This window comes from Pseudonaja textilis, chromosome 1, assembly GCF_049901715.1.
Source record: "Pseudonaja textilis isolate UNSWEBS1 chromosome 1, rPseTex1.2, whole genome shotgun sequence".
In the NCBI taxonomy this organism is placed as follows: Eukaryota; Metazoa; Chordata; class Lepidosauria; order Squamata; family Elapidae; genus Pseudonaja; species Pseudonaja textilis.
The window spans coordinates 210,382,523-210,454,611 of NC_141990.1; the positions used below are offsets into that span (position 1 = coordinate 210,382,523).

General features: G+C 39.3%; 1 protein-coding gene across 1 annotated transcript; it reads left to right on the top strand.

Annotated features, from left to right (window-relative positions):
- Positions 1–10,151: 10,151 nt before the first annotated feature.
- On the top strand, positions 10,152–31,813 carry INSIG2 (insulin induced gene 2). Its single transcript, XM_026714597.2, has 6 exons — positions 10,152–10,289; positions 23,230–23,580; positions 24,889–25,013; positions 26,085–26,251; positions 27,323–27,422; positions 28,952–31,813. The coding sequence occupies exons 2-6, from the start codon at positions 23,337–23,339 to the stop codon at positions 28,991–28,993; spliced, it is 678 nt and encodes a 225-aa protein (XP_026570382.1). The 5' UTR covers positions 10,152–10,289; positions 23,230–23,336; the 3' UTR covers positions 28,994–31,813.
- The last annotated feature ends 40,276 nt before the right edge of the window (positions 31,814–72,089 follow it).

Here is a 72,089-nt window from a genome sequence, read left to right on the forward strand (position 1 = left end):
TGCCTGCCTGCCTGCCAAGCAAAAGAGTCCGGCTGACCCGAGCTTGGCTTCCTTCCCAAGTCCCTCCAGCCCAAACCCAAAGGGGCCACCGGGAGAGGCCGCCCAAAGCAGTGATAGCACCCACCCATTCGTGGACAGGGAGGCAAGGTGACAGCCTGCACCATGTCCTCGTCCAAGTTGAGCCCCGCTGAGTCGGCACCTCTGCCCAATGCCCATGCTGCAGCATTTGAAGCTGCTGGTGCATTTGGAGATGCGTGGGGAAGGGGATGGGCTGGGCAAGGTGTGGAAAGGACGGGAGGCTTTGGGCTCTCTCCCCCACATTTCACATGTTTAATATAGGCTTAATTTGGGAGGGAGGGGCTTAATTTGATTTTATGCCTATAAAGCATGCTGGGACTTCCTATTGGGGGAGGCCATATTGTTGGAGAAACACGCTTGCTCCAGGAATTCCTAGTCAGAAGAGCCAATGATCATGATAGTTTGAAATTTTTGGGCTTGTAGACCAATTTAGGTTGGTCTAGGACCATGATAAAGATTTGATTGGATGTTTCATTTGCAGGAAAAGACATTTCTCCATTTTAACTGTGACTACTGAATCCAATCCCTCACATTTTTATTTTTTTGCTTTGTTAAACACAAACAGAGTATTCATGTATCTGCCTTGAGTTGACAAGCTAGAAATCCAATTCTCTATATAAATGAAAGAAATAATATTTCTGTAACATAAAGCATTTTGCAGCACTGATGATTCTTCGTAGTAAGTCTATTCCTAGAAAGATGATAGGTCTTATTCACAAATGACACACCAGCACTTTGATAAATACATAACAACTTGAAAAGGAGTTTCTTGGGACACCATTGTGTTATTCATCTGGTCTTAGGTTTCCATTTTCTCTAGTCCCATGGCTGGTCTCTTAATATTTCAATAGTATTTATAGGATATTCTAAGCTGATTACTGATTTTTCCTCTTCTCTGACATCTCAAAGGATAAACAAAGCCCATGTACTACCATGCAATAAAAAATAAGTTTATATATTTTTACTATATTATCTCAGTGCCACTATCTGACAATTGAGGGTGAGGGAATACTGTAAAGTTATATTCCATGGCAGGCATAATGCTTATCAGTTTATTTTCCTTTGACCTTCTGCTGTAGAAAATTAATTCACTCAAGCTCTCCTCACACTTCAAACATTAGGAGTAGGGGAAAAATAATGTTAGTGCTAGTGAATATAATCTCTGCAGGAAAGCTGTGCAATTATTCATAGGTCTAATCTTATCTCTTGTTTCCTTTCTTTCTTTCTTTTTTTATGGCAAGTCTCCATTCAGCACATTAGATATATTGGGCTATTGCCCTGCATCTTCCAACCACAGTAAATAAATGCAGCTAAGTGCCACAAAGAGTGAAAGAGCTTATAATGGGAAGTGTGAAGAGACACCCATGCCATTCATCATTCTGCTCTGTCCAATATTGGGGCTCTTTTTATCAGTGGTATCCGTAGTCATGTCATCACCTCCGGTATAAATCTTCTGTCACCGGCTGTCGTTTCTATACCCTATTAAACCCATGCTCGCCTATAATCACCAAGTGACCTTTGGATGTCTTTCATTAACCCCTGACCTTAACCTTGCCAGCGTCTTGTTGGTGGGTAAATCTATGACATGACATTTGCCTATAACCTTACATTTATCTCCATTTATTAATTTGTGCCTTTTCAGTGATTGCTCCCAAGTTGAAACCTGGTAGGAATTTTAGATAAGAGTGTCTTTAATGTCCTTGAACGTAATAAGCTTTGGGCATACAATATATGCACTTCATTCTTACAGAATATCCTAGGTGATACTAGTAATATTTCTTACCAACACACACATATAACCCTCTGACCCTGGAAGGCTACTTCATGATGACAAGTGATGTCAATTATTTCTGACCATAAAACTAGAACTCTGCTTTAGAAAACAAAAAGGCACCATCCATTAGGAAGCTGTGGTACAATGATCACTCAGTGAAAAGGACTTGTGCAAGAAGTTCTCTGTTGTATTTCATTTTAGCTACTTCTCCTTTCTGTGGATTGATTAATTGATGCTTTTGGTGTAAAAGTTTAATTGTATGCCTGTGACATATTTGAATTTTGGAAGTGGAAATCTGAAACTGTACACAGTGTGAAACTGCATCCTTCAATGGACCTTTTTAAAAATGATATTTGCAGATGAATAAATGCTGCTTCATCGCAAAGGAAATAATTAGATAGGAGCCTCAGAGTTCAGCTCAGCTCCTGGTGACTGCGTAAAGAAATGTCCACTATCATCATCTTTCTTTAATAAAAAGCTGTAGTTGTTTCAAGGATGTTCCTATAATCTCAATTACATCTTTGCACCTATGTGATCTTCTTCTTCTCTTCCTCTTCTACATTTGATAATTTGTTGCAATTTATGGTGTTTATCCTTTAGGAACAGGGCCTGTTTATTTGTGGGACTTTGTCAATCCAATTTTGACTGTCCAGTCATCTGACCTAGGAAGCATGCCTTCTCTGTGGTAAAAGCCCTGTGAAACAATGCCCCCTAGAGATCAAGATGGCTCCCACCTGGATGACATGCAGGAAGTTATAAATACCTGGCTATTTCCCAGGCAGGGTGATGCACAAATCCCTTTGGTAAGGGCCTTTTGTGTTTTAAAATTTGTTCTTGATTTTTCATGATTTTTTGGGCTGCTTTTTATATTTTTTCCTACTTTTTTATCTATAAATCACCATTGCTGTAAACTATGAGTTGCTGGGAATCAATCAGCCTCCAAATACAAATAAATAAATACCTTAGATCTACATAGGTAATGAAGATATAACAGGTGTGCACTGTGCATTTAAAAAAAAAATTCTGTAGTTGATATAGCAAAATATTTAGTTCTTGTAAAATTATTCGTTATTCTGCCTACTACACTAATAACTATAGTTGGTCAGAGCAATTTTGCTGTATCTACTAATTATGCAATTCATCTTTTCTCCCCTTTACACAGTCTGTATTTACTGTTGTTTCATAACACATATTCAATCTTGATTTCATCACATTTGTTTCTGCTGCAGGAAATTAATCTTTCTGCTTCCTTCTTGATAATGCCAGCTGGCAATGATTCCAAATTCCTAGTGTTGTCCTCCTTATGTTCAGTTTCTTTTTTGCATTCCCATGCAGTGGTTTACTTTTCCGATTCTCTAGTTTTCCAATAGTTGACTTTTCTCATCTTTTAAAATTCTGCTGCTACTTTCAGGAAGATTTTTTTTCCCAAACTTCTCTTCCCTTGCCTCTATGTAATAATTTAATCTTCACTTTTTATTCTTCAATTATTTGCTTCACCTTCAATAAATCATTCCTTCCAATATAGATTAAATATATAGTCAATAAATTTCATGGATGTATTGTTATCTTGTTCCAGAGCCTCTAAATTTTTAATTTAAGCTATGTCCACTTTAGCATACCAGTGGCAAGTTGCCTGTGTATTTATGGCTGTCATTGTATCCTTACCATTTATCTTTGAATTTAGAACTTTTTGAACTTGTGTGAAATATTCTGAACTTTTCCTAACTTCTTTAGTATAATTGAACTTAACAGTAAATAAGCTACTACCAGCATAACTCCTAGTATCATTATAGCAACAAGTTCCCTCACAACAACAAGCTAATGATCCATGAGGAGGGGAACTGTTCTGGTCATCATAACAATTACTGCTATTTATGTGCCTTTTCTCCTTGAAATACAACATCTTCTACTGTCTTCCAGCTGTACTGGACTTCCAGAATTTACTGCAAGTGTAAATTCTACTATTCTTTGGGCCAGGCTCATTAAGATTTCTGGAAGTTGGAGCTTAAAAAATCTGAAGGAAACCAGAATGGATAATATTATTCTAATATTTACTAAATGGAATATTGTCCAATATCACATTTAATCATTCTACTTTTCTTTACTGGTTTTTGTGGGTACAGAAAAATGTGTGGTATAATATAACCTATTTTCCTAAACCACGGAGGAATCATTCAAAGATATGTTTTTATTTTTCAGATTGGATTACTGCTGCAATTTGCAAGGACTCCTGGTGGTTAGCCAGAATAACAAGGATACATGATTCAAACATCTGCAGAACACAAATCAAAACATTCGTGGTATGTAATGATGATTAAAGTTAATATTAAAATCAGTTAAATAAAGTAGTATCGACTGCTATTCTTCAAATAGCAATCATAACATGAATAGTGTCAATTCAACGAACCATCTACAGTTCCCCAGAGCAGCTCCATCATCACCAGTTCCTGAAAAGCCATCAACATGGGGTTAACTTTACTTCTCAACAACAGCTGTTCCATAACATCAGAGTCATGGAGAAGCAATGTCTCCTGGCCTTAGCCCCCTTCACTTCACAAAAGTGGGGAACAAGCAATACTTTTTTCTGGATATGAGCACTGACTATTAGACAAACCTGCTGGATAAAATGGTTTAGGCATTTATAGGTTAAAATTAGCACTTTGAATTGTACCTGGAAATGTTCTGGCAACCAATGTAGGTGAAGTACATTCCAATGGCAATAATCAGGCCACCACATTATGTAGAATTGCTTTTTCCAAGTGGTCCTCAAAGGCAGCCCCAGATTGAGCACATTACAGTACTCCAGCTAAGTAGTGAAAAGCATGTAAGTTACTGTTGCAAAGTAATTTAGTCGGTTCAAATTCCTGACACTGCCTTTAAATAGTCTAGAATCAAGTTTGCTTCAAGGAAACCTTTGAATTATATTATCCCTGTTACATCCAATGAACTGCAGAGGTTTTGTTCCTCTGTTGGCAGCAAAGCAACAAAATAATTAAATGAAATAATTTTATCATTTAAGTAATACAGAACTGCTGCTAATTTTCATTTTTGCCTGCATAAAATTTGTTAACAAGAAGAAAGCTTAATAGTCAGGTCACAATGACAACAGAAAAGGAGAATCTGAACACATGAGAATTAGTTTATAGTGAGCCTTAGGCACTACAGCTGGGTTCACAACTAATCACTGCTGCTTTTTCATAAGCAAAATTTTGTTTTAAATTAATATGTTAATTAGAAGGTAAACAGTAGGTTTACCTTCCATATTTGTCATTGATCAGAATGTACTCAAAAAAACTAGAAAAGTTATTTTATGAGTTGTATACGCTTGGATCATGTTAATTAACAAGTTCATTCTGATATCTTCTCTCCTAGTGAGACTGATTTCTTCACATTCTTCAACTGCAGTTTTGTTGTGTTTTAATTATTTCTTGCTTTGTTTAATTGAGCTTTTTAAATTTTCTCTGGGTTTAACTGCAAAATCAATATAATTTTGTAAAGTGTTTTGGAGTCTCCTTTTCTGGCTGAAGAGTTTGTACAATTCTTTAGATATATAACTAAACAAGGGCTAGGCCCGTGATGGCGAACCAATGCCACGCATGTCAAAAGTGGCACACAGAGCCATTTCCCCTGGCAAATGAGAGCTTGCCCAGAAGACCCCCCTGCACATGTGTGCGCGCCGCCGCCACCTGACAGCTGATTGTCGGGTATCTGGTGCACATGCATGGGAGGGGTTGTGGATGCAGAGATGTGCAGCCACACTGGAGATTGTGGGTGCATGCATAGAGACGCGCGGTGTGCAGGAGTGACCGCATGCGCATGCATGCGGCATGCACGCGGCAAGGGGAATTGTGTGTGCAAGGGCAGATGTGCAGCACACTGAGAGGCGATCGTGCGCACAGGCGCAGGGGGTGTGGGGTAGGCAGCACGCATTGCCTTCTGGGTGCTGGCACATGAGCACGAGCACATGCGCAATTATCAGCACAGGAGCTGAAAAAGGTTTGCCACCACTGGGCTAGGCTCTTGGTTAGAAATGTTTTTCTGCTTTGCATTTTGTAATTATGAAATAAATCACTTGTCCTCACGTTTAGGATAAACACTGAGCAATACTAATGGAGAAATTTCAGTATCAGTATCAACAAATGCCAAGTAATTATTCAAAATATTTAGCTACTGAAAACAATTAATTAGATGAAGCAATTTGGTTTCTATAACTTTGAAGATCTGAAATTGCTTAATGGGGGGTGGGGGTGGACTTGTATTGCCTTATGCATCTTACTCATCAGTAGTAGCAATTGTAATAGCTATTTTTGTTTTAGGATCTGCAACATGTGGCACACCAGAAAAGCCTCTGCTTGTGTCAAGCAGATTGTTATGAGAAAAGGCATTCTTTTAGTAACTTGATCCCAAGTTTGCTAAAAGCAGTAAGTTGGCCAGAGAATATCTCTCCTATATCTCTAAGATCTTTCTGTCCTATGCTTATGCTGGCTTAAATCGTCTGCCTTCTTGGCTGCCATACATTGACTTTATTACCCGAATCAAGTATTTCTGAAAGGTCATTGAATTCAGGTACTTCCATAATTTTTTTATGTACAACACAATCAAAGGGTTTATTCAGTAGTTAAATTTATGTTTATGCGCATATATAAATATACATTAAATTAAACTGAAGCAGCAAAATGTGCATAGATAGAAGTGCAACAGGCAGGCTTTACAATAAAAATGTCTTCCATAAAAATGTCTTCCCTGCTGCCCCGTTGCTCTCTAATTTTGTGTGCCTTTACCTTTTTTGGAAATGTTAAGTGAACTTATGATAATTAGTGGTTCAACTACAGAGGCAGTCTCTCTCTTTAGCAAAGGGGCCAAATGTAAACAGTCAGGTTTCTCTGTAAAAAGTAATGTGCATCAGTCGAAACACATTGCCGGGCTCCAGGTGTCTTAAGGATGAATACAGGTAGTCCTCGACTTGCAACAGTTCATTTAGTGACCGTTTGAAGTTACAATGAAAAAAGCAACGTGTAATTGTTTTTCACAGGACCGTTGCAAGCAACCCCATGGTCACATAAGGCTTGGTAAATGACTCATATTTATAATGGTTGCAATGCCCTGGGATCATCTTTTGCTCTTCCGACAGGTGAAATCAATGGGGAAGCCAGATTCACTTAACAATTGTGCTACTACCTTAACAACTGCACCTTAACAACGGTGGCAAGAAAGGTCGCAAAATGGGGCAAAATTCACTTAACAACTGTCTCACTTAGCAACAGAAATTTTGGGCTCAGTTATGGTCATAAGTCGAGGACCTTTACGGTACTTTAAAACTGCAGCAGAAAAACACGCCTGGAGGTCACATTAGTAATAGAAGTGGGATCAGAGCAACAATTGTGCATTCCTTCTGTAGAAACAATGTTGCACATCTGTTACGGTGACAGAAAAACTGCCCTGTGTGAATAAGCCTTTTTTTCCCCTTAAAATGTTAATAAATAAAACTTATCATCTGATGAAGAGTTTTTAGAAAGTGAAGTGTTTCTAATTGCTATACGTGTCAATTAGCTGAATACAGTTTTGCTTGCTTGGATTTTCTCTCATTGTGGAACCACTCAGATGCATTAGGATTCCCAAACAGCTCAAGCTACAAGTTACCAAATCATAACATATTCCGGGGAGAAGCAAATCTGGCATGACTTTGGATTGTCTTTCCTGGAGCCAAGGCATATTTTACATTTTTTTTTTTTGACAGGTAGGGTTTTAGGTGCTCAATTATGACTTAGAAAGGGACATTTAGACCAACCTGTCCAAGCCCTTTACTCTGTTTCTGACCGGGGAGGCAAGGAATATGAGGTCCCATCCCCTAAGGAGGTACATCTGGCAGGACCCATCTGGCAGGGCTGCATGTTGGCTCCATTCTTTTGGAATATTATCACTTGAGAAATTACTCTGACCCCTACTATTACACTTTTCATAAGGCTCTAAAAACTTGGTTTTGTAAGCAGGCCTGGGGAATCCAGAAGGGGAATGGAATCTATCAAAAGGCTTATTTGACTATCTGTTGTATTTTCTATACTGGGTTTTTATTGTTTGTAAGCTGCCTAGAGTTGCTGAGATGGAGTAGGAGGCTCTATAAATTTTATAAATAAATATTCATGATGGCAAGCATATCCAACACTCTTTCTCAATGGGGCGATATGAGAAAACTTTCTATGTTGAACCTATCTGTTGTAAATCCTGGGTGCTACAGGATCATTAAACTGAAATGTGCCACTGGTAAACTTGCCCGCTTCCCTGACTACATTTTGGTACAAGAACAAGACCCGAGTAAATATTTCAGAATGATTTCCCCAGTTCATTTGGACTTATTTTCCACTCTATTCAAACATTAATTCTAAAACTATTATACAGTCTTTTAAAAAGTGTAGAATTATGATTTTTAACTTACAAAATATGCCCCAACAATGTGTTGCTTTGGAAACGAGCATGGACATGTTCCCTGCCCTATGAATTGTCACAAAGAGCATTTTATAAGGACATTTTTTGAAAACCACAAATCTCATTTGGAAATAGGAGTTATTCAAAAACAAATGAAGTCAAAATGTTGTCCTTTTTATACTCCCCATCCTCCAAGAGTTGAAAGTAGAGTCCATAGGAAGACTGTCCCTTCATTTTATTATCAAACCCTTAAAACGTTGGGAGGGAAATAGAAGACTAAGTCAAATGACTGAAACAATTCTATTTTATTACAGTAATGTTTCTTATGGTGTGTCTTAATGTGACAGCTGCAAATACATCAATTATTTTTTTAAAAATAATGATAAACATCACTAAAGTGCCAGCTGATGTGAAGGCACTGGAAATCACTGTAATGTGTTGTAGTCCCATCTCAGGCATAAAGCCAGCTAAATAAACTTGAGGCAGACATCTTATTTTAGTCCGGGAAGAAGGCAAGTTTAAATGTTTCCCAGCAACACTCCTTGAGAAGACTCCTCCGTGCCTTATATCATGACCACATCACTAATTAAGAAGTACTACAAAGATCATTTTTAGAACACCTATCAAGAACTCTGAATGAAGACCAAATGCACCTTGTTTGTCATATTTTTTGCATATGCCTAATAGACTGCCATGGTAAAAATTGAAGTACATTGGATACCTACTAGAAGAAAGGGAAACCAAGGCCAGCCTTGGTAAGCTTGGCACCAAATACTTAAGAAAAATCTTAAGTTTATTGATAGCAATAGCAGCAGCACTTAGACTTACATACCGCTTCACAGTGCTTTACAGCCCTCTGTAAGCATTTTAGGGCAGTGATAGCTAACCTTTTTGGCACCGAGTGCCCAAACTGCACACGCACATCCCCAAAATACAATGTGTATGCATCCCGCATGCATGAGCCCCGCCCCACCCAAGCACGCATGTCCCTCATGCACATGCCCTGCCCCCGAGTATGCGTATGCATCCCCCACATGCACACCCCCGCATGCCCCTGCCCCCCGAGCATGCGTGGCACAGACCGGTGGGAGGCACACGTGCATATGCGTGGCGGAGCTGAGCTGAGCTGAGGTGACAGCTTACGTGTCCACAGAGAGGGTTCTGCATGCCACCTCTGGCACGCTTGCCATAGGTTCACCATTACGGGTTTAGGGTCAACATATTGTCCCCAACAATCTGGCTCCTCATTTTACTGACCTCGGAAACCGCCTGAAAACTTGCTAAGCAATGTACTCTGCACAGGGAAAGGAGGAGGAGGCAGGAGGCAAGGGCAACTGTAAAACAGCAGGGACTTGTGCCACCAATCGACAGTGATTCAAGCCCCCCAATTAAATAAATAAATATAACCTATACAAACAAAAGCTCCATAATGTTTAAGTTTAAGAAACAGTGTTTTACATGAATATTGTGTATTTAAAATACCGTAACACTAGTAGATTATACTTGTTATATGAGAACCCAGATTGTTGGGGGCAATATGCTGGCTCTGTAAACCACTTAGAGAGCCCTGAAAACTAGTATATAAGTCAAAGTGTTATTGCTATACAATCCACATTTTCTTGCTTCCACTTCTTGTCTTCCAACTCGCTCATGCCTCTTTTTTTTTTTTTTTTTTTAAAGAGAGTTCATTTCTATGGCCGAGAAGAGAGAGAGAGAGAGAGAGAGAGGGAGAAAAAAAGCTGCTTTCCTGCTAAATGAAACCGTAGGAAAGCCCACGTAGCCATCCGCCCATACAAAACGCCCGGCTCCGACCCGCCTCTTGTTAGCCACCTCGCCCCGGCCACTCTCCGCCCCGGCCTCCTTTTCCTTCCCTGCAGCCTCCGCGGCTCGGCGAGAGTGGCTTCCTTCCGAGTCAAGGCGTCAAAAGCGAGCCGCTGCCGGGTTAGGTAGAGGAGGCGTGTGGAAGGCGGAGACTGGCCGGCCGGCCGGAAAGGGGGAAGATGGCGGAGAAAGAGTGAGTGGAGCTCGGCGGCCTCGGGGATGGGATGGTTGGCGCGGAATGGGATGCGGCGGGAAAAAGAAAGGAGGAGAGGGCCCAAGGACACGGCAGGAGGGGCGAGGAAGCCCCCGGCAGGCTCGGTATCCTTCGGGGAGGAGTGTGTGTGTGTGTGTGTGTGTGTGTGTGTGTGTGTGTGTGTGTGTGTCGCATCTGACCTATGCCTACGAGACATACAATATGACCATCCCTTAGCAGTTGGGATGGGGAGAAGGGTCGGGGGGGGGGAAGGGTCGGCTCTCCCTGGTTCTCGGCAACGGACGCCGGAGAGTGTCGTGCCAAAGGCGGTGGCGGTGGCCCGGGAGAGCCAAACCCGCTCGGGCAGACAAGCCGGCGTCATCCCGGAGAGTGAATTACGTTGTCTCGCTGGATAATCTCCGAGGTTGTCTGGGAGCGCCGTTCGGAGCTTGTTTTCCAAGGAGATTGAGGCGAGGTTTTTTGGCTTCTCGCTGCCTGGTCGGCCCTGGTCGTAAAGTGATTTTTATCCTTATGCGTCTTTGCAGAGGGAAGCCCCTTTTGAAAAGAGGGCAAGGGCCAGTGGTCTTTAACTGCCTTTTCCCATCTGGACCTCACCGAGGTGCATACCTGCCCCGCTTTTCTTTGGGTCAGGTTTCCCCTCCCTCAAATGTCACCTTCATTTCAGGAATGCAGTACAGGTGGTCCTTGAGTTACGGCCCAAACTTAGGTGGCTAAGTGAAACCTTTCTTTTGCCCCATTTTTACGACTTTTCTCTCCCCCCCCCACCGTTGCTAAGCGGACTGTTGCATTTGTTGAGTTAGTTAGAGTGGTTGCTAAGGGAATCTGGCTTCCCCGTTGATTTTGGTTGTCCGAAGGGCGAAAAAGCTTATCATATGACCCCAGGACAATACAACCGGCATAAATATGAATCACTTGCCAAGCATCTGAATTTTAATCATGTGACTGACCATGGGGATGCTGCAACAATCGTAAGTGTTAAAAACAGTCATAAGTTACTTTTTCCAATGCTGTTGTAACTTTGACCTGTTGCTAAATGAACAGTTGTAAGTCGAGGACTACCTGTAGTCTAATTTGCTCTTCACTGTGCTGGTCTTAGTCTTTTTCTCCTTACTCCAAAATCATCAATGGACACCTTTGGGGTGTATAAAATCTATCAGGCTTTGTCACCTATTCCTTTGGAGACAGATCAGTTGACTGCCCTGATTTGAAATGATGCGTGGAGGAAGGAAAGAGTTCAGGAGTAGGAATAGCTATTTCTACCCCTGTATAATTTTCTGCCTGCTGATGGAGAGAAAAACTGGTAAATGCAAGGACCTGTCTCTGTTAAACCTCAGGGCTGACTTACGTTCTCTGTTACAAGACTGAATGATTTATTCTCTTTGTATTTCACTTTTACTCTGAAGAGTTCAGTTTGCTTTACAAAACTTATTCCTTTGCTTCGGTGTCCTGGAGTGGATTAGGAGAGGAGGGGGTAGGACTGCAAAGGAACGGAAAGGGGCAGCTATCAGGATTTCATTTATGTGATACTGGATTCCTTCCATGTTGACCCACGTGCTAGCCAGACCATCTACTGAAAGCTTTTCTTTGCATTATACTTTTTGCACATGAGTTCCTAAAAAGATTTGGAATTGGTGGGTATAGTGGTCATTGCTTTCTATAATTGTACAGAAGTTTTGATTGTTTCTAAAATTATATTTATGGCAAAAAAACTTTCCAAAATACCCCCCCCCCCTTACATATTTATTTTAAAGGGTTTTTTTAAAAATACATATTAGGCCTGTGCCAAAAATCTCAGATGGACTGTGTTTCTTTGCCCAGGCACTTCACTTTAGTGGAAATGTCTTCTGCGCATGTGCAAACAGGAATAAAAAGACTGCCAAAGCCTTAAAAATAACTTTACTGCAGGACTTAAGCGCGGGGGTGCTTCATTTTATAGAAATGTTTGATGCCTTGTCAAAGACATAAAAAACCTGACCCTTTTAGCTTTGTTTATTGTGCTTCAGATATTGTCTTTCAGCTGTAACTATCTAATGTTTTATCACCAATTATTTGGTCTTTTTACTTAAGGGATAAAATGATTGAGAAGCAAAATAACTTTTTGACTAGTAGAACTTAAAACTCTCCATTGGAAATCGTCTGGCCCCCTGCATTTAAAAGCATGCACTATTAAATACCTGTTGAGATAGAACTTACAACCAGATAAGTAACTGAAACTGCCTTAGGATAAATTATCTGTATTTCCCAGAACTGAGTGGATATTGCCACTAGCGTTCTATTTTGTCATATTATGAACATGGTAATTTAATGAGTCAGCTGTGGGTGATTATATAATAGGTCTACTCTGCCTTCTTCTTTTACAGAATAATCCTTCCGTACAAATAGTCCTCATTTATTGACCACTCATTCAGTAACCAAGGTTACAACAGTGCAAAAAATATATATTTTAGGGCCATTTTATGAGTATTTATGATGTCCCAAGCATTCTCTCAGTCACGTGATTGCCATTGTCACTATGCATGCTCTTGTTCCTGACCTGTGATTACCCACCCACCCACTCCTTGTAGAAAAGAGAGGAAGGGATTACAAGAAAGGGAGCTGTTTGCTCTTCTACACATTGAAAGCAGCATCCTGTGTTTTATAATATAATACAGTAACTTCATGCAGGATGTCTAATAATAGTGAAATAAAACATTATGTCTGAGTGTCATGTATGAATTTAGCCAAGGATATCTGTCATATGTATTGGTAGATAAATGTCTCTTCCATCCACCTGGGGTTTTAGTTTGTGTACTAAGAAATTAGGTTTTTTTACTATTTGTGATATGATTGCAGTTCATGAGTGCTTTGAACACGTAGCATTCAGGATTGCAAAGTAAACCTTTATTCTAAGCCATTTAAACTTTTTTAGTCCACTAGTTACATAAATATTTTCACAAGAGAGCTTAAAAGTGTTACATCAGCACAGTAGAATTCTTCCTTATCTTTGTGCAGTCAACCAAATTTTGTGCAATATTAATGCATTGCATAAGAATAACAAATTAATGCTGATATGTGTTAGCTAATAAACCTTTGGCACAGTGTCAGGAATGTCAAAATGGTATTGGATTATAAGTATTTCAGTACTTACATTTATCAAATCTAATATATTTGAATAACTCAGTTGTGTCCTACTAATTAGGGTAATTCTTTATATGGAAGTGAGTCACAATTGAATTTATCACACAATGAATGCCTGGAATTTGAAGCCTTGGAACTTTGTTTTGTTTTTGCATGAATAATTTTATAAGCCCATAACTATTGCAAGCTGATTACAAAAGGAGAACCTATTATAATGCAAGCAAAAAATAATTCTACATCCAAATTTGAAGGTTGCCTGTTTCCACAGTGGATTTTAAATGAAGAACTTACCTTTTCAAGTTCAGTCAATTTTACAAGCCATGTTTTTTTTTAACTAAAGATGTAATCAAATGTACAAATTCAACAATTCTGAACAAGGACATTAACATAATAATTACAACATAGAAAGCATATAAAAACAGTTTATGTAAAGAGTACCTGCTTTGGAATGTGAAAATTAAAAGTGACAAATACCTGTTTTTAGCAAGCAGATCATTTCCAAAGATGCAACTAAAATAAGCTAATGGAAAGTAACTAGGGGAATTTTGCAGATTAAGATCCTTTTTGTTTGAAATGCTAAAAGTGTTAGGAATAAGGTCAGTCAGCACAAGTGACTGGGAAGATCTCTTCATGACAATTCATTTAAGTTTGTGAAGTTCAGATTCCAACCTTAGAAACATACATAAATCATTGTTTATTCAACAGCCTATTTTTAGTTGCCTCAGTAATTCCATAGGAGTATTAACTTCCATGTCAATTGTTTGATGGTCAGTAGAGATCATATTCCACATTTTTCTTTTCTTTTGTATTCCACTGTCTGGAAGGAGCACATTAGTAATTTAAATGTTAACTGAGAAAGAAGATGCTTAAACAGATTACTGTTTAAAGCCTGGTAAATTATGGTTATTTGAAGGTTAGAAGCTGAGAGGCAGAGATACAATCTGAAGTCATATCCAGAGGCCTGTTCCTGTCTGGGACACTGGTGTCAAGTGTGCTCAGAGAAAGTATAAGACTTGTAATTTAAAGCATACATAGTTGAGTATGGATACACTTTCAAAAATGTTTCAAAAAACTTTTTTTTTAAAAAAAAAAGCCTAGAAAATGTAGAAGCAGGTACTTAGGTAATGCCTGCCCCTCCCACCCCCAAAAAGGACGTGGAGTCTATATAATCAGGAATCCAGCTTGCTTCACATGATACTTTTATTTGCTTAGATATTCCTATAGACAGGCAGTAATCTCAGAATTTGTTTTCATAATGAAGAAAAGATTGAATAAATTGTGTAACAGCATGAAACTGTTGATTACTAAAAGTAAAAGTTTGAAGTACCATTGTTGATTTCTAAGCTGCTTTTATTCATTTTATTTATTAATCACGTTCATATACCCACAATCTCCTTCAAATGGCACTCTTTTATAAAGTAGCAAGCAAAATATAAAATTTGGTTACAGTAATCTTATATTTCTATTAGTAAATTTAATCCTAAGAGTCAGTTTGCTATAGCGATTAAGGCACCAGGCTTGTATCTGGATGTGAAGAGTATACAGGATGATCTTGACAGAATGAAAAATCAAGGCAACAGATAAATGGGGCTTAAACCCATAAGAGTGAAATATATGCAAACATCTCAGATAGGCACCTGCCCTCCTCATGCAATTTCTCAGGAAGATAAAAGAGGGAATAGGGGAAGCATATTTAGATCTTGTTAATATATTCGTTCTAATAAAATATTTTGGGGGGTTGGTATGGAGCCTGTTTCTTGGTCTGGTCTACCCTGTAGAACTGATACTGGGAGATTGAGTTCTTGTTCTGCCAATCATTCTCTTGACAGCCTTAGGAAGAAGGTAAGGGCAAACCACTTTTAAAAATCTCCCTAAGGAAGGAGTCTACATTAAATCAAAGACACACATACAAACCTGCAGAATAAACTACTCTTCACAGTCTGATGTTTTCTTTGCGTTGGATTTTATTTTACAAAAACCCAAGTCCCAGCTAGGAATTTGGAGACTAATAAATGATTTTCAAATTTAAAACTAATACATTTTAAGTCTAATAAATCTGGAGGATACCAAATGTATCGTATTGGGTCAAAAACACAGTGAAAATCCATTTAAAATAACCATTTGCTATTATAAAAGTATCAGAACCTCCCCACGCTTTTTTTTGAGCCCAAAGCAGCTTTAACAATAGGCTCTAAAATTCCAGGATGCTTTGAAGTTAATAGCAAATGTCTTTCATTTCGTGGATTTGTGCTATACAGGAAGGTGTTGATTAAAAGCCCCTTTACTCCTTCAGTACACTCTTTAATTCTTGCACTCTAGAGTGTAACCTTGACAAATTAAAGCAAAACTAAAGTTTCATTGTCTTTCCTTCATTGGACTCCTTCAGTTTATGAGAACAGAAATGCTTTGTTTAATTCTGGGGAATATCTAGAAATATGTTTTTGATTAAAATGGCATTTTTTTTTCAGGGTTCATTATGAATTAAAAACATGGTAACATAAACATTTCTGTGTCTTGTATCTTGTGATACATTATATAAATCTAGTATAATTCGGGTTTCATGGTGTTTTTTTTTTTCTCATTGTAAAATACTGTTAGGCTAAAATTGCACTTGTGTCTCTTCCAGAGCTTTCCTTTTTTCTTTCTAACTGAAGATTGGAAACTGAAGTAATATACAGCAGATCCTTATCTCAATACCTCAAAGCTCACCTATAAAGACAATGTTCTCAAAAGAAAGCTACAGTAGTCTATTCCCATTCAGGATCTCAAGTTCCTTCTCTTCAATTCTATCTCTGCCTTACAGACGCGCACATTTATTTCATGATATGTCCTTCAAATAAATATTATTCCCTCCAAACAGACTGAAAAACTAATTAAAGTTTTGCAGGCTATGTTCGTATGTTTCTTCCACTGACGCCCCATCCCAAGCCTTCTTAAATCAGACCAGTAGATTAGATCTTAAACAGCCAAAACTTTCTTGAAATATTTTTTAAAAGATTCTAAACTTCAATTGTATATCTGTTTCATTTCTGCTTTGTAATATTCAGCCTTGAACAAATAATATCTACTTTTATTTTGAATTCCCATGACTTTTTTAATCTTTATTTTGCACTTTTAAAAACATTTCTCCACATTTCTGCAGCCATAGGTTCGCCAACACGGCTCTATAGTAAATGCTCTCAGTGTACTATATGATAACAATATATCTAAAATTAATACATCATGTAAACTAAAAATATCAGCTAAAAGTGGTAGGCTGCATTCACACATCTCATTAGAAAGTGCTTTCTTAGTGAAAGTAAAGAGGTAGATAAATATAAGTGTAGTAATTGATAAAAATGTAATTAATGTAAGAGGAAACCCAGATCAATTCTTTTGGTTATACTATTAGTACTGTTATTATACCATTACTATTGCTATTAGTTTGCATGTTGAGATTTATTGCCAACATATGTTGGTCGTATTTTATTTACAAATAATGCTCTGCCAATGCTTTCAAAAATGTTTCTGAATGTTTGTGAATGTTATTCAAAAATGTTTATGAATGAAAATGTATTTTTTTAAAAAAGAAAGTGCTTTCTTAAACTATTGTTTGCTGGTTGGACTCATGCAATCATAAATCTATTAACAATTACTGAGTTCAGAGAAATCATAGTTTGGCTTAACAACATACGTGGTCTGGACTAAAATCCAGGAGTTCCTTTCCCCCCCAACTCCCCGCAAAACAAAAAAACAACCAGCTAGATGATCCCAAGTGGAAAATGAAGAAGACCCAAGAGAATAAACAGGCTCTTTACCATTGTTGACCAGGTGGCACATGTGACAGAACATATTTGTGAAGGGAATTCCATTCAGGTGAGCTTCTGCCGAGAAGTCTTGCTCCCAAATCATTAGGTTTTGAGTGCCAGTCATTAGATTTTGATTGTATTTGGAGGAAGCCTATAATGATGCCCTCAAAACCTTATTCTGTGCCAGAATTACCATATTTCTGGATTGGAATGGAGTCTGTCAGAGAAAGAATTAAATCATCCAAATTGTTTATATTATATATGGTAATCTTTTCATATCTTACCACTTCTCCATAATCAAACTGCAAAAGCCTAGCATTCAGTCCTAATCAGCAAAAGTCTATTAATTGCTACCAGAAATATTAGCATATATCTTTTAATCTTAATTAAAAATATCAATTCTATATCACTTTCTGTAAAACGTAAAGCAAAAGAAATCTCTCTCCACTTATAAATAAATCCTTAAAGCTTCATCATTCAGTCCTGGTCAAAAAGAAATCCCATTAATAGCTACCAGAAACCACAGCATATAATATTTTAATTCTGATCAGACACATTCATTTTGTAAACCTTTTTGTTTTTTAAGAAGCTTGATCTTTAGTCCCATCAAATAGTGTTCCCCAAGTTGATTCCTTATCGTTTTCTCTTTGTCTCTTTTCCAGAACAGCTTTAGAAGTTTCTTTGTGTCTCCTCCTGGAAATAGTTTCCTCGGTTTCACACATTCCTTTTGTAAATCCAATGTAAGAAGGCTTGCCAAGTCCCTCTTCTGAATTCATTATTTATATGTCTTCTTTAATTTCCAAGATATAAACTGGTTTCATTTGTAAATCCATTTTGGCATTGTTTTACATAGCGCTCTTACACTCTGGCATTTTAAAATCCATTTTCAGTTCCGCAGCATTCTTTGCCATATCACTTTTGTAATCGGCATTTATTAGAGCTCCGTATCCACATTCAAAGCTGTCTCTGTTTTATCCAATGAAACCTGTTGTTGTTCTATATCCTCTGCTATAATATCAAACAATTTTGTAAATAACTTCTGAGCATGTTGTTCCCAAAAGAGCCTTAATTTCTTCTATAGTCAAAGAGTATTGCAGGATCCTGTCTGGGTCGGTCCCCAGGATTAGAGGTTTAGTTTTCTGAGCTTTTGGACTCATGCTGGAGCCCATCTTCAGAGAAACTCTCTCTAGCAGACTGTGTGCTGTTCTGTGTGCAAAAACAGCACAGAGAACAGCACACACTCTGCTTGTTCTGACCAAATCTGGTTCCAAGAGAGCAAACACAAGACAAATGCAGCAGTATAATCTTTTTATGTTTAAGCTAAGAATCCTGTTTCTTCACAGATAAAAGGCTGCTTCCAGCTAATTAGCTCTGACAAGAAAGAGCCTTGCCAAGTTTTTTCAAGTCTGCCAAAAAAAAAAACAGATAAAAAATAGTTTACAAGAGTCTTCAAATACCAACTGTAATGTCCACGAGGCTGAGTTCAAAACATCTTTGCCTTCTGCAAAGAAGGTTAGTTTCACAGCTGGCTTTTATCTTCTTGAAGGAGGGGCCGTTACCTTGCAGCCTTACTCCCGAGTCACCTCTGCTGTTGTAACTGTTATTTCCTCCGAGCAATCCTGCGCTCATGCGCACTTGGCACAGGCTCCTTGGGAACCTCCTCATCGCTGCTGCCAGCCCTCACAATCTTTGAAGGCAGCAGTCCACTCCCTAATGGTCCTGGCCCCTCTATCTGAGTCCTCGCTCTTCTCAGCCATCTGCACCTGCTGCTGGCTAACCACAACACTGCTAGAGAGAATCTGTTCCCTGAAGATTGGCTCCAGCATGAGTCTGAAAGCTCAGAAGACAAAATTTCTGGTCCCTGTGATTAACCTAGGTGGGATCCTGCAACATTATCCTGGGACACGTATATTTGCTTTCATTCATCAAACACGTATATTTGCTTTCATTCATCAAACAGCTCCAGTGTTTTGTTGTTTTCTGGAAAAGTAAAGCTTGTCTTTTTAATCCTTAGACTTATTTATATTGGAGCTTCTTTCATCCAGGGTTTTCTCAGTGACATAATACAGCTTGCCCTTAGGAAGATAATAAGCAGTTTCCTAAAGTAGTTAAGAGAGGAAGTAGGTGAACCCAGTCATCTCTTTGCAAGGTACATAACCGCATTAGTCAAGGTGAATAGTCCTTTGGCTCCCAGGTCTCTCAGACCTGCTGGAGAACACTGTTTTGCAATCTCTTTGCAGGGAGATTTCTCTATGGAGCCAAACATGAGCAATCTTTGACTCTTCCTTAATCCAAAAAAGAATTTTGAGGAGCCAATTCATTGAACCAGCTCCTATTTTGACCATATTCATTGGCTTTGCAAAAAGACCCATGTTCAAGTCCTCCCTGGAAATCCATGGAAGTTCCATATCTGGCTTCATTTCCATTCTATTCCCAACTCACTGGTGACATTTGGTGACCAATAGTGACAAATCTCTCAATCAGCAAATCTCTGGGGCCAGTTAATCAGTAAATAAATCTCATCATAATCCTTTTCTGCCAGCAGATCTTTTAAATTTGGATCTATTTTACTTATCTATTAAACAGATAATTTATATAGCCACCCAACTCTCACATAATGACAGGACTGAATTATTAATAATCTTAAGGAATATCATTAGATTGGATATTGAGTTATATTTTACAATACTACAAAAATACTGATTTTGAAAATCGTATTATTTCAGATAGCATGGATGAGTAATCTTGCTGTTCAGCTTGAGTAAATAAAGTTTAATTTAAACATTTGTAAACGTTGGATTTTTTATGTTAGAAAAATCAGAGGAAAAGTAGAATCTCAATATATTTTTATTTTCCATTTTAATGTTTGGCCTACATGGCATTATTATTATTATGGTTCATCGCACAGTCATCCAGATTAATATATTTTTATTCTGCTTCCCATATAATCACATATCATTGTGGCATATAATAAAATGTAATTGAAACAATATTAAAATAACTACATTCATTAAAAAGATGAAGGGGAGGAAAATAACCATTCATTTATGGAAGGCCTGGATGAACAGAAAAGTTTGTCTAATAGAAGGCCTAAGGAATTAGACATAGAAAGCCATATGAACCTTTTCAATATCATGAGAATATTCCATAGTGCTGGCTGCACCAAAATGGCATTTATATTAGTTTGTTGGCTAATTATCTGGGTCATTGGCTTTATTAGAATATCAAGAATTATCTTTACTCCATTTCCAGATATGTAAGAACTCCTTTTGTTAAGATTGGAAACCAAGCACTCTATTTTATCTCTAAATCATTTTAAAGGAATTGCAAATGTTGCAAACTGTCAATACAGTTGTAAACTCTTGTATTGTTCATTCTGTTATTTTAATTCAGTTCCTAATCATACAGTCTTTAATAAATTATTGCCAAGTCAGATTGTGCAAGCTTGGAAGGCTATTTTCAAATCTAGTCTAAAAGGGGATGAATTTAAATTTCACCTGTTCTGTTTTTTTTTTTGTTTTTGTTTTGTTCTTAATATTTAGAAATTTACCTTTATGGGATTAGATGCATCTTTCACCAAAGGAGAGTTACACAGGGCAAATCTGACCAAATGTGAATTAAAGCTGCTGTTGGGACCTATCTTATGATAATAAAGATGGCAAATCATCGATATTTCCCCACCCTTGTAGCATTCATAGATAGCTGCCCGGCAGCCTTATTTCAGACCGCCTGAGCCCACTTGGGAAGGGGGTTTAATTTCAAAGTCATGCCGAGGAAGATCTCGTCTTGGTCTCTAGAGACTGTGGGAGTCTAGATGGGGATTAAGAGGGTTTGATTCAAGACAAGTAAGATCTAGCAGTTTGGGATTAAAGCCTCCATCTCTCCCCTCCGGTTCCGGGGACCATCCATTTCTGCATTGCCTCAAACAACTATCTGGAGGGTTCTTCTGGACTTGTAGTCAGGGGCAGCTATGGCCAGGCACAAGTTTCGTGTTGTAAGCCAGTTGCGCTTGTTCCTGGACTGGGAGACTCTGCTCAAAAATCACCTCCTAAAATTTAGTCACATCCAGATTAGATTATTACACCATGCTTTACGTGAGGCTGTCCTTGAAGAGTATTCGAAAGTTTTAGCTGGTGCAAAATGCAGCGGCACAAGCATTCAGGACAAGTGACACCATCTCTGTTCCATGAACTGCATGGGTTTACCAGTGTCATCATGGGTGGAATTCAATGTGCTGGTGGTTATCTTGGTTATCTGGTTACCTAAAGACCAGGTCACTGATTACTCTCTCCCCAGCATTGTCTACCTGTTCTTTTAGAACTGGGCAGATAAGTATCCAGATCCCACCTGTGAAGCTGTCACCTGCTGAGACCCAGGAAAAAGTCTTTACTATCATGGTGTCCACCTTGAAAGTATTCTTCATCCCCCCTCCCCCCCCCAATGTATAATTGCTGTAATCATCCTGGATTTTTGCAAGGCACTAAAAACTTGGCTGTGCCACCAAACCTGGGGTCTTGATTGTTGCTGTTATTATTATATACAGGTAGCCCTCGATTTGCTACCACAATTGACCCCAACATTTCTGTGGCTAAGCAAGACATTTGTTAAGTAAATTTTGCCTCATTTTACGATCTTTCTTGCCACAGTTGTTAAGTGAATCACAGCAGTTATTCAATTAGTAACACGGTTGTTAAGCGAACCTGGCTTCCTCATTGACTTTGCTTGTCAGAAGGTTGCAAAAGGTGATCACATGACCCCAGGACACTGCAGCTGTCATAAATACGAGTCAGTTGCCAAACATCTGAATTTTGGTCATGTGACCGTAAGGGAAGCTGCATCGGTTAATAAATGTGAAAAACAGTCATAAGTCACTTTTGTAACTTGAATAGTCATTCAGTGAACTGTTGTAAGTTGAGGACTACTTGCACATAAAAATATGAAATCACAGCTGCCAGGTTTTTAGCTGGTGTTGGCCTTCATAGACATCAGGTTCTTCCCAAGATGCTATGACATCATAATGTATCGGTGTTATATGTGTACGTAAATGTGCAAATTCAAGCAATGTGGCCCTTCGTAATTGACAGATGGAAGTTTCATCAATGTGCAGATTTTCTAAATACCGATTCGGGGTTTTTTGATATGGCACCCAGTGTGTCAATTACCAACGCGACTACCTTAGCCAGTTTATGCCATAACCTTCCAATTATTATTATTACCGGTATTATTATTTTGAGTTAGTCTTGATTTTTGGTGATTGCCTGGAGAAGTTTTTTCAGTTTTCTTGGCAAGGGTTTTTGGAAGTGATTTGCCACTGCTTCTTTCCTGGTCCTGAGTGGTCACCCAGTTGGCTTCCTGCCTAATATGGGCAGCCTATATATTATATATATTATTATATATATATTTATTAAATAAACAAAAAAAGGCAGAGGTTTTGATATTTCTTATGTCAGTTATTCAGACCTTTTGATGTAATAGTAATGAATTTAGAAATCAAGAAGTCATGATTCTTAATTTTAATTGCATCGTGGTTTCTGAAGTTTTACGTCCACATTGCCATTAAGATCTTATGCTTTTTTAAAATATTAATGGTTGCAGCATTTTTTTATTTCATAAAGAGTGGGATATCATATGTAACAAATATATACGTACTAAAATCATCCTATATTTTAAATTTATTCATCAAATTTATAGAGTTGCCTATCTAATGAGAAATTACCCAGGGTGGCATACAGTCATGACTCTAGGATCGAATGAAGTCTGATCAAAGTACAAATAGAGCAATGGTTATGAAGTTAGTTAGAATATTGATCTGTCTGAGTAGGTTTATCGTGTAAAATAAGCTGTGTTTAAAGTAATATAAATATAAGAACCAAATGAATTACAACCTCTGAGAAGAACTTCCAAAGTTATTTTTTTATATATGTAGTCAATGATGTCAATGATGTTTATTTATGTAAAGATGTGGATAAAAATTTTGTCCCGTAATTGTTCTGTCTTTTTTTTTTTTTGAACAGGCTTTCGGATATATCCTGAATGAAAAGAAATAAGATTATTTCAGCTTTATTTGCCCTTCTCTAGCTTCAAGTCTCTGTTCTAAATATTGTTAGAAGCACATGAGGCCATGGCAGATGTTGACGTTCAACCATCCATACCAAAAAGGTGTGGCCCGTACATTTCTTCCATCACTAGCCACAGCCTGAACCTGGTCCTTCGTGGAATAGTCCTGTTCTTAATTGGAGTCTTTCTTGCATTAATATTAAACTTGCTTCAGATACAAAGAAATGTCACCTTGTTTCCACCGGATGTGATTACAAGCATCTTTTCTTCAGCTTGGTGGGTACCCCTCGGATGCGGCACAGCATCAGGTATGTCAAAATAACGATGCTAAAAGACATTAAGAGAAAATGCTAGCTTAATCCAGGCCATGAAGAACTTCAGGCCTGTGGTTGGAATACATATTCTCTGCCAGGGGGCCCCTCCTTTCAACATTAAATTTAGATACGCTTTGTGCCAGGTTAAGGGAGATGAGAGGTTTCTGTACTTCTAGTATTATGGGATAGTGCATTTGGATCCCATCAGTTCCATCTTTTTTTTTCTTAGCAGTCAAAATTAGCTAAAGACAAAAAGATGGAATTGTACAATGCCATTTATTGGTAGCATATTGGTCCCATCATCCAGGAAAAAGCCTGGATAAAGTAAAGCATTTTCACCTTATCCTTCTCAAAAAAAGAAAAGAGGGCCATATTTGATACTTTGATGAATTTGTTATGTAAAATTGCTTTAATTAGCAGAAGTGATTAATAGAAGATTCTACTGATTGCAAACCACTCAGAGTATTTCCCTGAGGTTAGTTTACCAATTATTTATTTATCAAACTTTTTTTTCTTTACTAAATGTCTTTTTCAAAAGAAAGTATTTAGTGTCAAATGCTTTCCTTTTTGCTTCCTTTTCATTAAGTTAACGCACTATAGATAGAGTTCAAAGACTAACTTGAAAGAAATCGTCTGTGAAATCTGGCTTTATCATTTTTACATGTGTAGCTATGGAATTTATGTATGTATGGGATTTGAATCTCTAAAATACCTATATGTCTCAGTTCCTTTTTTCCCCCCAGTTCCTTTTTCCTGCAGTGAATCCAAGATTTTTGAATATGCTATATTGACTAGGATTAATTTTTAATATTTCCCCTAACTTTTGTCATTCTAAAGCAAAGGGTCCCAATTGTGTGTACATTATCACTGTTATCATTGTTATCAGTAGTACTTCATTAGGTTTTTTAAAATACATTTTTCCAGAAAAACCCTAGAAGTTTTTCCTCTATTGCCATTCCAAGCATAGCATTCTAGGAATTAATGGTGGAAGTAGTTTGTGGTATTCTAAATAGTTCTCATTTAGAAAATTCTGGAAAACCATCAGATCATTTAGAAATGGCATAATCTAAGTAGTTTGGAGGAGAAATGGAATGTTACATTTTCCATATTCCTATGCTTCATCCTTGAAAAAGCTTTAAAAGATTTCTGAATCAGGTTGTCAGGCCCAATGACTTGCCTGTGTCATTTATTCTCACTGAACTCAGTCAAATTTACTCCACAGGTTCACTTTAAAAGGACTTAAACTCATCAGAAAAGCAATTATACTGTAGATACCTTGTTAGTTGTGTTTGTATTTTACAGCTGTAATTGGATTATTGTACCCTTGCATGGATAGACATCTGGGAGAACCTCATAAATTTAAGAGAGAATGGTCCAGTGTGATGAGATGTGTAGCAGTCTTTGTTGGCATAAATCATGCCAGTGCTGTATCCTTTTGCACAGTAATGAAGTTTGTCAATAACACATAAACTTCAGGCAGATCAAAAAATAAAACAGAGCAGCCCTCTTAATTTCATTAAGGTTGAATGCAAGGTCATTTCCCCATATGGCAATAAATTTATTACTATATTTACATTAGAGACCATTTACTCCCAGCCTGTGAATTAGGAAGGCACTGTTGGCAACAAAGGAGTGAGATGGAGGCAAAGAGGATTGCAGATATGGTTGCTGAAAACTATGGTTGCCTTTCAAGATTCATTTTAGCTAATATGTATGCACAGTAAATGAAGATGGATGGATGGATGGATAGATGTACTGGGTGCACACATTTGTAGGAAAGGAATCTCAAGGATTGCTTTTAACTAGAATTGGCAAACCTATATTTTAAAAATGAGGAAAGTTTGGTTTTAAAATCAGAATTATGTTCATTTTGGGTAATTATAGCCATTACATTTCAGTTATTAATTCACTATTAAATAGTGTATCACTATTTCAAATTGCTACTGTCTCTGATAATAAAATTAATGGAAGATCCATCTTGCCTAATGGCCATTAATACACTTTTCCATTTAAGACCTTCCCAAGCTGGTTAACTATCATATATTATGTTAGGAAATTCCTTTTTTTACATATGCCACTTTCAGAGAATTTTTTTTAAAAAATTTTTGAATCAGCATAGTAAAAATACAGTACAGGCTAAGATACATTGATCATAAAATAGCCAGAAACATTCAAATGTAAGATTTAGAATTGTGAAGAAGCATGAATTTATACCCAGAAAAGGTATAAGGTTGGTATCCAGAGGAACTCAGTTTTACAAAACAAACACTAAACTTGGACAATTGCATGCTCACTTAAAAGAAAAAAAAAAGGATCTTAGGCATCATTGGACCCCACTTGAAAAAGCTGTGAAGGTTGGTCTGGATGGGGATAATATTTAGCCTTGATCTGGGTCTCTTTTAAGCCTAAAGAGCTGGCTGTCTCTTTAAAGTTAAAACAAACAACAGAACTGGTTTGCTGCCAGTCTTCTCAAAATATTCCTTAAACAGTCCAAACAGAAAGTGGATTTTGCCAACAACTTCCAGTTGTCTCTCACACTTGCTGCGCTTTCAGTGGGGCTGTGGTGGACTTTTGATAGATCTCGAAATGGTTTTGGACTTGGAATTGGAATTGCATTTTTAGCCACTTTGGTGACTCAGCTTCTGGTCTACAATGGAGTTTATCAGTAAGTATTTTACGCATATTAAACTCTTATTAATTTCATTTGGATTTTAAAGGCAGTGTCTGACAATGTTATAAATGTAAAAATGCCTTGACTTATTACAGGGATAACATAACAAAATTTATTGGAACAAATGTGACCTAAGTGGCGTGTTATATTTATGGCAGGGAGAAGTTGACTGTATTGTTTATTTGTTGCCTTTGCATCTGCACGGCTTGATGCTTGGGTATGAAATTAACTTGTGCAATTAAATGCTAATAATTCTGCTTCCCAGAATCAAGGTTGAAAGTAAAGCTCAGGTTTGCCTTGGAAGCTATAGGCAGGCCCATTCACATTGCCTCTGCTTCTCCTTCCTAATCAGCAAGGTGAAGATTACTTGCAATATAACTCTATTTCTTTCAGTTTCACGATGCTGAGAATAAGGAACAAAAATAATTGTGGATCACTCCCCACCTCCCCTTGGCAAGGCTGCTATTGGTACTGCACTAAAAAAAAAAATGCAAGAGGTTAATTAAATGAATTGTTTACAACCATTCACCCTCATCCATATTCCTACTTCATGTTTATCTAGTGATACATTAAATAAATAAAATCCAAGCCATTCGGAGGGGGGCACTGAAAAGTAATCAAGCTGCCTCTTTCTATTAAAAAAGTTTGATGCTGAAGAGCTCAGATCAAGCCCATGGGGAAGAGAATTGTCCAGATGCTATATAGAGCCACACTTTTAAAGTAATTTTACTGTAGCTTCAAATGCATCACAGTTGAAATAGAACTAAACCCATTTAACACTCTGCTTTTATATGGACTGTCCCCCTTTTTCCATAGATATTCTGAATTGGCTATTTAAATTCCCATTTTAGAATTTCTGACCAAGGTATAGTTATGCATGAAAGAGTTCTGCTTTTTAAAATTCTTTTTAATTTAATTAGTTACAAAGACCGTACAGGTAGCTAGCATCGATAACCCTCTTGGCCCCAGCAGTCTTTAGGTTTTTTACTGTCTCTTTCAAAATGAAAATCATACTTCAGACAAGGTGCCATTGTGATACTAATTAAAAAAAATCTTTTTCTCCAGATACACATCTCCTGACTTCCTTTATGTCCGTTCCTGGTTGCCCTGTATATTCTTTGCTGGTGGAATAACTATGGGAAATATTGGCAGGCAGCTAGCCATGGTAAGCTTCAATATTCAATATTCTGTGTTTTTGCGGTATTCTTGTAAATAATTTGGTCTTTTTTTTTGTCCTTGATTCCCCCCCCCCCCTTGGAATATCCAAATAATTTTGACAACATTAAGGATATCACTAGCCAGTTCTCTTGATTTTGCCTGGGAATGGCATTAAACACACCAAAGAATTATTTGGAATATGACATTCTTCATTAATTCTTCAGTTTTAGAAGTCAGGATTCCCACAAATGAAAATAAAACAAATAGAGCTTGAATAACTTCTTATCTGTTTCCATCCAAGCATTATTTCAAGACACAGTCTTGATTCTCAGAAACATCCCCCAAACATAAAAATGTGAACACTTGACAAATAAACTTGGAAGCATTCAGAGCCTTTAAAAAAATTATCCAATCTTTTATTGCTTTTAAAAAGTGACAAAAAAGGAAAAACCCACAAAAGTAAAAACATATAGGCAAAGACAAGGAAAAAAGACCACATACAATCTACGGTAAGCCTTCAATATTTGGATATGTCAACACAGTTTTTAAAAAAATGTGGGGGGAAAAAACTGGAAAAAGTGTAATATATCATTTTCACAGTACATAATTACAATTCTATATAGTTATGCAATTATAGGGAAGCATTCAGAGCCTTTAACAGATAATCACGGTCTATTTTAAAGAGAAAGATGAAACTTAACTAACGAGGCTAATTTTTGTGGCTCATCACCTGGACACCCTATCTGATGATAAAGATGCTCACTAATCCCACGGATGTATGTTTCAAAGCACAGGTGTCAAACTCACGTCGTCACGTTTTCCCTTTGCAGAGCTGGGGTGGGCGAAGTCTGTGCGGGATGCATCCGGCCCTGGTCGCCAGTTGAACACCCCTGTTAAAGCCTGATTTCTGAGTAGGAAGGGAAGTATGTGGGAAGATTGGGCTGGCTTGCACCTCAAGAGAGAAGGTTGATTTCTCTACAGTTGCCATGACTTTGTCCTAATCATTTCAGTCCCTTGTCTTTGTAATTAATATTACCAGTAAGTTAGAGTTTCCTATTTACGCTGCACTGGTTGATTTGAAGGAAGGAAAGAACCTAAATCTTCAGAGATAGTGGGTGGGAGTGGGGTAATGTAATCTGTCTTTGTTCTGGATTCTGGAGTTGCATGTTCATTAGACGTCAAACTACAAAAAGAGACTGGCCACTTTTTTCGTGCTTTCTTCCTAGTTGCATTTTGGATGAGATATGAAAGCTGCAATGACATCGAAATATTGAAGGCTTATAATAGATTTCATTAGGCTCTAATGGTTGATCCCTGCCTACCTCTGCCCATTCATGTAATCCAAATTCACATGGTTTGCATACTATATTTCCAGATTGCAGTTCTGAGGATTAGTAGGGTAAAATAGCTTTCTGGGGAGAAGAAAGCTCCTTTGTTGAATCTACCCATTTGCTTTTCTCTGGTCTTTCTCAGCTGTACATTTTTATTTATTTGAGCAGATCGGCTACTTACACCTAACTTCGGTTTGTCTTCCAGTATGAATGTAAAGTTATTACGGAAAAGTCTCATCAAGACTGACTAGAAGAAAAATACTTTTCTCATGGGAGGAGGAAGAGCAGACTGAGAAGAACACAAAGTAGAGAGAACTCGATTATACAATTGCCAAAAAAAAGAAAAGAAAAAGCAATCTCCCTCTCTCGTTTCTTCTTCTCTTGTCCCTGGTTGTGTCTCTGGCCTGGTCTACTCGCAAAGGCACTATTTACTGCAATCTGTGATTGCTGAATTTCTAAGTCACTTAAAAAATCCTGGCATCTCGGGAACATGATCTGTGCGAAACGGTGCTTCAGCGCAACCCGCTGGAGAAAGTATTGGCTTCTGAGTAGGATCCTTTGTTTATCTGAACAAGGCTAGGCTTGTCCCTTTTCTTGCCCAATAAGGTTCTTGTGCCAAACCAAGCTTACAACAAAGCATCACCCTCTCCTGGCTGCATTACTTTTTACTTTCTTTGGCCAATTTTGAGAGCGGTAGTATTCTTAGAGTGTTGCTGTTTTATTATACCTCATGTCAGAGGGTTAAAGGGCCCCCAAAGAGACTAAATGGAAATAGCATCAAAAGTATAATCAGTGCTGTGACATCTCTTGGTGAAAAAGGTAAATAAATCTACAGAATAGCTGCGCATGAAGCAAACATGAATTTTCTGTTTTGTATCAAGAGTTGATGGCATAGTTGAATGCAAATGCACTATTTGCAATACAAATGGGTAGTACTGCTACTGCACTCTCTGTGTCTATACCTGTAGTGTGCTGAGTGTGGGACCACTCTGTAAATAGATACATCCTGTTGTAGGACTCTTCATCGCATAGCAGCAGCAATAGAGCTGTTTGTTGAGATGTGATTCATGCTAAATAGTAATATTGAGGCTATCCATAAACAAGACATTTACAGTTGGTAGTTTAGTTCTGGAAATAGGAAAATCCAACCTTTTAAAAAAGTTTGGTTAGATGAACTTCAATGTAGTAATTGCAAGTACTGTACCTCTCTCACTTTGTATAGTAAAACATGGGTATCTGTCTGCATTCTGATCGTAGGAGCTGTAAATGTTCCTTTACAGAGATTCCAACGAAATAAATTCATGTTATTGCTCTTATAGAAATGTCATATGACAAGGTGAATTCTAACAAAAGAGAGGCACAGCTGAAGACATTATTATGGTACTGCATCAGTAGAGCTGATCCTTGAGTCTGGTAAATGGGAGAAAGGAAAAAGAAACTTTCATATAATACCATTTTAAATCATTTGATTTAATTGCTTCTATAATCTGTGAATAAAGTGAAAAGCTGCTGGTTTTTTTTTTTTAAATTATATTCAGTGCAAGTTTTAAAACATACAGCCACTCAAAAGAGGCTGGTGTTGGTCCAAAGAAAAATGTGTGTGTATATAAAAATATATATAATTTTATTTTTCTTTAATATATTCATAAAAATGTAGAATTGGAAAACTAAGATTTTTAAAGATTTGCACGCTAATACAGAAGAATATGCAATGAGAGCCTGGGGAAAAATAAACCAAGCTTTTGAAAGGAAAATGTGCAATCAATAAGACTTAGAAAAATAGCAAAAAATATGCAAAAGAGCAGTAGCTTTAATTTATGACTAGGTGTTGCAAATTCACACTATTGCACTACAGGGTCTTTAACATGGTTGTAATGTTATCAGACTGAATATTAGAAAACACTGAGTGTTAGTGCACCTCCTTATATACCTTTCCCCACATGAAATCTACAGCGAAACAAATAATTCATAAGTTTTAATTTTAAGACATCTCTTAACAGTATAAATGTCTCTGAGGTGGTTTAAGATTAAGAGATCTGGTCCTTATTCAGTTTATCTGTGATTCTGCTGAATCCAGTTATTCAAATTTGTCACCAGAGCTTATTAAAATGGTGATAGGAATCCTTTGAAGGTTTAAATATGACAGCCTGGCTCTCGCCATATAGTCTAATTGTTGAATTGGAGTGTTGCTATAAGAAAATGCAATGTGTGTGGCTTTGAATAGAGCTGCATCATAATTTTTAGTTGTATGGCCTCCTAACACATAGGTAGTACACATGTTTTTGAAATAAGATCTTTACTTTGCTTTTGTAGTTTTGTGGGAAGATTTTGAAGGATAAGGCTGCCTTAAAGACAGTATAATGGCTTTCCACAAGGTTTACTAAATCTAATTGCAGGTAATAGGGACATTTGGCTCAATCTATGGGTGTAATGACTGATTGCCAATGAGGACTATTCTGTAAAAAGGTACTGGTCTAAGTTGTAATACCTCTTTATTATCTTGCTAAGAAGTCCAGAATACTGTAGTTCACAGGCTTTGGTAAACTTTAAAAACATAAAGTAATGTCTCATTGCATATTGTCCTAAAGACAGATATCACCATTTGCATATTAGCTTATTTAGTAAGCATCATAATTGCTGAATATATACAGAATTTGAAATTGCCACTTGAATTTTTTTTTTGACTAGCACTTCTGATACGGAGCAAATTACTCAACTTCCCAAGGTCATTTTGATAGGCCACTATTATCTCTTAAATGTTTCTATTGAACAAAATTCGTATTGTTTTTCTGTATTACCAGCCGGTACTGAATTATGAGAGGAGAGGTTTGTGATGAGAATGCCTTAATTACAATTGGGGTGGGGGGGAGCAACTGCTGTATGATGTGTAACTATAATAATACATTGTCTTCAATATGCTCTACAGAGGATGAATAAGGTATATTTTAGATACAACTTTGTAAGCACTATAAACTCTTCACTAGTTGTGAACAAGTTGTTAATGTTTACTTCTTCAGGTTGCTGTTAAAAGCAAAATGTGTATTAAATAAAATTATAGTCTTGAAAACTTAGTTTCTTTTTCATTTTCTAAGAAGCAATAATTCAATAATATATAATTGTATGGTGATGATTCTCTTTCAGATATTAAATTAGAATGTTGGCTCTTGAGCTAGGATAATAATTACAGAACATCTAGAAAATTAACATAAACTTCCCCAGTCATTAGGAAACACAAATCAACAATTGCATGATGTCAGTACAATTGCAGATTGATGTGGGGTTTTAGACCCAAACCTTCTAGTTCTGGTTAGAACCACTCAAATGAGAGTATCATGTAAAATAAAATTTAAAAAGAGATTCCCCCCAACTTTCTTTCTAAAAAAGCAGCAAAAGAATTATCTCTGATAGCATTTTTTTAGAGTGCGGTTTGCTGTTCTGCTGGCTTTGAAGAATTGCTATAATTTTGAAACTGAAATAAAGACATTGAAGATTTGTTGCATAAACCTTCCTACTTCTCCATACTATTTCAGGATCTTGGGGTATGATTCATCCACAATTAACATTATCAATTAAGCTAAAACATTAGTGAATATTGTACAAATACCATAAAGTCAATATATGTCATGATAGATTTATAGTTGTATTAAAGTAATACTAACACAAATATAACATCCGGCATCTATAATACGACACTGCCATCTGACTTTATTGATAAGGTTCATAAGATAGCTATATCATCTAATTTTACTAGTTGCTATTCTCAACAGCTATACACAGTTCCTTCCACCCATCAAGTTATTAAATATCACAGAAGAAGAAAAACCCTATAATCATGATTACAGATTCTGAAATACAAGTTCTGATTACCTTGAAGTATCATACTATAAGGGGGTCATGGTGGAAAGGGGTCATGGGAATAGACCTATTAAGGAACCAAAAGGATTCAATAGGTCATGAATGCCATATAGCCATATTTAAATTGCAGCCGTATATTCTGGTGACAAGGATACCTAATACTACTGTAAAGTCATGAATTCTCAGAGGTAGAAGCTGTTCATAATAAAGTTTTCCTCATGAAACTTCTACTGAGTTGGAGATAGCGTGTAATAAATTATGGTCAAGGAAGAGGAATCATCTCTTGGGATCTGAGAATCTGGCCTGTAGCTATTGGCAAAGAAATATTTCTTAGCATTACTCTGTGGTATTTTTTATGATGCTTTGGGTGGGGGGGATGTTTACTCTAAAAATAGAGTAATAATTAAGATGTTTCACACACCTGTTCACACCATAGAAGGAATTACAGAATTTATGAAAATGCTTTGTCTGTTGAACCGACTTAAAATTTGAGGCAAACATTTGGAAATTTAAAGGAAGTGCAAAGATGCCCAAAGTTTGTACCCAAAGAAATATAAAGTGGAGTAATCTTGAACCCAAACTGGGGAGTGGATAAAAGAGCTTTATTAAACTGGGTGAGGGGGCGGAACAAAAAGCACATTTTATTAACTTGACTATATTCTGTTCAATTGTTGACAGCTGCCAAAGTCACTGGGAGTCAGGGGGTTTACAAATTTGAATAATAATAAAATAATGAACAATCATCAATTGCAAAAGGCAGCTTTACATCCTGTGACACCATCAACCACCATCCTTTAACACCATCAACTAACAATGTCTGCTTATTCGAGGTCCTTGATAAGGACTTGGTAGGTGGATAAAAAAATGCCAAATTTGGTCTGACCATTTGGCTGACTGTGTGACCAACCAAACAATTATTTAATAAATACACTCTGCATTTTCTTCTGAACTCACATTGAACTTTAGAATTTTTAAATTTACACATACAGTTTGGTTGGCTAGCAACCCTTGGAATCAGGTTCAGGGCCCAAGATTTGGGGATGACTCCATGTGCCTTGGGATAGCAGACTGTAATTCAATCAATCATTTCATATTCTGACAATGCAGTGTTTCTGACACAGGCGTATGCATACACAAGTTAGGATTATAACAACTAAAACAATACTTGTAACTGGCTTTTAGCAGCACCTACCTCTCTTCTGGAACTATACTGGCCCCTGGACAAAATTTTGAATAAATTTCTTAACTATTGTTTCCAAGTTTTCTTAAAACCAAATCAGACAAGTCATGAAATCCTGATGTATTTTTATTTTGTATAAGGTGTAGAAAAAAAAGCTCTGTTGCCTTTTATTCCATTAACAGAATATACACTTGCGAGGGGGATGGAATTTTGAGGAACAAATGATGAAAACCAAAAAGGATCCGGTCAGTCATTATTGATGATCTTCTCCTAATGTAAATATCATATCTTTTTTTATTGAAAAAAAAGTTATGCAAGTGAACTTCCACTCCAAAATTTTAGGATTTCCCTCCCTAAATCTGAATTATTTCTGGATTTTTCTGTTTTATTTTTATGATAGTGGGGAACATTGGTTCTTTCCAGCTTGAATTCCTTTAACAGGATTTCTAAAAAACCCATATGAGTCCAGGCTTGTGGGGGAGGGGGGAAGCAGTTTTCTTTAGAAAATTAAAAACAGTATAAAGCAAGTTAAATTAATTTATACGGCTGCCCAAAGTTTTGAAGTAGGGCTTTGATTGGACAAAACTGGGAATGAATCCTCATTCTGAAGGAGCTTCGCTAAGCAAGAAGCTTTGAAGTGCTGAATAGAGTTAAGTGGCTTGAAAGTCTTTCATAATGCCTTACAGATTGTGACTGTTTTTTATACTCCCCTACACAATATATAATATTACAACCTCACTTCTCAGTATAGAAAATAGTGGTAAGGGTGGTGGTGGGGCAATGGGCTCTTTGATACTGATAAGAATAAGACAGTGAATTTTGTCATCACATTAAAATTTCTGTCTATCGGAATCCGTGGGGAGGCAAAGTGAACACGACTTTGTTCATTATTTTTTCATCTCTCCACTTCTTTAATGTAGCCAGCCCAAAGTTTTATTCTGTCACTCTCTTGAGCTAATAGGACATTATATGTTCCTGTCCACCAAGCTCAGTTCAGCTCTCAATACCCAGAATATGAGCGTAAGCAGAGGTGGCATTCAGCAGATTCTGACCAGTTCTGGAGAACCGGTAGCGGAAATTTTGAGTAGTTCGGAGAACCAGCAAATCCCACCACTGACCAGAGATTTTACAGTATCCTTCCCCTGCCACACCCACAGAACTGGTAGTAAAAAAAAAATTGAATCCCACCACTGAGTATAAGTCCAAGATGCTTCTTTTCAATCCAACCCCAACTTTGAATTCTGAAATTCAAGGGACGGATTACATTTCCTGACCATTAGACTAACACAACCACGGGCCTACATACTGTTTTTATGAATAGGAGGTGGCAAGTCTGTAAATGGTCATGGTCCAGGACTCTGACTCTGACTCTGAAAAAGCTGCTCCAGATGAATCTGCAGAATGTCAGCTTTAGGAGATGCCAAGCCAGGAATCACCTGAGGGTGATCAAAAGAAGGCACCATTAAAACATCTGGAGCAGCCAGATGCTCTCAGACTTCATAAGTAGAGCAAGTAAAGACATTCAGTGAGGCTCCTTGCCAAGCAAGGAAATAACTTTTTTAATCAAAGAAAGCTAGCTGCAGCCTCATTTAAGAGATAGCCCTGATCCATGCTTCTGAAGATCAACTGTATGGTTGATCACCTGCTATGTCATTTTTGTGAATTCTGTTCATGTAAAACCCCTGAAACTCTGACCTTTAGATTGGTACTCTGAATTTTAGACTGGGTTTTGACTTCTCTGTGTTCCTGTTGAAAGGGGAAGCTTAACCAGGCAAGCTGTTTTCTTCCCAGAAACTCTGGATTTACATTCCTTTCCTCGCCGGCTTTATCTATTAGGCCTTGAGTGAATTGCTATTCTTGTCTACTAACTGTGTGTGAGAGAGGGTTTAAATCTTGACATAAGACATAAATCCCTCTTGTTCTGTCCCAGGCATTTTCTTTCTACTGTGATCTATCTCCCTGTGCCAATCTGCTTCCACTGCTAATTAACTAACATGGAATATTAACAAGTCACATCTCTGACACATCTGAATTCAACTAATACAAGACGGGTCCCTCGAGAGACCAAGATACTAATCAGCTGAGTCAACCCTCTTGGCATCACAGAAGACTCAAGTCGCAAAGCTATGCTATCCCTCAAATACAAAAAAAAGAGACACTCTTCACTATCACACCTGCCCTGAAAAGCATTTGGAAAGTTATAGCTTACCTTTAAAAAGTTCTAAGCATTCTTAAGTGAGACTAATGTCCTTTTCGCATTGGTTCAGCACAGTTTTGGCTCTTTGATGGACAGTTTCGAAGCTACTGGGTTGAACTTTGATCATCTCTGCTGCTCTATGTGCTTTAAAAGAAATGCAGGGTGAATGCTTTGAAAACGTATTATGATGAAACCTAATGTTTTCCAGCTGAAATTAAATGGGATAGAGTAATCTCTTTTAAAAACTCTGACATCCCTGTTATTTTCATCCCATTCCACCAAAAAATGAAAGAGCTGCACATTTTAATATTTTCTCATTATAGTCTGTGGATAAATCTCTCTTGAAAATCAAATTTTGATGCCATTTAAATTAAACCAGTTTGTTTTTGAATCTTGAACAGTGGTTTCAGATTAAATCAATCCCTTGGGATCACCAAATTGAACTGAATCAGGATCCATTTTCACAGATCCACCAATCTAAGGGGTCTATTTAGATTGGACAATTCTAAGAACCCTTGAAGTCCTAATGACATGCTCATTAGGAGGCAAGACTGGCAGGACCAATATGCTTAGACAAGACTCCTCACATGAGCGTTGCCAGACCTCATGCCTGATTTTCTTGGCTCAATTCTCATGTTGGTGGGATAGCATCATCAAACATTTTGGGCAGGGTTATCCCACTGTCATATCACCCTTCTGAGCATATTGTTCATCATGTTCCACTAGCTAAGAGATGCCCCATCCTTAGGGCCCATCTGGACATAGTTGGTGTTGTGGTTTGCCGGCAGCCTGTTCAGATGGCAGCGGAATCGGACAGTGGGGAAGAACGGGCACCAGTCAGGGAGTCTGGAGAGGATTTGGACAAGGGTCCTGCATCCGATGCAGAGATGGGACCAGAACCATCTGGGAGTGGGGTGTTGACTCCGGAGCCTCCAGAGTCTGGCAGCAGTGAGGCTGAGGAACAAGGGGAGCCTGTTCCCAGTGCGCATGTGTGCAGAGCTGCTAGAAGGCAAGAGCAGCTGACACAAAAGGGGCAAGCCGGGAGTAAGGCTTGGAGGTGATTACCTCTCCCATAAGATATAAAGGACAGGCAAAGATGAGGAAACCTTTGTAGGAAGCAAAGTCATTCATTCTGTTCGGATTAATCCTTGAAGCTCTGCGTGGACTTTGTACTTCGGTTGGTTTTTTTATAATTCATTTGGCACTCTAGTTGTTGGCAGCAATTCAAAGAAAAGAAAGGTGGGTGCTTATCTTGAAGGGACTGTTTGGGACTCATTACCGTCATTACCGATCATTCATAAATAAAATAAGAGTTGTTTTAACTAAGCACGTGCTTAATTATGGTCTCGGGAAGCCTTGGTCAAAACAGTTGGTTTAATAGATCACCATAGTTGATGATCTATTAAACATTGAATCAATGCCCTCTAAATGACAGATCACTGTTTTCCAAACACCTTCTAAATTAGTGCCTTCCCAATGTTAGAACAACTGCAACAATTATCTGGTAGGATCTAAACTAAACCAATTGTATTAATTGTCTGTACTAATCTCTGGTAAAAAGTGCCCATATTCCCAAAAACATTGTCAGTAGAGATATTCTAAATAAGGAGTTATTGAAGAAGTTAGCTCTCTGTGTATTCTGATCCTACGAAGACTTATCTTGCAAAAAGACAAATGAATTTTTCATAGAACATCTATAATAATAAAAAAGAAATTTTCCAGATAAACCAGGGTTGACTATTATCTAAAATATATATGTCTAACATAGTTGGCATAGTTGGAGTATGAATTAGAGGTTTTTAAAAGAAGTTTGACTTATTATGCGGATAAGCTCTACTTCCAGTTTACGGAGGACTTTCAATACCAGGAATTGCTGATAATATTATTAGGTTAAATCTGATAAGTGTGTCAAGGCCAAGTTTTAGTCAGCTCCTAGAGTTGAGCCAGGGAGTAAATCAGAATCAAATCACACATTTGATTATAAAAGTTATTGTTACTCAGAAACAATCATCAACCCACAAGGAAAACCTTAGCATCATTTTCTGATTCAGGCCTATTGGAGAGTTAAATTAAAATAATTTTAATTGGATTAATAACACAGTGCAGGATGATGGTGGTAGTGGTGGTGGTGGAGAATAATGATGATGATGATGATGATGATGATGATGATGATGATGATGATGATGATAGAAGCCATTAAGCAGACCGAACAGCCTTGGGACTTTGGATGGAGAAATAAAATAGAAAGATAATTTTTCTGAAGCTTTTCCAGAGGAAGTGATCATTGGCAGCAACAGCTATTTGCTAGGAGCTTTGGCGAATCAGTAGAGTTTCCCTCAAAACTACAGCTTCCCTCAAAACTAACCCTTCCCTCAAAACTACAGCTTCCCTCAAAACTAACCCTTCCCTCAAAACTAACCCTTCCCTCAAAACTACAGCTTCAGAGAGGCCAAATAAAATCAAAAATAGTCTTCCACCTTAGTCCCTTCTGCTTATATTGGTTTCAAATTCCAGCTCCCGCAATTATCAGTCTTACTCCAGTGTCAGTCAATATTCTCCTGGAAACAGATTTGCCCATACTTTTGCAAGCAGTTCAGGAAGAAATTTCATTCTTGATATTTAACACATTTATTTGTCCAAATTAATTTCACTTTATAGTGCCTATATGAATCCAATATAAATAGATATAGTAAAATGGTCTGACCAGATTTGAGTATTACTACTTACAACACTGGAAATAATTTAAAATTATTTAAGTGGTTTAAGTGACAGTCACTGGAGAAAGCAATTCTGTTTGGAAGAATTAGAGGTAAAAGGAAACCAGGCCATCAAAGAACATGGTAGTGGCTGAACACCATCAAAGCTGATACCACCAAAGCACAGAAAAACTCAAAAAAGTAATGCAAGAGAGACCTGGCCCACAGAATCACCTAGATTAGCGCTGTTGAACTCCTGGCCTGCGGGCTGGATGCATCCCACACTGGCCACGCCCATGCCAAGTTTAGCAGAGGGGGGAGGAAAGCCCCGATATGTCATGTGACATCGCTGTGATGATATGAGTTTGACAACCCTGACCTAGACTCAGACACAACTGAATGGATAATATCATCATCAAGTGACATATTTTCAGGATTTAGTAATTAGATACAGTGAGACAATAGATGCCTCAGTGTTGGATTAAGAATATTTTAGCCCAGTCTCTGAAACCTGGTTCTTCCCTCAGTGGAAGGACAGGGATATACCATAGAGCCTAAACCCTACCTTACTGCCCATAGAGGTGATGAAGTAAACTGTCTAATTCCTTAGGTTGTTGTCATTGCTTGATTAAAAGATTACAAGAGGAATGGGTACCTAATTCTGGAGAATTAAATAATGGGAATGCAACAGTTTCTTTTTTATACATCATGTTGCTGTTGATGCAGAGTCTGTAAAGTAGCAGCAATGTTAAGAGGGTTTTTTAAAAAAGAAATTAACCATGTTAAAAGTTAAACACCCCAATTAGCAAACTCTCATTTGTAAATAAATGAAACTTTAAAGTGGGTCCAATACAAATTGCAGAAAGGTAATTGGCAGCTGCCATTCTAAAGATATTGAGCAGTTTTTAGCCTTTATAAGCCTTGATTCATTTTGTAAATAAGAATCTTAATAATTCTGTTTATGATAAAGAAGCAGTTTTATTGCCACAGCATCAAAGATAATTGCATTTTGTGCATCGTATTAATAGCTCAGGACCATCTGTCATGGAAAATCTCTTCCCTTTATGAGCAAGACTTTCTCATGGAAATTAACCAAACATAGAAACCACACAGATTGCATTCATTTGCAAAAGTTTCTATATTTGGCTCCAAAAGCCTCAGTCCTCCTAAATACTGTGTAACATGTTTATGGAATGTTGCTACTTTATAAGAATTTTGCATCAGAAGAGAAACTTGGGAGCAAGTAAAGCACAATTTATCCAGATGTGGAATTGTGATAAGCGTTGTTTGCTTTCTGGAGAACTGGAAGCAAATGAACCAGTTCCATCTATTCCCGTTTAATGTTGAGAAACGGGGTGGAGGGAGGTAGAAGAGAAGAAAATGAGACATCATCTGCCAATCTTGGCAAAGAGATGCAACCTATGATTGGTGAAAGGACATGGTGCTGAATTATTGCCTTGTTTTCTCTGAATTATCCTGGATTGCACTGTCAAATGGAACATCAACTCATGAGTAGTATAGATTAATGCCTGAAGAATTCAAAACCATTAAGAATTATCTTAAGAATGATTGTGAGGATATGGCAGGCCCGCAAATAATTTTATTTTTTTTTCAGAAAAGCACCCTCTTCTGAAGCAGCGGGATTTTCCTTACCACCTTCCAAACATGTTCCAATGGTGTGTTGATCTATCCTAGCCCCAACTGGGTGTATAGACTAGTAGCTTAAATGTAGGAATAATAAGCAAGGCATAGTGATTATCAACATTGTGTTTAAAGTCTCCTGGATATGTGTCAATAATAAAATTAAAAGCTATCCAAGCATGCGGTAGTGGCCGTTTTCCATATACTTCACATATTTGAATATTGCCTCAGACTACTGCAATACCTCAGATCATCTCTGTAATATTTGGTTTGCAGGATTCAGTGTCAGAGGCTCAGAGGAAACACATGTGTTATTCTAATACATCCCTGAAAAAATGTATTCTCAGCTACATTTTCTACTGAAATATTATTTTCCCTGGGGACTTCTACATATGAAAAATTAATAATGTTTTCATGTTGTTATTTAGCACCTGAACTTTTGTTATTGTATCTGACAGAGCAGCAGGTGTTAACAGCTGGAAACAATGAATATGGGAGCTGAAAGGAACCAGATGTGGCCCTCATTTGGGGTTTGAAAGTTATTTAAATAATGTGCTCAATATTAATGGATCGTGTATTAACTTTTCTTGCCTCCCTAATGCAGGGCATCAAATTATACACTTCTCAGTTAAGTTGCTTTTGTTTTATCCCCTCTCATACAAGGAAGTACTTATTAACCTACTGGAAGAAAACACCTATTTGCTAATCTGTAAGGAAATAGCATTATTTAAATTGCAAATGCATGGGACATGACTCATATGTTTGTGTCCGATTATTTGTATTTCTTGATTAAGTCACTAACTTAAAAAGGCTTCCAAAAACACCACATAATTGTTGCCTAAAGATTCTGCTCTGCTGACTTTGGATCCTACAGAATGAAGCCCCAAAATGATTAACTTACTCAACCACCTGAATATTACATCCTGTTTAACTCTGAGAAAGATTTCTGCTGGAATCTCAGTCAAAAGTCTTCATATTCCCTGGTGACCTGATTTTGCAACTGAAGACGGAACCTGGATTATTCTGCGCAGAAAGGAGTACATTCTAGCCTCTGAGCCAAGATCCTCTTCTAACCAGCTTGTCCTAATTAGGAAAAAACTTCCTTTTATGAATAATCTAAAATTATGCAGTGAACCATAATATGTGGGAATGCTTAACACACTTTAGAAACACAGAGGAGAAGACAATGAAACAGTTCAGGGAGGAAACAAGAGTTTCCTGAACCTGGGCAGTGGTGGAGAGTGAGACAAAAAGATTCAGAGCACAGGTAGTCCTCAGGTTACAAGCATAATGGAGCCTACCCATCATGATCATAGGACATGATGGTTATAAAATGAGTTGATCATGTGACAGATGCAATTCTTACAACTTCAACACAGCATTCATAAAGTGGCCACTGCGTTTGTTAAGAAAATCAGTTGTTTGCCATGGGTGCAGTTCATCATAAAATATGGTTATGGGACTATGGAGGTGGGAGAGGCAGAGTTAGACTAGATGATGCTTGCAACCCCTTCCAATTGCCCAGTTTTAGGATTCTATGAATCCCAAACTATTCTTCTCAGCCTCAGCTGTTAATCGTTGTTGCCTTACGTGCATTTGCAGAGATATGGAAGTATCAAAGCTTCCAACTGCACTAGGTTCTCTCTTGGCACCCTGTTTACTTGGCTAGTTTTTAAAGGGTTCTATAAATATTTTTATTTTATTTTTTTATTTATTTTAATTTATTTATTTTGTTAAGCAATTATAAGATTACAGGTATAAGTATAAACATAGTTATGGATCCATGAAATGGATACATATAAGAAAAATAAAAGAAACAATAGGACAGGGACGGTAGGCACATTGGTGCGCTTATGCAAGCCCCCTATAGACCTCTTAGGAAAGGGGTGAGGTCAATAGTAGACAGTCTAAGGTTAAAATTTTGGGGATTTGGGGAAGAAACCACAGAGTCAGGTAGAGTATTCCAGACATTGACCACTCTGTTGCTGAAGTCGTATTTCCTGCAATCAAGTTTGGTGCGGTTAACCTTGAGTTTGTATCTATTGTGTGCTCTTGTGTTGTTATGGTTGAAGCTGAAGTATTCATTGACAGGTAGGACATTGCAATGTATAATTTTATATACTATACTTAGATCGGACGGAAAACAGTGTAGTTCTAGGTTTTCTAGGTCTAGAATTTCAAGTCTGATGGCATAAGGTATTCTGCAATGAGCAGAGGAGTGGAGAACTCTTCTTGTGAAATATTTCTGGACTTTCTCAACTGTGTTAATATCAGATACGTAATGTGGGTTCCAGACTGATGAGCTGTATTCAAGTATTGGTGTGCTGCCCCAGCCAGTCTATGGGAATTGGATAGTTACTTAGGAATTATGAGCTGTTCCCTTAAAGGAATGCATCATGGTAAATGTAGCTAAAGGTATCCTGGGAAATGTAGGTCGTGGCACATGGCCACATCTGTAATCCTGATTGGTCACTAAATTGACCCTCGAAGGGTTGGGGGAGGTTTTCCTTACTTTTGCCTGAACTCTCTAACTCATGGCAGCTTCTTTCTATTGCTACGAGATGGGTTAGGAGATAACCATCTTTTACTACAAGGCAGGTATACAAAGGATTGGTCATTAAAGAAGAACTTCATCACAAATGTGAGTTATGAGGATACCTGATGAACCAATGAATGTAATTTGTTATGGACGTCTTGTTGAGTTATCTATCTGCATTTGTACAGCTTCAAATCCACCTCTGTGGTCTTGACTATTCAGCTTATATTTTATTTTCTGATTTTATTTTTTTTTTGCCAATATGTAAGACAGAGCATTTGTTTGTTGAGATTTGAAGTTGCCATTTGTTTGACCATTCTGATACACAGTCGAGGTCTTTTTGAAGGGAAGCAGTATTGTCTGTGGTTTTGATTTGATTTTGACCACTTCCTGAATTAGAGCTTCACCTGAGAGATCGATGCAGATGTGGATCAAGGGATAAATACATCCAAGATTCTTTAAAGATGCCCTAAAAAACCTAGTGACTAGTCAAAACATATTTGGGAGGAACTCTCCTTATAACAAAGGAGAGACAGAGACAGAGAGATGGTCATTAATATTGACCTCTGTTGCCACTCTCAAATATTTTTGTTTTCAAGATTTGGTCTACGTAAGAACTTATGTCTAATCAAGACATCCCAAAATAGACATTTTGCGTTAGGAAACTTCTGATAGCTTGCTTAGAAGTCCAGTAGCTTGGAGGATGTTGTAATATCTGTAAACCAAAAATAAAGCATGCCCACTTCTTCCTCAAATGACTTTTGTATAATGCTCTAAAACACCTGCTCATTCATGGAAATAATCTGTGGAGCCTTCCTGAGTTTGGCTGATCAAAGGCAGCTTTTGATTCAGTCTCATATTTCAAAACTGACTCAGAAGCAAGGTGTGCTTTTCAGTCATAGAAATGAGATTCTGTTGTAGGTAACTTGAGAACTCCATCTTTGATGGTTCAGCAGCTCAGGTGTGAGAAGGTTGCAGACGTGGGGAAGAAAAAGATCCCCCCAAACTCAACTCTAACTCATCATGGCTGAGATCAGTTTCCCCCATGCTTGCCAGGGAGTTGCAGTTCCAATACATTTGCCGAATACAAAGTTGGGAAGGCTGTGATACATGTTGGATGCTCAGGTCAAGTGAACTATTATTAGATTTCTTTTTTTTATCCTGTGTTTTATTTATATGAAGGCAGCAAACAGGCCCAGCACTCCTTTCTCCTTTTATTGTCCCCAAAACAACAAATCTGCAAGGTGGGTTCAACCAAAGGAATGATTGACCCAAAGTACCCACAGCCAGCTTTCATGTTCACCATCTCCTGGTTTCTAGGCCAGCATGTTCGCCACTACATTAGACTAGCTCTCTTATATAATATATGGTTAATTATAGCAGGTAAGCAAGTGACAAAAGAGTATGAAGGTAGTCCATTCATTCAGCATGAGAACTCAGGACGGTTCTAGGAGTGTCAGCCATTGCAGCATCCCTCTGTCATGCGACCATGATTCAGGTGCTCGAAGACTGGCTAATGGTTATGACATTACAGCATCCCATGGTCATGTGATCATCATTTGCAACCTTCTTTGCTGGCTTAGGACAAGCATAGTATCGAGCCTGAAATTGAGATATATATGTAGCCATTTTATTGAGCTCTATATTCTAATCATATATTCCTCTTCTTTCTTTCTCTTTGCTGGTAAAGGGGGAGGGATTCGGGTTTGCCACATTCCTAAGGTGGGAGGAGGAGGAGGAGGAGGACGTGGTCAGATAGTGAAGATTGTTTAGGCTAGGTGACTTTCCTTCCGGAGGGAACAGAAGCTGTCCCTGCCGAGACCTGGAGGTGGAGGTTGATGACACCAGGCAACATTGATTTATTTCTATTGGGGAATGTGACTTTTGGGGGCTGTTTCTAATTTCCAATATTATGTGGTGTAATTCTGGTTTGTGTCAGATCCAGAATTACAACAGACTTTGCCAATTTGATGCTTACCTAAATAGAAGAAATTTGTTTTGTTCATTTCTTTTTAAATGGGTTTCATCACTTGAAAACCTGGTACATAGTCAATGGGGAAGCCAGTAGGTGGTCACAGATGGTGACCACATGAGGTCCTCACTTAACAACCCTTAGTCATTTGCTTAACAGCAGCAAATGGAGTGGCAGAATTTCTGTCACTCCGTGGCATGGTCATATGATGTCATGCTTTAGGAATGCATTGCTTAGCAACAGCAATTCCAGTCCCGATTGTCACAGTTAACCAAGAACTACCTGTAGTTTAATAGAAAGTGAACAAGACTAAAGATGATATATAATAACATTAAAGAAACTTTAAAGTGGCAATCTTTTCAACCCTAAAGCTTGACACTAACGAAATCACTAATATTTTCCAACCAATTTCACATTTACTTCTTCCAATGAGAAAATGTAATCATGCAATATAAACAAATGGAATATTTATTGCAATGCATCCCTAAATTCTCAGTTCGAAGCTGTCTATGCATCCTTGCAATCTTTAGCATTGCAAATATATTCTGGGCTAACGATTTGCAAATCTTGCTCTATAAAGGATCCCTGATGAGCTTCTAAATTGAGGAGAAATCACTAATTGGGCCTGAAGTTGCAATTGCCATAGAGACATAGCCGAGGAATTTACAATCAATGCTTCCCTGAGAAAAGTGAGATGAATGATGTGGATGAGTCTATCCGGTGAAATATCTGATCACTTACCTTCTTAGTCAACATTGATCTTTAATCACTTGTTATGTAACATTTCACACCCCAATCCAGATTGCAAGGGGCCAAAAGAGAGGGAAATAAATAATAAGCAGCTTATGGAAGTCAGAAAAATCATTTGTCTGCAACAGGAAGGTGGCATTTCTCTGCACACTTTGTTCACAGCATCATCTATCACTGTGAACATTGTCAGTATGCTGTGAGAACAAAGATTGGCTCTATATTGAAGAAGAACGGTTTTGCAGAAGTCATATAGTGACAAGAGCCAAATTCTCAGAAATGGCAGGGATGAAAGAAAGATGCCATGATAATGGGAGGAATCCCATTTTGGAAGGGGCTGAAGGTAGTTCTTGACTTACAACCATAACTGAGCCCAGAATTTCTGTTGCCAAGCAAGACAGCTGTTAAGTGAATTTTACCCCATTTTATGACCATTTTTAAGTGAAACATTGCAGTTGTTAAGTTATTAACACGGTTGTTAAGTGAATCTGTCTTCTCCCTTGACTTTGTCAGAAAGTCATCAAAGGTGATCACATGATCCTGGGACACTTCAACCATCATAAATACGAGGCGGTTGCCAAGCACCTGAATTTAGAATTTCCTGCAACCATGGAGATGCTGCCACGGTCTTAAGTGTAAAAAACAGTGATACAGTAAGTCACTTTTTTCAGTGCCATTGTAACTTCAAATGAATGAACTAATATAGTACAGTTGAGGACTGCCTGTACTATATTAGTAGAAGATCCACCAATTCCTCTCCCTGTGCATACTGGCTCTTTTTATCCATTTTAATGTCACTTTTAATAATTTTAACTTTTGCTGTCCTGTGCTTTAATGTTGTAATCCTGTGATTGTTTTATTTAGTTATTTATGATATTGGAAACTACCCAGAATCGGCTGATAGTGAGAGAGGCAGAATATAAATTAGATGATAGATAGATAGATAGATAGATAGATAGATAGATAGATAGATAGATAGATAGATAGATAGTATCTATCATTCAGGAGATCTGTTAGAGTTGAAAGATCTATTCTTGGCCAACATAATTGGTAGATAGTGCCTATATAGTATTTCTGTCATCTGACTGTTGCTGTTTAGGGCTCATCTCTTATCTATTAAGTTCCACAAATGGCATCTTTAGAGAATATTATTTTTTTCTTATGTATGCCTTTTTATTTTTTCTTATGTATGTCCCATTGTCTTTGTAACTGGCATTCTTTACCTGAGTTTTAGTTTGCCAATTCTTCTGCAAATCGGTGCGAACCATTTTTTTTAAAGCAACTTCACAGTGCCATTCTATCAATAGCTAGGGAGGAATGAAGAAGTGAGGGAAGGGGAAAAGGCAGGAGCCGCTAAACCTTTTATCTATCTTTCATAATGTAAAATTTAGAATCAACCAATAAAACAGATTGGCAAGAGCTGCAGAACAGAGAAAAGGAAGTCTTTGCACACTGGAATTTGCTGCCATAAGAAAGGGACAGTCATAAATTTAGACAGTTTTAAAAGGAGATAAAAGATATATTCACGCCAGGGTAAAGTTATCAGTGGAATGAGTTTTAAGAGTGATTTGCTTCTCCAAGGACTGTCGTAAAAAAAATGTCTCCTCCAAGTCATGATTGACTCTTGGTGATGATGACTTATGGACAGGCTCCTTGGCAAGAGCCTTCTTCTGGAGTTTTTCTTCCATTTCCTGTTCTAATGTATGGCCCTAGTACTCTTTGGAGATCCCCCATTCAAGTTTTGATCAGACTCAACCCTGCTTAGCTTCGCAGCCTTGACTTCTGTCAAGTGCCAGAAGCATGTCACTCAACACCATCCTGTTTTCCCTATCACTATTCCCTGTGTGATGGAATGGATGTTATCTCCAACCCATTCCCAGATCATCACAAATGCATCCCGTGACTATATTTTCCAGCTGCATTTCAGGTGTTTTCCAACATGAGATTTTTTATTTCAACCTGAGGACTCTGAAGTCCTTTAAAGTGAATGCTGTCATTCATTTTGTTTTGATCATAGAGACTGCCTAAGCTCCAACTGTCTATAGCACTTGGTCTATCTTTGTTTCTCTAGCACACGGGTGTCAAACCCGTGGCATCATGTTGCCATCATGTGACATTTCGTGACGTTTTCCCCATTCACAGAGCTGGGGTGGGCATGGCCTGCGTGTGACGCATCTGGCCCACACAATGCCAGTTTGACACCCCTCCTTTAGCAGTTAGTTTTTGCCCAATGGAACCCAATAGTTCTGGGTTCTAGTGTTCTCAGATAGACTGCAGCTGCAATTTTTAAAAATTATCTAGTTGATCCATTAATGGCTGATTAAGTCAATAAAACTTCCCTGCTCTGAGTTCCTCTTCTCTAGGAGCTTATTACTGTATTCAACCCTTACAAACTCCCGGTGGATTGATATTTTTCAGTCTCTGTCCAGGCCGAAGCATATTCTTCTTGCTCTCTTCTCTAATATGCTCAGTATTGCAATAGCTTTATTTGCCTTTTGTTTTGCAATTTAAAAAATAAAATAAAAAGAGCTGCAATATTGACACAATATTTACAAAGCTTCAAAGAACCAGTTTTCAGCTTGCCTTCGCAAGTCATTGAAGATTTTTAGGGAGAGATTGGACAGCCTGATATGGTATAATAGAGTCTCTATGTTTAGGCAAGGGGTTGGATTAGAAGACATCCAAGGTACCTTCCAACTCTGTTATTCTATTCTATTCTATTCTATTCTATTCTATTCTATTCTATTCTATTCTATTCTATTCTATTCTATTCCTTCTTGAATCCATGTAACTGGAGAGAGGGAGTAGAAAGACACTGATAAAGTGCTTGCAGGAACTGAGATGGTCAAATTAGATTTTGTAGGTGTAGATCTGTGCATTTACGTCTTGTTTGGAACCTGCCCTAAGTTCATCTCCATGGGTGCTCTCCTCTGCCATCCTTCCAAAATATGTCCAGAGGCTGGACCTCTTATATGTTCCTGTTGCTTCTTTCTACGTAGGAAAAAAAAAAGCATTCAGTTATGAATTAGAGTCAAATAATTTTTACAAACGTTGGCAGCACTACATGGAGAGCATCGCAGTAGTCCAGCTACAAGGTAGTTCATGAGCAATCATTTGAAGGGCCTCCCAGTTGAGGAAAGATTCAAATGGTACAGGATGAACCTTCTGGCCAGAGCTGCTGCCACTTCCACATAGCTGAACCCCCATGTTGTACACAAGTCTGAAATACGAAAGTGCAATTCATCAAAGAACAGCAGTGAAAAAGTCCTTGATCCAGAGGGCCAAATAGGCAAATCCACCCCTCTTGTCAGGACTGAACCAAGTCCTCCATCCATCGAGATCCAGAAAGCCTTCAAATATTTAGGTTAGTGCCTGTCAGTGGTAGGATTCAATTTTTTTTTTACTACCAGTTCTGTGGGCATGGCTTGGTGGGCGTGGCAGGGGAAGGATACTGTAAAATCTCCAGTCAGAAGTGGTATTTGCTGGTTCTCCGAACTACTCAAATTTGCTGCTACTGGTTCTCCAGAACTGGTCAGAACCTGCTGAATACCACCTCTGGTGCCTGTCTACATTAGTATAAGCTACCCTGCATAATTCAGCCTTGCCTCTCTATATAAACTTCCTTTGCTGGAGATTTTTTTTCTTTTTCTTTTGTATTTGCGGAAGTTCTCAAGGTATTACATGACTTTAAAATGAAAAATTGCCTTCCTAATACACTCTGGATAATAAAATGAATTATGAAGGACTTTAACTCTGGCTATCAGCACTTTAGAGCTTTCCAGCCAAATTTCAGCAACTCCAGAATGCAATGAATTACAAAGACTTTTGACACTCAAAAATGTCAGTAACTTTCGAGGTCTAATGATTGGTTTGTAGTGACAAGTTTCTGCAGTTTGCAAAAGTGAAGTTCCAGTGGACTAAACGTCAAGAAAAATTGCAAAAAAATTTTCAGCAAAGGCAATTGTCGGGATACATATCTACAAGCACATTTTTAGCCGAGATAGCAAATGACTTGAAAACACTAAGTGCATGATCCTATGTTTAAATATATCACATTTTATATAAAGTCTTTCTGGCCAGTTTGGCTTTGAAAAAAGACTGGACACCAACCAATTCAAGATATGGACAGAGGTGGCTCACTGCATTGTTATTAAACAGAATGCAATTACAAATCACACAACTAGAGTATCCTCAGTGGCACAGTGGTTAGAGTGCAGTACTGCAGATTACTTCTCGTGACTGTTGGTTGCCTGCAATTTGGTGGATGGAATCGCACCAGGCTCAAGGTTGATTCTGCCTTCCATCCTTCCAAGGTGGGTAAAATGAGGTCCCAGATTGTTGGGGGCAATAGGCTGACTTTGTAAACTGCTTAGAGGGGGGCTGTAAAGCACTGTAAAGTGGTATGTAAGTCTAAGTGCTATTGCTATCCTTCCTCAGACACAGATGTGAACAGAAAGCGATTTTGCTTTGCCAGTAGTCCTAGGTGATGTGTTGTTTGTGTATACACACCTATGCAGAGACCTAGAAAGATCCTGAAGGTTTTGGATTGCATCAATGTTTCCAGGAGTGATTGTTCACCTCTTCTATAAGTAGTTCTTGACTTACAACCAGAGGTGGTATTCAGCAGGTTCTGACCAGTTCTGGAGAACTGGTAGCAGAAATTTTGAGTAGTTTGGAGAACCAGCAAATACCACCTCTGACTGGCCCCTCCCCCATCTATTCTCTGCCTCCCGTGTCCCAGCTGGTCGGCTGGATCTTCTTTTGTTGCCCTGCACAGGAGAATGGAGCTGGAAAGCAGGTTAGTAGGGTGGGAAGGGAATGGGATTTTGCAGCAACCTTCCCCTGCCATGCCCAACAATCCACGTCCATCAATCCACGCCATGCCCACAGAACCAGTAGTAAAAATGTTTGAATCTCACCACTGCTTACAACCACAACTGAGCCCAAACCTTCTGTTGCTAACTGAGACAGTTGCTAAGTGAGTTTCGCCCCATTTTACAATCTTTCTTGCCACAGTTGTTAGGTGAATCACTGCAGTTGTTACGTCAATAATTGAATCTGGCTTCCCCATTGACTTTGCTTGTCAGGAAGTTTGCAAAAGGTGTTCGCTTGACCCCAGGACACTGCAACCGTCAGGAAGACGAACCATTTGCCGGCATCTGACCTTTGATCACGTGACTATGGGGAAAGGGATCCAGCAAGGGTCATAAGTGTGAAAAACAGTTAGAAGTCACTTTTTAAAATGCCGTCAAAGTTTGAGCAGTCACTAAACGAACAGTTGCAAGTCGAATATTTAACATCAAAAAAAAAAAAATAGCCTTTGAGATGCTTTGCCCAGCCTTATTAGGACAGAGAAACCTTATGTAGCAAAATTTCGATTTTCACTAAGCTCGGACTGTATGTATGATTTCCTCAGGGTTCCTTTCCACTGTAAAAGAAAAGAAAAGAAGCAGCTTGAAGACGATGCTGTCAAGTCATAAAACATTTCTATGGCCGTTTTAGAGTTGCCATGAACAGAAGTGGAGGAGGGAATTTGAAAGAGCAGTGCGGCACCATTCCATTCATATCTTGCAAAGATTATAACTAAGCAACTGGAGTTTCTGCCGCACAAATCTTTAATTGGAGAACATGATTGATGACTCTTGGCTATGAACATGTTTCGTTGGAGGATATGAATTATGATACACCCAGAGGGGTGGGGGAAAACCAGGGTCAAGGGTGACAGGGAATTACGTGTCTCAGAATCGGCTACACACAGGTCACACCGACACGTTAGCTCCTAATAAACCCTTTTGAAGTTTTTGAAGCTTGGCTCGAAGCTCATGATTTAATTAGGGCCACTGCCGGAATCCTGGCAGCTAGCTAATTCTCTTGCTTCTCCCTCTAGCCCCTCAGAAATGACACTCACCATGGCTCTAGGGGTGGGCTAGAGGTATCCATTGCGTCCCAGGTGGATCTCAGCTCAATCAAGGAACAAATGATTGAATTTCCTTCTGCTGATTCGAGAATAAGGATCCAGAAGAATCACTGACTTGCCATGATCTGCATCGTTTCCGGCAGCAAAATCCACTTCTCACTCCCACTCCATACAGATCAACTTCTTTTTCTTGTCCACCACATGCCTCCTTCACAAAAGCCTGGCCTGAACATGCATGTCTCAGAACTCCTGCTGTCGCTAGGCTCAAAGCATATCTAATTTGAAACCCACTTGGAGGACTTGCTAATAGAAAACCTGGCTAGACGTGGTTTCAATCATAATGAACTGGGTGAGGATTAGGGTGGGGATTACGATGAGTCAAAGCAGGACTTGTGGCTGGCTCATTGCTCATCCTTCAGCTTCCTAGCTCCGGTGGAAACCTATTAATTTCTTTACCATTTCTTACATTTTTCAGAAGAAATCCCAGATATTGAGTATAGAAAGTGCTCGAAGGTTGTGCATCCCATAACCTGAGAAAAATGTATGGGACTTTTAGACAACTGTGTCCTTAGTATTTCCTTTGATTCAATGAGACTCATTCCTCAAATATTTGCTTAAGATAGTAACCTTCTTTGGTCTGTATGGCTAATGGCATGCAAAGGATGAGTTAGAAAGAATTATTCAATGGATTCTCATTGTTCCAATTTCATTCAGTTAAAAAGGGGCATTTAGTTAGGATATAAATCTTGGCCTCATAGAATTAATCACCTAGGTCATTTAATTCTGTCTGAAATACAGGTGTTATAGTGGTATTATAACAGTAATAGGTGCCTGGAATCATCAGAAAAGAAGAGACTGGAGGCAGCAGAAGAGAAGAGAAAGAACTGGAGAAAATCACAAAATAAAAAGACTTGCAAATGAAAATAAAACAATTGTGGCAAAAGTAAGAAAAGAAAGTACCAATACTCATAAGTGCCTTGGGTGCAATCCCAACAACTGGAGTATCATTTGAACAGCATTGGCACTGACAAAACCATCATCAGTCAATTTCAAAAGGAACATCTTACATCCTGCTACTATATCTTTAACACTATCAGACATCCACATTTGCCTATCCTAGGTCCTTGGAAAGGATTCAATAGGTGGATAAAATGGCCAGATCCAGTCTAAACACCTGGATGACTCTTCGAGCAATTCATAGTATGCAGACTGTAAGTGCCTAATTAATTAATTATTTAGCTGCCAATCACACTCTGGTGGTCATGGAAGCTAACATTTAAAAAGCACAATATACAGTAATACCAGCATAAGCATAAACCACAAAGTTAGAAACTACTACAAACTGAGCAACTTCAGGAGTGCCAACTAATTATTCAACTCCCATGTGTAGGGAATTATTATGACTATTAATAATAGATAGTAGTAGTAATTATTATTTAAATGTTATTTAAATTAAAAGTATTATTACTTAAATATTCAATAAACACATTAATATTTAAAAGATCCTAATGTTGAAATTAAAACATCTACCTTCCCAGTTTTGTCTACCAAACAATAGGGAGAAATGGACAAATATATATGGATTTGAACACATCTCCATTACAAAGCTATTTAAAAACTGACAGGCTTTTTCTCCCACAAACAGATTCCAAATCTCTCCCTCCCTCCCTCCTTCCCTCCCCCACTCTCTCTCTCCAAAATCACTTGAAATTTAACAAGTTTCATGCCCTCAGAGGAAGGGTTAATAGAAAATGTAAACACAGAGGTGCCTATAGCTAACTTTGGATGATCATAATAATAAATATCCAGGGTAGGATGCTTAGTTTTCTAGCTTCTGCTGTTCAAAGTCAAGCATAAATCATGGTGGACAGTGTCTGAGTTTGTTTAAACCGAAATGAAATATTTCCTAAATTATTCAGTTGGCCTAAACTAAATATTGTGGCACAGTGGTTAGAATGCAGTATTGCAGACTATTTCTGCTGACTGCCAGCAGTTCAATTCCTACTGGCTCAAGGTTGACTCAGCCTTCCATCCTTCCGAGGTGAGTAAAATGAAGGTCCAGATTGTTGGGTGCAATAGGCTGACTCTTTAAACTGCTTAGAGAGGGCTGTAAAAGCCATGGGAAGCGGTATGTAAGTCTAAGTGCTATTGCCCATCTGAAATCGCATAGGGTCTCCTACTTGAGCAGGGGGTTGGACTAGAAGACCTCAAAAGTCTCTTCCAACTCTATTCTGATTCTGTGCTGTGATAGACAACCCTAATAATCAGGTCAATTACATAAAGCATTTTAAATATTTCAAGTAAAGAACAACAACAACAACAACAACAACAAAATCCCTCCTCTCCTGAAATACTAGGTGTCACTGCTCTTGCAGTTTAATTAAAATATTATTTTATAAGTCTTTACTGCAAGCATTATAGCATAAAAAATAAAGAGAGCACAAGCAGAAGAGCCAGAGTGGTTGAAATACACAAAGCTGCTTGCAGTGATATTTCTGTCGAAACTAATCTAACCCAATTGAGATATTTTCAGCTGAATCCAGCTGAGGGTTGTTCTTCCTTGCTCACACAACCATAACTGTTTCTTCAGCAAAGTAAAGCAGTTTGCTCAATTGCTTATTTTTGCATGAACGAACCTATTTGCCATCCTCTAGTAATAAAGAAATCTAAATAATTGTGCTGCTATTTTTTAATGTTTCATATGAGGGGAAAAGCGCACAAAAATGAGGCTTAGTCAAAAGGATGTCACTAAGTCAAAACGATCACCCATTCCAATGGATGACACTATCGCCCTGTGGCAGTCCATGCAGGGGTGAGATTCAAAAATCCCAGCAACCAGTTCGCTGCCTAGTTGCTGGGTGGGCGTGGCCATTGTGGGCATGGCCTACTGGAACTTCCTGTTTCTGGCTTCCTGTGGGCCTCCAGAGCCAAGGGGAGACCATTTTCACCCTCCCAAGGGCCCGGAGGCTTCCCCGGGCCTCTGGTAGGGTGAAAAGAGCCTCCCCCACGTTCTGGAGGCCCACAGGAAGCCAGAAACAGGCCTATTTCTAAACTTCCAGTACTTCAGGGAGGGCCGTTTTTCACCCTACCAAGGATCTGGAGGCCTCCCCCGGACCTCTGGGAGGGCGAAAACAGCCTTTCCCAGGCGTTGGAGGCCCTCCAGAAGCCAGAAACAGGCCAGTTTCTGGACTTCCGGAAGGCCCATTTTCCCCCTCCCAGAGCCTCCGTGCGGACTTACCTCCATTGAAAATGGGCCACGGGGAACTCCTGGGAGGGGTGGGGCAGGGTGGGCAGGGCCAGCTGGTCAGTTGAAGTACTGGTTCAGCAAACCAGATATAACTTTAACATCATGTTTGCTCAAACCGCCCACCCGAGTCCAGGGTTCAAGCCATCATTGCTCAAGCCATTCACTAAAGAATGTAATTCTTCACTGCACAACATTACCTGCAATGGCTTATTTACTTTTTGTAAGCAGTGAAACAACTGAGGCATGGATCTATCAATGACTATTAGCTACAATAGCTACATTTTACCTTTAAAATTAGACTGAATAATCTTGTAAGGGCAAGCAAACTGGCTGGGTGATTTGTGTTAGTCTCTTTCTCTCTCAGCACAAACTTCCTCACAGGGTTGTTGCTGTGAGAGAAAAAAAATAGGTTAAGACCATTAGATAGGCTTGACACCTTGAGTTATTTATAAAAATAATAAGGGCTTAAAAATAAATAAATGAATAAAATATGGGGGTGGGAGAAGGGAGGGATGACAATAACATCCATAAGATTGATCAGATGTGGGTTGCAAAGATTGAGATTAACACTAGATGGCAGCAGAGAAATCGCTCTAGTGGTCACCTGGATTTTTGCAACCCAGAGCTAATAGCTCTAAACACCCCATTTACTTATAAATATCCCTGACTAAAGTATGAAGCAGTTGGAATAATTTTGTTCATCCCGTTTTTTAAATCCTGAGCATCTACTAGCATGTGTGCTTGATCCTTGCATGAGCCTCGAAAGTAAGTGTGTGTCTTTGTGTCTGTGTGTGCACACCACAGCTTTTTAGCCTGCAGACAACATAACTAAATCTCTGCAACTGCTGAGTGATAATCCTATAATCCAGGCTATCCCAAACAGCCAATATTAACCACATGGTACAATACTGCAATGTTTCAGGCATCCTAATTACTGCAATTAAAAACCATTGAAAGCACAGAATTATTCACGCAGCGAGCCTCCTTAAAAAAACTGTAACATGAACTTCTATAACATCTGTTTCTCCTCTCAGCTTTCTGAAAAGAGATTGTTGCTTGCTCTCTCTTTCCTTTTTGCTTTTGTTTTTTATTATGTAAAAGATTCTAACTGTTGATTTATTACGCCCAGAACAAATTGTGTCTTTGGAACATGCTGCACTTCAATTACTTGGCTTAGCATTGTCAATACATATGCAAGGCCCAGCAGTCAATTCAGCCCCTGAATAGATAATACACGAACAATGTATTACGTTTAATATAGATTAATGTGAGTTGCTTCCCTCTGCATGTATGTACACAGGTACAAATAATTAAGATTAATTTCCACCAGATATAATGGCCTTCATTGTACATGGTGCCATAAAACTCTTCTTTAATAGCTGTTAATTGGATGTATTTGCATTCACGGTGAAATTCTGATTAGTCTTGTTCCCTTACAACTTCCCCCGCCAACATCATCCATTGGGCTTTGTGTTTAGAAAAAGATTTACAACAAGGGAGTTGCTGGCAGCCGATAACGTTTGGGAGCCAAACACAGCTGCTAGGGATACCCGAAAAATACATTGAAAAGCACCGGAAGCTAAATGATTGGAGGATCATACTTGTGCTGCAAAAATCTGAATGACCACTAGGTGGCAGCCAAGAATTACAGTTTTGTGGACTATTTGGTACCGTTTAATTTAATCTCTCCCTTCCTCCCTCCCTCCCTCTGTCTGTCTCTGTCTCTCTATCTCTGTCTCTGTCTCTCTCTTCTGAATGTGGGATTGCTTGTCAAGCTACTAAAAAGAAGTCAGGTGTGGGATAACGTATTTTTCTATTAAAAGCACTACCCTTAGCCCTTTTCATAAATATATGCATATACATAATTTTTATTAATATCATCAGGATATAAAATACAAATGGAAATAATACGAGAGGTAATATGAAAATGAGAAAAAAATGGGGAAAAGAGAAATGTGTGGAAAGAAAAAGAAAAAAAGTGTTAACTTTCAACTCTTTTCAGCACAGTAGAATAGAAGTATTAAAATTACAACCTCAACTTTTCACTTTTGCATGCTTAGTACATACTAACCATTTTTATAACAAGAAACTCGCATCAGCAAATCCCAGAGTTTCACTGTTTTTCTATATTGAGCATGATTTCTAAGTACAGGTAGTCCTCAACTTAGGACCACAATTGACCCCAAAATTTATGTTGCTAAGTGAGACAGTTGTTAAATGGGGAAATCCCTGCAGTTGTTAGATTAGTAACACAGTTGTTAAGTGAATGTGATTTCCCCCTTGACTTTACTTGGTAGAAGGTCTCAAACTATGATCACATGACTCCAGGACACTGCAACCATCATAAATATGAGTCAGTTTCCAAGCGCTGCTATGGTCATAAGTGTGAAAAATGGTCATAAGTCACTTTTCTCAGTGCCCTTCTAACTTTGAATGGTCATTAAATGAACTGTGGTGAGTCAAGGACTACCTGTAGACTGCTCACAGCCCTTTGAGGTAATCCAGGTCAGGCAAAAGAATTACAAGAAATATTAGAAATCTATTTAGATTTGTTTATTTTATTTTATTTCCATTTCCATTCCATTTCATTTCATTTTGGAGTTCCCTATGTCCCTCATAGAGGGAAGATGAGGGATGTACAAAAACATATAAAATATAAAGTCACATAAAAAGCCAATTAAATACAAGGATAAAATAATTAAAATTTACAATTTTATTGATTCAGGCTCTATTATAATGGTATCTTTAAGGCCTGGTAATTTTCTTCTTCCCTCCCTCTTATATCAAAGACAATCAAGAAATTTCATGTTTCTTTCTCACACGTTCTTGTTTTCCCAGACTGAGCTCATATTTTGCTGATGGTCTCTGCATATCTTCTCCAACATCTTTTCTGAGTTTTTTTCCTCACATCTTTAGATTTTACTTTTACTAGAAGAACCCTTGACTGTTTCACTTGTCTCCTTACTTCGCACTTTCTTTGGAGTTTTACCTGAAACTTTTAAAGTGGGAAAAAAACTCTAAAAGCCCTGACTTACTGATGCTTTTTAGGTATGATGGATGGAGTCTCCATCTCCAAATATTCACATCTGGAGACACTTTTGAAGAGTTATGTGGCTCACTTTTAATGCCACTCTGATTATTGGAAATATCACGATCGTCATCACTGGAAAAAGAAAACTAGCTTAATTGGGTCTTGGTATGATTCAGAAGGCCTTTCTAGTACTCTTACATTTTCAAACCAAAATCTGGAGGATGGTTATGTAGAGAAAGAATATATTATGTCATTCCCAATGCATTCGGGGACTATCTTTTAAGAGCTATAAATGTTAATAAACCAAGCAATTGAAATATGCTCATCTCCCTCTGACAATCTTCTCAGATATAAAGGAGCAGATAACTCTCTTCACAGATAAAACAGAGTTTTGAAGAAAGTTAAACTCAGAAGTTTGTTGTCAAGCACCAGGGAAATCAGGAGATTCAGGCAGTTCAAATGAGTACTGTATAAAGATTTATTGCAAGCTTAAGCTCACTACAAGAATCTGACCAACTAACAGTCAAGGGAAATGAGTGGGAATTAAGAGAGGCATTCAAGGTGGGCTGGGCTTAGATCTCTTGTGAGCACACAGGAACTCATGACTTAGGATGCATTTGACTCCTCCCTCGGGCTCAGCCTGGTCATCCCCTACATTTGTATCATCTATTGAAAATAGGTCCACTCCTCTTATTAAATATCAACAAGTTCACTGTGATACCTGGGCTACGGAATCTTATACACAGACAAGTCAAGATGGTTTCTCACATAATTGGGAACTGGTATGCTGAAGAGAAACTTCCAAGTTATAAGAAAGTCTCGGAGACTGAAACATATGATGAATGGTTTCAGGAATCAAGTATGTCTAGTCTTATGAAGAGAAGGACTAGAGGTGACATGATAGCAGTCTTTCTATATTTGAGAGGCTGTCACAAAGTAAAAGGAGGACAACCTGTTCTCTGAAGCAGAGACAAGGGGCAAGACAAGAAGTAACAGATGGAAACTGAGAGACATCCAACCTAGATCTAAGGAGAAATTTCCTGACAGTGAGAACAATTAATCAGTGGAACAGCTTGCTTCCAGAAGTTGTGGATACTCTAGTTCTGGAAGTTTTAAAGAAGAGATTGGAAAGCCAATTGTCTGGAATGGTATAGGGTCTCCTGATTGGGCAGAAGATTGGACTAGAAGAACTCCAAGGTCCCTTCCAACTCTTATTTTGTATTATCTGCAAGCTCACTTGCATTGGAGATAGCCTTTTGTACCTCAGTAATTGCTTAAAGTTCTGAAGTACACTTCTATACGGCCACTATTTTCATCCTCAAACTCTTAGAATCCAATTTCCATTGTCCCAATTGCTGCCATTGCTAATAATGGTACACAACATCTGCCAATCAGTTAGTGCTCTACCTCACTTTTTATCCTGATCCTTTTGATTGTCCATTAAATAAATGGTGGAAAGGAGGTGAAGGACCTTCTCTTGATTGTGTGGGGATCCAAGGAGCTGAGAGATACAATAAGGTGAAATAAATAAACAAACAAACAAACAAATAAATAAATAATAATCCTTGCCAATGGCAGGCCACTTTGCCTGTGAAAACAGTGTGAAACTTTTTTTTTATTGATTTCTCCTGAGCTACAACTGAGCTGGAAATTAACTGCAGGAGAGTGATAATGGTGTGATAAGATAATGGCATAATGGTTTCCCTGAAGTTAACCAGATACCGGAAAAAAAAGCAAAAGAACAGATTGCATTTGAGGTCTCTTCCCCAAGAGGAGTGGAGTAAGAATGCTAGGTAGAAGCTGGGAAATAAGGTCACAGTGGGCACTCTTTCAAGGAAGAGGAGGAGGAGGAGAAAGGAGGGAGGGAGGGAGACAAAGGAGAAGGAGGCACATAAAGAATAATCTTGCTGTAAGTGAGGGAAAGAAAATGTAATCAGGCTTCCTGAATGCAGTGAGGAGCTAGATATTTTGAAATGTATGTTGCATCGGGGATGCATGCGGTCCAGAAGATACCCAGAAATGACATCCTGCTGAGATAATTCTGAATCAAATGTTAATGATATATACTAAAGTTACAAGTAATGTCCTTGTTATGTCCTGAGGACTCAAGAAGTTCTCACTCAGGTCCACTCACTTATGTGGGCGTTCTTTCCCCCATTCCCATTGGTTGGTTCTCCCCAGCAGCCAGCTATAAAAGCAGGCTGCGGGGTCCAACCGTTTGCTGATTGCTGCGAGCCAGTTCCAGGCTTGGCAAGCAACGGTCAGCCCTTTATTGTAAAATAAAGTATTGTTGCACTCATGCTCTGGTCCAGCCTCTCATTGCTCAAACTTAACACTGGCGACGAGGATGGGATGGCTACCAGTAGCACCGTGCAACCGCTGAGTCACTAGCCTCCGATCAGCAACCCAGAGAGAGTGATCGGCTGGCGATAAGGAAACGCTGATCCGCAGCCTCCGATCTGCAACTCAGAGAGAGCGATCGGCTGGCGATAGGAAAACGCTGACCCGCACCCAGAAAGAGCGGTCAGCCCTCAAAACGAGCGATAAAAAGAGCAAACGCTAAGCCGCAGCCAGAGAAAGCGGCCTGATTCAAAAGTTAGAAGCGCCTGTAGCCGCTTGTTAGCCCGCTACGGGAAAGTGAAGCACTGCGAGCCAGCAGCCGCTTCTGCATTGGCGCGAAATTCAAACGGGTGTCATTTGAATTTCAAACCAGTAAGAAACACAGCACAGCGCTGTAGGAAGTCACTACGCCTACTTTTTTGGCGCGAATCAAGACACCTCCAACGGCTAGCAGCCAACGTGGTAACCCAGAGAGAGAAAGAGAGGTTAGCAGAAACCCTCCAGAGCTGATATCACTAATACTCACGAGCGCCGTAGTCCCAGAGAGATTTTTCCGCAGGTAGCCCAGCTGTTTAGCACCATGAGTTCCAACCCAGCATTCCCGGCATTTAAACCAGACGAAGAGAAGTGGGAGTCGATAAGAACCGCTTTCAATCATTACATAGACGCGGTCGGCCTGGCAGACGGGAGAACACCGGAAAAATCCTATTTCCTCATCTACTGTGGAGCCACCGTTTATGATACCGCCGCAGCCTCGTAGCGCCAAGAGAATTAAAAACGCCCCGTGGTCCGAGTTGCTGGAGATCCTCACTAACCACTACGCCCCAGACCTTCACAAATCGCCAGAAGGTTCACGCCCGTATGAGGAAGCAGTCCAGTAAGGAGACAATCAACCAGTATATGGCCGCCTCCGAACAGCAGCCCTGCACTGCGGGTTTGGAACATACCTGGAGGACATGCTCCTTGATCAATTAGTTTGTGGGGTCAAGGATCTCAACCTACAGAGGCGCCTGCTAGCAAAAAAGGACCTCAACCTAGCGCAAGCAGTCGAGGAGGCCCTAGCAGCCGAGCTAGCAACGAACTCAGCCACCGAAATTCAGGGTCCAAGTGCCAAACCAGCATCGTTCCCCATCCATTCCGAGGAGGTGGAGGCGGAGGAGGACCACGGCGACGAAAACGATGTCCACCGCCTCACCAATGACAGACGGTCGCAGGTAGGGGCCAGACAGGAACACACCGGTCCACCCAAGCACATCACGTTGTGCCTAGCCTGTGGGGGATCACATCAGAGGGCCACCTGCAGGTTTAAAGGAGCCATTTGCAACAACTGCCATAAGAAGGGGCACATCGCGAGAGTTTGCCAAGCCCCCAAAGCGCTGCACGCAGACCCCGGTCCCGAACTCGGGACCACAGAGGCAAGTATTAAACTGTCGCACAGACCGCCTTGCCGGGCGTACTTGCCACTCTGTTAGTAAAATTTCTCTCTCCGTTTCCCTAGAAGGTAAACCGTGCCACATGGAGGTTGACACAGGGTCAGCGCTCTCAATAATCTCGTGGAACACCCTCAAGAGACTCCACCCCAGCCTATCTACTACCCGGCTTCAGAGATGCCAGTACCGTCTGAAGGACTACCAGGGAAGGCCATTCCCGTGATCGGCAGAGGCAAGTTTTTGTCAGTTTTAGAACTTTTAAAGGCCACCTACCTCTAGTGGTAGTTAACGGCAATCTACCAACCTTATTGGGGCTCGATTGGTTTCCCCACCTCGGCCTAGGGTTAACAGGAGTCCATGCTGTCTCAACCTCAGACACTGACTCCTTATTCGCTGACTACGCAGATGTGTTCAGCGAGGAGCTGGGGTGTTATAATGGAACCCCCATCTCGTTCACGGTCACCCCAGGCAGTCCCAATCAGATTAAAACCACGCAGGGTTCCATTTGCTATTAGACCAAAACTAGACGCCGAATTGGATAAACTACTAAAACAAGGGGTCATTGAGCCAACAGATTTCACCAAGTGGGAGAGACGCCCATTGTCACACCCTTAAAAAGATGGTAGCCTGAGAATTTGCTCGGACTACAAGACAACAATCAATAAATATCTACAAGTAAGCGCCTACCCTGTGCCCGTCATTCAGCACTTATTGCACACATTCAAGCCGGGCAGCATTTTTGCTAAATTGGACATGTCTCAGCGTATCAGCAGTTCCCTGTTGATAACCAAACAGCGAACTTCAGACCATCGTTACTCACAGGGGTGCATTCCGATGTAAGCGTCTCCAATTTGCGTAAGTGTTGCCCCGGTATTTTTCAATCCCTCATGGAGCGGATTTTACAGGGCCTCCCTGGTGTAGTACCCTACTGACGACATCTTGGTCTCGGCCAGGGACAGACCCCAACTCTTCCAGAGAGTGCGAGCAGTGTTAGAGAGGTTCAGACAGCATGGCCTCAAGTTAAAAAAAGAAAAATGCGCCATTGCCACTAGACAGGTGGACTTTCTGGGTTATAAAATTGACGCCTCTGGCATTCATCCCCTGGAGTCCAAAGTCAGGGCAATCCACGAAGCTCCCACGCCCACTTCCAAAACGGAGCTACAAGCTTTCCTAGGGCTGCTGAACTTTTATGCATCCTTCTTACCCCATAAAGCCTCAGTAGCCGAACCCTCCACAGATTACTAGACAAAAGTCACCGTGGCACTGGGGGCACAAAGAGGACCAGGCATTTAACGCTCGTCAAATCACTACTTACGTCAGAGGCGGTGCTCATCCAATTCGACCCCAACCTTCCTCTAGTACTGGCAGCAGATGCATCACCATTTGGAATTGGGGGTCCTTAGTCATAGACTTCCCAATGGCACCGAGGCCCCCATCGCCTTTTTCTCCAGGACGCTCTCGGCCACGGAGCGAAATTACAGTCAAATAGACAAGGAAGCTCTAGCAGCTGTTGCAGCCGTGAAAAAGTTTCACGAATTCCTTTTTGGCCACTTTTTCGAACTGGTCACCGACCATAAGCCCCTCCTGGGCCTACTGGCCAGCGACAAACAGACACCCCAAGTCCTTTCCCCTAGAATGACAAGGTGGACACTTTTCCTAGCGGCCTACTCATACAAACTTACCCACCGCCCGGGCAAAACTCTATCCCACGCCGATGCTCTCAGTCGCTGCCCCCTACCCGCGCCTGCTGAAGACCCAGCTCCTGTCAACACCATTTTTGAAATCACCCAGTTGGACCTGCCCATCAACGCCCTTGACATCGCCACTAAAACCAAGGCAGACCAAACGCTCACCCAGGTGCTCGACTGGGTGAGGAGGGGTGGCCGGGAGGCAACGTTGATAACAAATTCCGCACCCTTTAAGACTCGCATGCAGGAGCTGTCCAGTTTGCAGGTTGTCTACTGTGGGGCACTCGAGTGGTCATTCCGACCTCGCACTGCACCCGAGTCCTGGAGGCGTTGCACGAGGGACACCCTGGCATCGTGAGAATGAAGGCATTAGCACGCAGCTACGTGTGGTGGCCGGGTCAGACGAGGACATTGTAAATTGGGTAAGTTCCTGCAGCATCTGCCAGAATCCCGTCCTGCTCCCCCCATCGCCATCCCTACCAGATGGGAGAACGCCAGTGCCCCTTGGTCTAGAATTCATATCGATCTGGCCGGCCCCGTGCATGGGAAGATGTTCCTAGTGGTCGTGGGACGCTTATTCCAAGTGGATAGACGTGGCACAGCTATCCACGACCACCACACTAGCAATCACCAACGCGTTAACACGCCTGTTTGTGACACATGGACTACCCACCCGACTCCTTGGTCTCAGATAATGGCCCTCAGTTCGCATCTGTAGAATTCAGCCGTTTTGCAGCCAACCTAGGCATTCGCCACATTTTCACAGCCCCGTTTCACCCGGGCGAGTAATGGGTTGGCTGAACGGGCCGTCCGGACCACCAAAGAGGCCCTCGCCAGGTTTGGCAAAGATGACTGGCACCACAAGCTCTCACGGTTCCTGATGAGCCAGCACTCAACCCCCTGTGCAGTCACCAATAAGTCCCCAGCGGAACTTCTGATGGGCCGACGCCTGAGGACTGTATTAGATAGACTGCACCCACAATACTGCTCCTGACTCTCCCTCGCTTCTACTTCGGGGTTAGACATTTAGTGTTACAGGAGCCAGTCTTGCAAGAAGTTTCGCTGGGGACCCACTTTGATTCCAGGCGAGACTCCGCTGTCACCGGGCCGAGATCGTATAGGGTCAGGCTGGAGGATGGTCGCGTCTGGAGGAGCACATAGACCAGCTTAGAAGGCGCCACAGCACCCTTGCCAACAAGAATCCTGGAGTCGCCAGGCCGTAGAGGGGCCGTCCTCAGCCGCCTCCCAGCCTCATCGCACCCAACGACCAGTCTGCACCAGCAGTCGCCCGGTCAACCCAACTCGAGCAACAGCGCCCAAAGAATGGACCAGCCAGATCCAGCCCACGGGAGCTCGACCCCAGTAACCGACCCGGTGGTTTCCGAGGATACCCAATCCGGGAGAGCGTTATCGACACTATGCCAGCTCAACCGCCACAGACTGATACCGAACTGGCAGACAATGTCCCGAGCTGCGCCGTTCGCCCGGCGCCAACACAAACCCCCCATCTACCTCAAAGACTATGCATGTTCGCATCTGGGGGCAAGGGTGTTATGTCCTGAGGACTCAAGAAGTTCTCACCAGGTCCACTCACTTATGTGGGCGTTCTTTCCCCATTCCCATTGGTTGGTTCTCCCCAGCAGCCAGCTATAAAAGCAGGCTGCGGGGTCCAACCGTTTGCTGATTGCTGCGAGCCAGTTCCAGGCTTGGCAAGCACGGTCAGCCCTTTATTGTAAAATAAAGTATTGTTGCACTCATGCTCTGGTCCAGCCTCTCATTGCTCAAACTTAACAGTCCTCATTTAGCAGGAAGTGGAAAATGACATATTTTGCAAACTCGTAGGTAGCATGGCAGTTCTTAGCTAGCTGGTTTGTGTACTTGACAAATGCATATACTAATAGATTCCTACATCACTCCTGGTAACCAAGAGGTTAACACCAGTAGGCCAGGAGGTCACAATTTTCCTTGCATTTGAAAACTAGGAGAAACATTCTTGAGTATCTTTATTATCATTTGTATTAATGAGATGTTCAGAAAATATTTTTCTAGATCCTGCCCAGTTATCATTATCAAACAAAACAATAAAAAGAAAGCTTTAAAATCAGAAAAAAACCAGCAACAAATAAAACAATATGCAAGAGCCAAGAAGGTAAATTACTAAAGTTAAATAATAGATTATCATATGTATTTTTAAATGCCCAAGAAAAATCTTTATCTGGTGGAAAAGAATGTTGGCATCACCCAAGCTTTTGTGCAAAAAAGGTTCCCTAACCAGAAAAATATCATTTTTTTCTCAAATATTTGTTCCTAAATATCTGGATGAAGGACCACAAGATGTGGGTGGAACAATATTTTTAAAAAGAAATTAAAAGGACAAGACAGGCTATAACTAATATTCCTTTATGGTTTGGTTCATTAGTGTATTGTTCAGATCTCATCTGAATAGTATCTGAGTAAGAATGACTAATTGACTGTATGTCCTGTCCCATTTTTATCTTAAAATGTTTTTGCTGTCTTTTCATTTTTGTTGCCCCATCTATCTGCTACCTCTGCCCACTCTCACTTTTCAATTTACTAGGTTCAAATATATATAACTGTTATTATATTTTAGGCATACATAGGGTATCTTTTTAATGATGATAACTTGATGGTTTCAAATCAATCTTGTATTAAAACAAAATCCTGGAAAGCTGCTTTGAATGTTTTTGTGTAGTAAAGAAGGATATAACAATTGGAATGATAAAAAAGAATAAACTAATAGTTTTTTTAAAAAAATCTCTGGGAGTTAAAGGGATGTTTTGCCCAAAACAGTATGGTCTTTTGTTCCTTTCCTTTGCAATAAGAAAAATTGTTGACATAATAAAAGAGTGGTTTAAGAAACAGCCTGTTTCTTGTGCGAGTAGTCCAAAATACTTTTCTAACCTTTCTTAACTTGGAAGGCGCAATTCATATCCTCCTCTGTAATATTAGACTTCCTGTATGATGAAATTGGTGGTCTATATCAGCTGGATAGAACCAGGTGGAGGAAAGGATGGATTAAACAAGAGATCAAATGTGTTCTTAACATAAATATATTAACTCTATCCAGTAATAACTTCAGTAAGCTTTGTGGTACATCTAAAGCATTCCCCAGAAATCCCATTTCCCAGCGATATATTTGTTAAACACTCATGTCAGCCTTTTTCTCTTCTTGGCAAATAAGAAAGAGATATAAAACGTATGTTTTACCAAATGCATGATGGGCTGGGAAAAAAGGACTTCAGCCGAATGTATGAAATATGACCTGTATGATCCCATCAAGGAGAAAACAGTACTGGATGATTTGAAGAAAGGCAGTGGATGAGTATAAAGCAAGTGGATAATGCAACAAGAAGCACTTGAGTGTGCTGACAGATCGAGTTGAAAAACTGACAAGGAGTGCAGAAATCAGGAAACTGGGGGCTGGTATAATAGAATGCAGAAGACTTAAAAAAAAAAAGCTATCCAAGAAAAACCATATATAGATATATCATCTTTCTCAGGAAATAAGAATGAGAATAAATATCTATAGAATATTATTAGGCCGAAGTCAGGTGGAATGTCTCATCTAAGAGCTCTATGGATGTTTGGAGGTAATGATTTAATTTATATGCCTCATTCCTCCAGGGACCCTTCACCTTATGGAATGTCCCAAAGTTGCTTTTCCAAAAAGTAACTGGACTTTCTTCTTCTTGTTTCCTTTGAAATTTTTTTCCGTCTCATCCAAGAAGCTTCTTCAGAACTAGATGATTGAGAAGCCCCATAGACACCTTGTTGAATGTGCTTATTTGGGTGGAATAATACAGTCTCCACAAACATAGTACTTAGGAAGATAATTGTCAGTTCTGTTCAGGTGCTGCCTGATTAAAACTACTGAATTCTTTCTGCATGAGGAACAGTACTGGAAAGACACACCTTCCTGAAAGAGTAAGACATGGCCCCTAGCAGGCACCATGTGTCACATATCAAGAAGCCAGGAAAAGCACCAGGGCCAGACAAGATAATTCCTTCTTGCTTAAAAGTCTGTGCTAACCAATTGGCCCCCATCTTCACCTGAATCTTCAATAGATCACTAGAGATATGCTATGTTCCTTCCTGCTTCAAATGTTCTACCATCATCCCAGTGCCAAAGAAGCCCTCCATCAAGGAACTGAATGACTACAGATCAGTTGCTCTAACTTCTGTAGATTTTTAGTTATAAAAATATTTGAAAGGCTTGTGCTGTCCCACCTGAAAACCAACACGGATCCGCTGTTAGATCCCATGCAGTTTGCATACCGAGCAAATAGATCGACAGATGATGCTGTTAACATGGCTCTGCATTACATCCTACAACACCTTGAATCTCCAAATACCTACGCAAGGGTCCTCTTTGTAGACTTCAGTTTAGCATTCAATACCATCATTCCAGACACTCTTCTAATTAAATTAAACCAACTAGAGGTATCTGAACACACTTGTAAGTGGATCATAAGCTTCCTAACAGACAAGAAGCAGCAGGTGAAGCTAGGCGGAATCACACTCGATACCTGTACAATCAGCACAGGGCACCCCCAAGGCTGTGTGCTATCTCCACTTCTCTTCTCCCTATATACCAATGACTGCATCTCAAATGATCCATCTGTTAAAATACTGAAGTTTGCTGATAACACAACAATAATTGGTCTCATTCGAGACAACGATGAATCTGCATACAGACAGGAGGTTATACAACTTGCCTCGTGGTGTAACCAGAACAATCTGGAACTGAACACACACAAAACCATAGAAATGGTGGTAGACTTTAGATGAAACCCTCCTATACTACCACCTTTTACAATATTAGACAACACAGTATCAACAGTAGAGACCTTCACATTTCTACTATATCACATGATCCAAAATGGACACCTAACATCAAAAACATCATCAAAAAAGCACAACAAAGAATGTTCTTTCTGCGCCAACTCAGAAAGCTCAAACTGCCCAAGGAGCTGCTGATCCAGTTCTACGGATGAATTATTGAGTCTGTCATCTGCACCTCTATAACTGTCTGGTTTGGTTCTGCAACCCAAGAGGACAGACACAGACTTCAGAGGATAATTAGGACTGCAGAAAAAACAGTTACTACCAACCTGCCTTCAACTGAGGACCTGTATACTGCACGAGTCAAAAAGAGGGCTGTGAAAATATTTACAGACCCCTCACATCCTGGACAAAAACTGTTTCAATTCCTTCCCTGAAAACGACGCTATAGCGCACTGCACACCAGAACAAGACACAAGAACAGTTTTTCCCTGAAAGCCATCACTCTGCTAAACAAATAATTCCTTAACACTGTTCAACTATTTACAAAGTGTACACTACTATTACTGTTAATCTTCTCACCACTCTTTATCACTACCCCCTCCCACTTGACTGTTTCCTAGTATGATTTGATTGTTGATTGTACCCTATGACTATCATTAAGTGTTGTACGTTATGATTCTTGATTCTTAACGAATATACCTTTTCTTTATGTATACTGAGAGTATTTACACCAAGACAAATTCCTTGTGTGTCCAATCACACTTGGCCAATAAAGTATTCTATTCTATTCTAAGTACGTGTAACTGAGATGTTTCATGCACCATCCTGAGACCTTGCAAAAAGAAGAAAACAATTGTAGAAATTCTATTCAAATGCATGTTAATAGAAATTAACTTTTAAATAAAAGAAATCGCTGGCTATGTAATCTTTACTATGTCTTTGCTTATTTTCCACAGAGTGTGTCCCAAGCCACTCCAAGACCTAATGCAGCCTTCAGCTCCCTGCCACATGTGTGACAAACTTCTCATAAATACTCTGTGAATCACTTTTAAAAAGGCACATGTAAATAACAAATGGAAACATTTCAAAATAGAGCTGCAATTTAAAAGCACACTCATTAACACTATAAAGACATGCCGTCTATCTCTATGGTAACTGGGAAAGAATGCTTAAAATGACCTTACTGTGGAATCAAGGCTATGTATGACCCATTTCTTCAAAATACATGGAAGAAAGATTGCCATGTCATATGCAGAATAGGTACGTGGAGTTCATACATACTAAATCACGCAGTTTAGTAAATAAACCAGACAAAGTTCACATAATGTACTATGTTAAAAGTAAATACTATGTTTAATATAATGTGACAAAGTAGACAGCACATAATCTTTTATATGTGACCTTAGCTTGGAAAGAACTATCTGGAAGATAATTATGTCATTCCTTCATATCTTTCTTTATTACAATTATGAGATCCTAGTTTGCTGTTACTTGCTCTATTATTGGACAAGGAGAAAGAATGCCCACTTATATCCATAGAGATAGCAAGTCCAAGTGTGCATGCTGTTGTGTGGACAGATTTTCACTGTCTGTGTCACTGTATAAGACAGAGGGGGGCACTCATGCTGGTCTGGGACTTGGCAACGTAAGATAAATTGCAATAAAATTGATGAAATGGATACATGCCTTCCAAAGTCTTGAACTGCTATCACAAAAGCCTTACTTAAGCTAGATAAATAACTCTGCAATCAACACAGTTTGAAGATGATGATGATGATGATGAAGAAGAAGAAGAAGAAGAAGAAGAAGAAGAAGAAGAAGAAGAAGAAGAAGAAGAAGAAGAAGAAGAAGAAGAAGAAGAAGAAGAAGAAGAAGAAGAAGAAGAAGAAGAAGAAGAAGAAGAAGAAGAAGAAGAAGAAGAAGAACATCAACATTCAGTTCTGTCTGACTCTTGGGGATTCTATGGGCCAGGTCTCTCCACATCTTCCAATCTTCCATTACTTCTTTTGAGTTTTTCTGTGCTCTGGCTGATGTCAGCTTTGATGGTGAGTTTGAAAGTAGCTGTTTTTAAATGACTTTTGCTGGTGTAAGAGCTCCATTAAATTCAGTGTGATTATCATTCTCGGAGTCATCCTGAATCATGTGACAGGCAGCAAATAAATTTGATAATAATTGTATCTTTCTATCCATCCAGTAATCCATCCACCCCAAGCCAAAGTAACTTGGATGATCAAATGGTGAGCAGTTTTTTTAAAAGTTGTTCCATATGCACATGAGTTGATGTAATAGTTACACTAGGATTGTTCCATGCTAATTATTTATGTTTGATCAAATCTAGAGAATGGATTTGCATGCTACGATTTATCCCTGCTTTGCTTTTTCCTAAGCATTGAAAGATTTCTCTGGACCTCTGGATTTAAAGATCAGCCAAGTAAAGCTGTAATATCCATTTTGTTTCACCTAATCTTTTGCTCGTGTTAAGTGTGCTTTTTATAATACAATTTGTCTCCAGCCCTATGGCTGGGAGGGCTGAAATACAGTTTCATATATAAATAAATGTGGTTTTATGTATGTGTGATTGCCCAGACAAAATACTCCATGAAAACCCATTAATATTTATTTCCGAAAAGCACAAAACAACACACACACAAACGAATCTGAAGTGCTTCCAGTGATTTAGAAAAGGCCATCCATAAATCCATGTAATTGAGCTGACAATTACTTTAATCATTATTTTAATCACCTTGCTATTTCCAACTTTGAAATATCCCCCTTGTTCTCTTCCACATATTTCTTCAGCCTCTCTCGCAGAGCCAAGAGAGTTAAAACCAATATTTGTAGATAAAGAGGTAAACATATTTACATCCGGCGTTTCACACTTTATGCATATGTCATGCAGTGAATAGTTTTGGAGGTATGTTTGTACTATCTCTCCAGAATTTTTACAGTCTGCGGGACACAAAATCTCTATAAAGTGACTTATTGAAATAGAGGCAGATTGGTAAAACCGTTCCTCTCATATGAACTGTGAAGAATGATCCTCTAAATGAAATCAGGAAGGAACTAGACAGAATCTTGTTTAATGGTGTGACAAAATGAATCACTACTATTCCAAGCACCCATCACTGCTAAAAGAGGACCACAAATGATCTGTGAACCACTATATATTGATTACTCATGTACTACAAGTGTCGGATTTAATGTTCACAGACCATGGAAAGGCGGCAGGGACAGATGGTGCCTTAACTCTTCTCTGATAGATTTTAATAGTGAAATATTGATTTCTATCTGGCCAAGGCCTGCTGTTTAGGGGCCAAAGTCATTTGTTGGGTAGAGCTGGACACCCAGCCTGCACAGAGCAATCAATCATTTTTGGCACGGCAGGTGAAATTCTGAACAGAAGCACCTTGGATTCCCAAAGTGGTATCAAAATGCAGCCGGGGGACCCACAGGCACACAGTCCATGCATACGTATGCATACACATAAACACTCAAAGAGAGAGAGAAAGAGAGTCTCGTTCTGAAAGTCGGCTTGTAAAGCATTATTAATGATAAGACATGTTTACTGAGAAGAGCCATGGCGAATCAGAGCTGACGTGAAATAGGCTGGGAGGCTCAATGAGAAAATGAGCTTCTCGCTAAAAGGGACTATATTTTATTTAAACATCCGTCTGGGGCTGAGAACGCAGGTAATCTGTTGTGTTACAAGCCACTGGCTGTTCTTGCCATCCAGAGAGATAACACTGAGGAGCTAATAGGAACACATCAATCACAATCAGCCTGCAATTCCAGCGATGTCTTCTGTTCCTCACTCCTTTTAAAGTTCCTTAATAACGATGATAACATAGTTCGGAGCTGCTGAGAAGCTTTTCTCCCCTCAGAGAGAGAGAGAGAGAGAGAGAGAGAGAGTCGAGTCGTATTCATAAAGTGAATAGCCTGCAAAGTCAGCATCTTACTCCTAGTGCTCAGAGAGGAGCCATGGGAAATGGAGCAGGGCAAAAAGTTGACATTGGTGTGTCATGGGGATGGCTATAGACACAATGTGTGTGTGTGTGTGTGT

What these genes read in the sequence shown, in the direction of transcription:
- INSIG2 (XM_026714597.2), top strand. Translation starts at nt 23,337, where the DNA reads ATGGCAGATGTTGACGTTCAACCATCCATACCAAAAAGGTGTGGCCCG. An exon ending in GTCTACAATGGAGTTTATCA is followed by an intron (nt 26,252 to 27,322) that starts GTAAGTATTTTA and finishes CTTTTTCTCCAG; the next exon opens with ATACACATCTCCTGACTTCC. An exon ending in TTGGCAGGCAGCTAGCCATG is followed by an intron (nt 27,423 to 28,951) that starts GTAAGCTTCAAT and finishes TTTGTCTTCCAG; the next exon opens with TATGAATGTAAAGTTATTAC.